This window comes from Rhipicephalus microplus, unplaced genomic scaffold, assembly GCF_043290135.1.
Source record: "Rhipicephalus microplus isolate Deutch F79 unplaced genomic scaffold, USDA_Rmic scaffold_14, whole genome shotgun sequence".
Classification (NCBI taxonomy): domain Eukaryota; kingdom Metazoa; phylum Arthropoda; class Arachnida; order Ixodida; family Ixodidae; genus Rhipicephalus; species Rhipicephalus microplus.
In genome coordinates this window covers 29,392,831-29,464,919 of record NW_027464587.1, presented here as the reverse complement: position 1 = coordinate 29,464,919, position 72,089 = coordinate 29,392,831, and the positions used below count along the sequence as shown (strand labels likewise).

The 72,089-nt window shown below is 43.3% G+C and overlaps 1 long non-coding RNA gene across 1 annotated transcript; it reads left to right on the top strand.

Moving 5' to 3' along the window:
* The first annotated feature begins 59,427 nt into the window (after positions 1–59,427).
* Positions 59,428–64,137, top strand: LOC119181265 (uncharacterized). The gene is made up of 2 exons (XR_005111176.2): positions 59,428–59,637; positions 61,854–64,137. It is a non-coding gene; the product is annotated as an uncharacterized LOC119181265 (long non-coding RNA).
* The last annotated feature ends 7,952 nt before the right edge of the window (positions 64,138–72,089 follow it).

The following is a 72,089-nucleotide window of genomic DNA, read 5'->3' as shown; positions in this document are numbered from 1 at the left end:
CAGTGGTATGGTTGGTTGTGGATGTCGCCTTGGATCATGCAAGCATGTAGGTCCCATATTAGTAGATTTGTTTCTTGTGTGTTAATTATGAAAGCACTCTTTAAAACATGATTGTGGTGATGCATCATATTTCAGGCACAGTTTCTATTGAAAACTGCTTGCTCGCTTCATAATGTAATGGTTCCTATGCTATTTTCACAACGCGCAGTAGCAATAAAATATACAGGTAATTTATATTTTTCATATCTGCATGCATACATGTTGAGATGAAGCCTGCCTACAGCAGGATTTTTGTAGCCTGGAAATTTTGAGTCTGAACCCCTTTAACAGGCTTCTTGCCTATCTCTTTCTCACAAATGAAGTTACTGTGGTAAGCGTTTATATCTACAGCCATAACAGAGCAACGCAATGTTCTCCACCATGTGATTGTTTTCTTGTGTTTCTTTTTTTTTTTGCCAATGCACTCTGTGTGAAGGAAGATTGTATGGTGTGGAGCTATAGAGGCCTAGTCAGGTGACTCACGATGTTGTTTTTTGTCTCCTGCACTACAGCAGTCGTATATTGTCCAACAAATGGATAAATAAAAACACAGGATGCAGCTATATAAAGAAATCAGAATCATAGAAGGATTAGTGTATAAAGACCATAGGCTGAACTGTTGTCTGTATTGTTCGTGTTTCTTCTAATGCTTAATCAACCACACTAACTAGCCACTGTTGGCCATCATTGAATTGAGTACACGAAGTAGGAAAAGTTCCCGTGTGTGTTATTGTATCTTTCAGCGATTATGTTCTCCATGTTGTCTTAACTTCGCTACTAAACATGGGCTCAGTGTCTGTATTTAATGTGGATGCACTATGATTAATTGATTGTTGTTGCCACATTAAAACCATCACGTTAGGTCAACGTGATAGTTTGAATGTTGTCGTCTTATAAAAACATCACCTTAGGACAAGGTGATTATTTGAATATTTCTGCAACATTAAAAACAGTGTGTTATGGCAACTTAAGACTATAAGCGTCGGTGCAATGGTATATTTTACTATCCAACGTTGCCACACATTCACTGAAATAAAACCACGTTTACTGAACGTTCTGCGTTACTTGGGCACTGAAGTTGCAATATATTAGAATGTCTTCTATCAGTAATTATTAACAATATTCAACAGGAGTATGTATCACTGTGAAATATCACACATGGTCAGGTATTGGCAAAAATAGGTTTGATGACGCATGAAGTATGACAGTGGGAAATCACTTGATTGCACCTAAAAATGAATTTCCCAAAGACTACAAAATAACTAATCTTACTTAATAAATAATTGTTCAGTAAAAGTTACAGCAAAAAAGTGTATTGATGTGCTACCTTTTTATCACAACCCAAGAAGTCTTTTTAAATGGCTCATTGCACATAAGGTATCAATTAAAACATGACGTGCGAGTCTGGTGGGCTACATCGTGCTTTCTAGTTAAACGGAAATTCATCTCCAAGAGTAGAAAAGAAAAACACTTTGCCAAATAAGTTGTGTCCAAGAGAAACAATTAAAGAAAGTAATGCTGTCAGTTGCCCAATAAACTAAGAATATTGAAATTTTCATCACTCAGAGTACCGGATACGTCTGCAATAAAAAGTTTGTGGCAGTCGTGTTCTTAAACAGTTCTACTTGAAGAAAATCATTGAGCAGGTTTATGTTTCTGGATATCCCGTTGCAAAGTTTAAATTTGCTTTTCTTGATTACGCATGCAAGGCAGTGAGTATCTGCAAAATATTACTTCCTCGTGGGACGAGCAGCCAGTTTTTGCTGTCGCCATCCTAAAGTAAAAGTGTTACCATTATTATAATGTTCATACATGCCTTTGACCTGTGGTTAGAGTAAATGCACCAATCACAACAGGGAGCAAAGCGGAGAGGCGAATGAGTTGGTAGAGATCTATAACAACGTAAATGTAGCGCTAAAAAAAACACGAACGAGCGCTTAGGGTGTGCATTTTTCGTCTGTGTTTTTTCGCTACATTTACGTTGTTACACATCAAGAAGTCTGTCTTAGTTCGCACTGCCCTGCGTACATAATGATGCAAGCCGCCACTAAATTTTTCAGCAGGATATCTCAGCGCAGGCATGCTAGAATCGTTACAAGTGAAGTAATGTAGAAATGTGACTGGCTCAAATATTAAACACATGCGTGACCACATGCTCAGCTCAATTATAAGTTAATAAATAATCTTACTCAACGGCACCACCTAGAGTGATAATTATAGCCTCACATTGCGTCCCCCTGGGTACATCGCTACCTGCAAAGATGGCTTTTACACACATACTTTGCAGCGCTGACTTCTTTTTGCAAGAAACACAAAAGGGTCAATTTTGAGCGCCCTGAACATGCGTGCTCCTTGAATACAGCTACCAGGTGGTTCTGTGAAGTTCTCTTTCTGCAGAAAATAGAAACCATGTGCAGCTGCTGTGCACCAGCAGCCAAGTTTTCCACGAGCCAGCTTTGATGACCGGGAAGTCCGGACATCTTCCACAGTCTCCGTACAATGAGCATGTATAGGCTGCGATGGAAGCAAAAAAATTTGTGAAATGTGTCGGTTAGTAAAGCATTATTTGGCAGTCTTTTTAAAATAGTTTGGTACAATGTGTCTTAAAAAAGCATGATCTACAAAAATCGCACATGTTACAATAAAAACTTTCTCAATGTTCTCGGCGATCACAGCTGCAAATTAATAAAAAATTGGCAGATCCCTCGTACAGTGGGAATCTTTGATTTGCGAAGCGCGAAATAGAAATGTTGATATGTCTCTTTAAAACCAGCAAGATGTTATGGGGTGATGGTAAATGATGGGTTGCATGACTTCCGTGTCATGATTATCATGTTTACTTTCGCATTTATTCACGTCACGTGATACCAAGTTCAGTATATGTTAAGCTAGCGAAGAGGCCATGAGCACGCTATGAGCGTGGTATGTCGTCAAGTTCTTACATGACACGAGGGTCAGGATTCTCGTGTTTGCTCCAGTCATATACTTCGTCACCCATTGATATCACGTAACACTAAATATGGTATATGTGGAGCTAGCGAAATGGCCAAGAGCGCATCATGAAGAGCCTCGTATACTCCGATGTAGCGATTACGCGCGTGCGTGCTGGGCACAGCGACGCTAAGTTAGCAAAGCGCGAGAACTCTATAGTCTGACGCCAGGCGTGACCAGCATCCGTCGGCGCGGCCGCACAGCAACCGGCGCGAAATGCGGCATGCTGCATTTCGCACCCGAGCTTTACCAAGGCAACACTGCGTCTCTCTTTTTTTCGTGACGGAGGGACGCCGAACGCGCTGAAACGCGCATGCGTCAAAGCAACGAAGCGTGGCGTGTACCTGCGAGTACACGGCAGGACCGGCGCCTGGCGTGGCAACGCCTGCGAGCACGCGCACCGCGTCACGTCGAAATGTATGAGTGCCTTGACTGTGGCATGTAGTCATGTTCTCACATGACACGCATCGCACGATTATCATGTTTGCACCAGTCAAATACCTACGTAATCCATTAGCGTCACGTAGTACTAAATTTGACACATGTGAAGCCAGTGAAATGGCTGCGAGCGCATCATGAGCGTAGCATGTAGTCATGTTACATGACACGCATCTCATGTTTATATTGTTTGCACCAGTATCATACCTTCTTCATTTAATAACGTCCTGTAACACTAAATTTGGTATATTAAGAGAAGCTAGGCAAACAGCCGCCAGCGCATCATGAGCATGGCATGCAGTCATGTGGTTACATGACACCCATCTCATTGTTATCATGTTTGAACCATTCACATAGCTTCGTCATTTATTCACGTACTGTAATCCCGAATTTGGTATATGTGACGCTAGCGAAACGGCCGCGAGCGCATCATGATCGTGACATGTAGTCATGTTGCTACATGACACGCATGTCATGATTTTCATGTTAGCGTCTGTCGCTGCGTTTGCCATGTGGTCATGCCATACCATGCCAGTTTTGCAACATGTCATCTGAACGAAACCACCGCAAGCGCTGCAGGACCATGAATCGGAAATCAAGACATTCATGCCATACATGTTATGATTTTCATGTGTTGACTAGACAGGTATGTTCTTCATACAGTCATGTTATGCCGTACCAACTTTGGTATCAATACCAGTACCTAAACGGCACGAAAAGATAAAAAAACGCAGGCGGCTCGATAGATAGATAGATAGATAGATAGATAGATAGATAGATAGATAGATAGATAGATAGATAGATAGATAGATAGATAGATAGATACGCTCAAAGTTGGCGAAGTTCGCTAAGAAATGCTTCGCATTTAATATATAAGCAATTTCAACATTAGACGTCTGTCACAAATATGCTTGAACAGCGATCCCGCATAATGCGTATGCAAACCAATTCACTGTTACGACAGCACATATATGAAGGTTTGCACTTTTATCAAGTATCAATTCAGGTGACATATAAAATTAAATTAATATTTCGTTTTGACCACAGCTAATGCAGCTTTCTTCCGGCTCCTTACATTCAGACGATCATAGCTATAATATCAGAAATTGATTTCACAAAATGGCTATTCTTTGCCGCTAAATAACGACCAATATTTGCAATTATTCTGGTTGGCTAAATAGGCAGTACCCCTCAGTCATCCCTCCCAAACCTGTAATCACAGGCTGTGTTATGAATGCATGAAAAAAAAGTGGTAGTGGTAAGACACGCGAGGCATCCTTCTTGACCTACATACCAATCCAACATAGCGTGCAAGCTTCTGCAACATTCTCTGGTAACCAGAATCCTGAAAGCTATTGGCCGCAATTGAGCAATACACAATAAACATTATGTTAGACTGATTTCCGGTGTTGTTTATTTGCTTCAATGCAAACAGTTTAAAACATGCAGTCTTCAATCATGATTCTCAGATAAATGCAATTTCCAATTCACATTTTAACAGCATCACCTGCATGCCTATCCATGCGTATTGTGATGTATAATGTTATCGCGAGTTTTGAGTGTTTTGAGTTTTGAGTGCATGAAGATGGGCCACGTGAGAAGCGTATGCAAAAATAGGACGGTGTGTCCTCGTTGCGCGGAAGCCCATTCTGCGGATGACTGCGAAGCAACTACCCTCAAATGCTCGAATTGTCATGGGTCACTTGCAGCTTCGTCGAAAGAATGCCCCAAAATCCAAAGAAAAATAGCGGTATTGAAACAAATGGTCAGGGACAATTCGTCGCATCGAGAGGCTGCCAGGACCATCCGAAAGAGGTGTCATCGTCGCCGCAGTTCATCAAAGAATGCCGCAGACGCTGCATTGAAAGCACCACTCCACCACCCTTCTCTTCCACCGCCCTTGCCTCCCAGACCGAAGGCGGCCAGCACGGTCAACAAACCAACGAGCAGCACTGTTGCAGATGAATCAGTTTGGCCTTCATTGCCGAAATCACAGCCACCTGCAAATCCCAAGCGCACATCGACAGTCACATCACTCGAGCTAGCCGCTGACAGGCTGCCTGAGGAGGACACAGAAGTCATCAGATTGTTCCGAACACTGCTGGATACCATGCGAAAGCTGTGCAGCAGCCTGAAGTCTCCACTCGCTCAGAGTGCACTACAAGTACTGGATGCTCTAAGTCCAGTATTTGCAAGTCTCCAGTAGCAACCATGGCTCAACCAATTTTCTCCTTCCGCAACGAGGTCCGACAAGCGTCGATAATGCAGTGGAACGCGAGAGGCCTGAGATCCCGCATCTCTTCGTTCCATCAGTATATATTCATGAATCGTATTCCTATGATAGTTATATGTGAACCAAACGTGCAACAACCTCCTAAACTATCAGGGTATGAATCTTTCGTTTCTTCAACGTGCAAGGAACGCAGCAAGGTGGTTGTATACATTCGCACAGACTTCACATATGTGCATCATGCAGTTCAACCACATGATGACAATCAATATGTCTGCTTACGTGTTAAAAAGGAAAAAGTGTCATTCACACTCATTGCTGTCTACATATCACCGTCCGGACGATTTGAACAAGACCGACTACGAGACATACTGACAACAACTACGGGCCCGTGGGTTATAACTGGAGACTTCAACGCACATCACTTAATTTGGGGTAGTTCGACGATCAAGGCTAAAGGAAGAAACCTCGTGTCATTCGCTTCCAAGCATGACCTATGTTTCTTAAATGATGGCAGTCCTACATACCTGCGGGGCCTTACGTTTAGCAGTTACCTCGATTTGACTCTGGTATCCAGAAACTTCCGGTCGCAAGTGCACTGGTTTTCAGACATCGAAACGCATTGGAGTGACCACATTCCAACTTATAGGCGAATAAGGGGTCTTACTAACTCCTTTCCTAAGACCACAATACGATGAATTGATTGGTCTAAATTTCAGCGACTCATGGAAAATACATGCCGTGAAGACCCTGACCAGAACTTGGAGGATGTCATCAAAGAGGCAATGAGAGAGGCTTCCTGTCTCCTCCCGTTCACCGGCAAGCGTTCAGATTTCGACGTTGAACTGGAAAAACTGTGCGCGCTTCGCCGAAGGGCGGAAAGAAGATACAGGCGGACGAAAGCAATATGCGACTTGAGGCTGGCACAACGCATACAGAAAAAAGTCCAACGACGTTTAGACAAACTTGAACAGGAACGCTGGAAATCATTCTGCGAATCATTGGATCCCCGAAAGCCGTTGTCACGCATCTGGAGCACTATTCGTGGCCTGCGCTCGACTCCCCAACAAAGACATCCTTTTATGGCTTTAGCCCTACATTCAGGCCACACCCAACTTGAAGTGACAAATGAGTTTTGTACGCGAACCGCTGGTGTGTCCACCTTGGCCGCTGGCACCATTAGGAGTGTTATCCCTGAACTCCGCGTCTACGAAATGGACAATCTTTTCACTATAGAAGAATTTGACGCATCTTTGGCGGCTTCCCGACGATGATCTTCACCAGGACCCGATGGCATCACCTACGCGGCTCTAACCAACCTTCAACAGGAGGCAAGGGGACAGTTGTTAGGCTATTACAACCACTCATGGCTGGCGGGCAATGTTCCCCAGGATTGAAAGATAAGTCGACTTGTGCCACTACTTAAAGCAGGAAAGTCACCATTTGATTTGACATCAATTCGCCCTGTTGCCCTCGCAAGTTGCGCAGGAAAAGTCATGAAAAGGATGATACTTACACACTTAGAATGCTACCTCGAGCGCTACAACATACACCCAAACTGCATGACGGGTTTTCGGTGAGGTAGGTCATCACTTGACAACGTGATTGATCTCACAACATTTATCCAGCAACAGAAGAGCCTCAAGCGCATACCACTGGCACTCTTCCTCGACGTCAAAGGGGCTTTTGATAACGTAACACATGAAGCCATCCTAGACTCGTTGGAAGCTGTTGGAATTGGTGGTCGGATGTTCCAATGGATCCAGGATTATTTGACGAGAAGGTCCTTTTTTGTACAAACCTCAGATGGACCTACCACCAATTACTATACCTCCCGTGGCGTTCTCAGGGCGCCGTATTAAGTCCCACTTTATTTAACCTCGTGATGGTAGGAATTCGTGAAATTTTGCCAAGTACCATCCTCATATCCATATATGCTGACGATATTGGTCTATGGACTTCGGCTGTAACTCGTCTACAAGTGCGTGCAAGAGTCTAGCAGGCTGCCAGCCTGACATGCTCATATCTCCGCAAGCAAGGTCTTTCCGTCTCAACGGACAAATGTGCATTGGTTGCGTTTACTCGCAGAGCCATGACACAATACCGCGTTACCATCAATGGACAAAATATTCCATACCAGAAGAACTATCGCTTCCTGGGTGTGATTATTGACAGGGACCTTTTGTGGAGTGCCCACTGCAATTACCTGAAGAGAAGGCTAACTTCCATCGTCCATATAATGCGGTTCCTCTGCGGAAAATCTTGGGGCGCATTGATACGGTCAATGATGCAGCTATACAGGGCACTGTTTCAGAAATTTTAGCGCTACAGCTTGTCGTTACTGGCAAGTACGTGCAAGACAAACATCCGCACTCTCGAAAGTCTGCAAAAACAAGCACTACGCGTGTGCTTAGGATTGCCGCGATGCACCTCAACCTACGGGGCAATTATGATCTCAAGAGAGCATTCAATTCGAACATACATCACCACTGACAATTTGAGAGCCCACATAAGACACCTCTGCCGAGTTCCTGGTCGCCATGTTCCAGTGCTGCCACTTCAAAGAACACACGCGATGTTTTCAAAGATTATTTCTGCCCGTAGAGAATGCCTTCCTTTTGGCTTCACTCCAGCAACAAGACCAGCGTCACCCTCGTGGTGCCTACAACAACCACAGGTGTGCCTCACTATTCCGGGAATAACGAACAAGAGCCATCATTCAACAGTGGTCCTACGACAGGTGACATTGTCGCTACTCAACAAAAAATACGGCCAGAGGACCCACATTTACACTGATGGATCGGTCTCGGCTGACAGCTCCACAGGTGCTGTTGTCATCCCGGCGTACCAGATCACTATAAAGCTCAAACTGTCGCATAGGACAACATCCACAGCAGCGGAGCTTGCCGCCTTACGTGCTGCTATACTTTATATCGCAGAAGCCCGACCTCAAAAGTGGGCTGTGTTCTGTGACTCCAAGGCATCCCTTCAGAGCTTGCAATCAGCTTTACGACAGAGGGAGCATCAACAACTAGTGAATGAAATAAGAGAAGTGATTCACGAAGTTTTATCGAAAGGACATGACTCGGTGTTCCAGTGGTTACCGGGACATTGTGGTATTGTCAGTAATGACCTTGCTGATAATGCTGCCGATCCGCCCACGCGGACGCCCAGACAGCCCCAATTCCATTGTCGAGAACCGATGCTGCAAGGGGCCTTCACTCGTTCTCTAACACCATGACGGAAACTTGGCTGAGTGACCCCAGTGTCAGGAACTACCGCCTACACAAATTGGACCCATCGAGAAAGCTTAAAGTTCTATCGGACCTCTCCCGCCAGGATGCAACTTTACTGTGCCGCCTGTGGTTAGGAGTAGCTTTTACAAAGGCGTACTCCTTTCGCATAGGAATGGCGGATAGCTCCCGATGTGAATCGTGGGACACTGACGAGACAATAGAACATCTACTGTGTTCATGTGAACGTTTTGCAAGTGAACGTAACTAGCTACGTGGAACGTTAGAGACACTAGACAGTAGACCTTTTTCCGAAGAGACGATACTTGGCTTATGGCTCTACGCGTCGCTGGCCAGCAAAGCGACGCGGGCATCGACCAGACTACGCGACCGCTTATAAGCGTGCAATGGACAAGGTCACATCTACACACACGTTGCCCTTCACTTCTCTCTCTCTCTCTTCTCCTTTAATCCCCTGACCCCTCCCCCAGTGTAGGGTAGCAAACCTGATGTGCGTCTGGATGACCTCCCTGCTTTTCATTTCTTCCCTTTCTCCTCCTCCTCCTTGAGTGATAAATAAAATATTCGTTTCTGCAAACACCACAAACCGCTCCTACCCTTGTACCTAATGCATAGATAAGTTACTTAAGCTTGTCATCTGATGTGAAAGCAATTAAAACAACACGCTGGCAACGATTGAAAGCAAATTAAACCACGACGTTTTGGCCTTTGTACAGGAACATTGCCCTCAGGTGACAAACATTGTGCTTTTATTCGTGGTCAATGTGTGACTTTTTATTGTTTTCTTGTCTGTTCCTGGTCAGTTGGGTTTAAGCTTGTTATCTATAAGACAATTTCTTTGGAGGTGGTGGTCTAAACTGTTTCTATTGTTTGTATATGTAAAAGTGCTTAGCAGAGTTTGAACACCAAGTTTGGGCGAGGCACGTACATTATTTAATAAACTAAAAAAGTTACGAAACCCAAGTATACTGAAAACAGGCAGAATAAAATGAAATGTGCTCAACCACATGGACTAATGATCAAATTAGGGCTCGCACAGTTAAAATACAGCGATTCGCCCACAATTACCCCAAAATATTTCTTCAAAATTACAGTTCATATTTAACGAACGGAGAATTCACGAATGCCAGCCGAATCAGGCAACCTATGTGGCGGGCGCATATGGTAAGACGATAGTATTAGCGCGAGAACAAAACGACGACGCAGAGACAAGAAAGATACGAAGGACACCTTCTTGTCTTGTCCTTCTTGTCTCTGGGTCGTCGTTTTGTTCTCGCGCTATAACTATCATCATGCCATACCAACTAGCCCAAGCTGCCACACGTATACGGTAAGCTCGGATTCGACTAAACGGGCAGCATGACTACTTAGCGTAAGTGCAAGCTTTGCGAGCCCTACCTAAGGCAAAGCAACATGCTGCACGTAAACACTCAACTCGAGTAACACGGTAGTTCAAATATGCATGCGGGTATGGATGCATACACCTGCATACGTCGAGTAACCCGCCAGAATTTGTGATAGCAATTTAGAGAAAGCACGTACAACATATAAAACAGTTTAGACAAATTCACTTCTACACCTTACAAAACGCACAGGCGTGCGAAAATATTAAACAATCTAACAGATCCAAGCATACGCGCCCCAAACGTGACCAACGTTTAGAGCTAACAAACACCGTATTCACTCAAGATGTATTTAACAAAAATAGCAGTCCATCACGATCGGGGCCCCCAATCTAACACCACTGCCGACAGAGGCGGGCGCCACCACAATTCTGGTCAAACCTGCCACCGAATTGCTGCGTTTAACTTCCCACAATTCTGCCTCCATCCTGATGAAACGATACACACAAACAGGTTCGATACGTTAACAAACATCACTTATCATACGCATGTTACGAAAAACGTAGCACAGCATCGTTATCACGCTCTCGGTGTTAGCAAACCACTGACAGCAAAAATGTGGTACATAACATGCGAGTGCTCCACAATACAACACCACACGTCCTCGCTTGAGTATACCTAATCATCCTAATAAGCAGCACCGGCTGAACACAAAAAACGAACACAGAGCGCAAGCACACCGCAAAACACGGCGAAAATCGACCTAAAACCAAAGCCCCCACCAGCAGCAACAAGCGGCATGACGTTCCCAAGGAGGTTATATACTATGTTTTCTGGAGTAGAGGTGTGCTCTTATAAGTGACGCCAGTCACTGCCATATTGAAACAGGAAAGAGTCGGAAGCAGACGACAAAGTGCGCTTCGTAGCTATGCCCTCGCAGTGGCCCTTGGAGACTGTGACATGCTATTATAAAGCAGTTTAAGATTTTACAAGGCCATGACGACTTCGTGCGCCGCTTGTGGCTGCACAAATTGCATCAAAGAGACGCCTGGGATCACTTTCTTTTCACGTGTGAGTATTCTCGCTTCGTTTGCTTTGTTTGTTTGTGTGTATCGATCGCCTGTTTTTTTTTTTCACGTATGCTGTCAAATTAAAAACAATATGACAGGTGCGCATGTGTGTAGTACAAGCGTGTAGTTGTATGGAAGGTAACTTGAAGCTTTAAATGCTCGCTGACAGAACGTTGTTCATGAGTTTCAAGTTCATGAACACTTGCTGTATATGGCTGCAGGTATCAAAGTTGCAACGAGCCGGACTTCTCAATTCTCTTTGAATTCCAATATTTCTGGTGTTTTTTTACAAGCCAAGACTGACGGCATGCATGCATAGTTTTTTGATGAGTGAATATCGAATTTTGTGCTTGTTTATTTAGGAATTCGCAAGCGCAGAGACTATTCCATGCCGTTATTTTCCGTGTTACAAGTTTCCGAAAGACAGTGCGCTGTGTTCTGTCTGGGAACTTGCTTTTCGAAGAAATAGTTGGAGGGCTACGGACGGTGACCACCTCTGTTTCATTTACTTCTAAGAATGGTGCTTCAACAGAACGGGGCAGACAACGAGACTGCGACCTGGCAGTGCACGTTTGATTTTTCCTGCTTTCTGAGCGCATCTGCTAAAACCTTTTAGTTTCTGCCTCCTTGACGTAGCTTCAATAAAAGGTTGTCACGAAAATAAGCCATTGCGTCTAAAACAAGATGACACGCCTTTGAAATTCATTCTATCTCGCCCACGAAACCGAAACTAAAACGCCGATAGACGAAGTTGCCTAAACGAATGAGTGACGCTATATCGATCATCGAGCTACCTCGTTTCTAGGCTGCGCTTGCCACGACAACACAAGTCCTCAACGAAAGTTGATAAATATTATGAAGAACTAACGCCACTGCAATCGTTCTTGTAAACGGTTCATTTGGCGCACGTGTGCTGAAGTACGCCTCCTGGAGTTTGTCGGTTGCACGCGACATCGCTGCTTCGGTCTTGGTTCCGCCTGTAAATTGGTTAGAACTTGATAACCCTAGAAATATACTGGTGACTCCTAGTTCGCATAATTACCTCTCTTTTCTAACTTTAGCATTCATTATTTCAACTTCCGTATATATAATTTGGTAATCTGCTGACACACTTAAGCACATATATGAAAGAGGCAAGCAAAGTTCGCGTTGCTCTTAATCTTGAGTATCTGCAGGCGCAATTTTTAAAACACCCAATATATACTACCACCCTTTTGTACCGCAATAGTGCACCAACAAGCTCAGTATGCGAAGCATCCCTCGACAAAAATTGATGTGAACGCGTGGAGCTGACAATGGGTACATGAAATAATTTGTTTCATAAAGAAGAAGGGACATTTATTCATTGGCGTAAACTAAAACCGGTTTGCATTTCAGCTTTTCTAATCTATACACTGCAAACCAACGCGCGTAACGCGCAAATTCCTTTCCGGTCTATGGGGGTTCCAACATCTTTTCCCTCTAACAATATGGCCGCTGGCACCTTCACTTGCTCCCATTGGCGGCGGCCGGGAATGCCACTCCAGAGGTTCTATAGAACAACCTGGGAAGTGCCAAAACAACATCGAGTTAATATACTGACTCTAGAGGAAAAGCTGGGCCAAAAACTTTAACACCTAAGTGCTGACATCTTTGAACGTTGTTGATGTTGCCATCACGATACTTCAGAGAAGCGCCTAATGCAGGCTTTTAAAACGCTCAAATTTTTGCAGTGCAGCTTGTCAACAGGTGTGTTCGCATAATAAAAATAAACAAATATTGTATGAAGTTTATATGAACTACTTTTAGGAAAGACACAATGGCTATTCATAGAATTTAATGAGCGCGGAGAGGAGCGTTTGCAGTTTTGTTCAGTAGAAGGCGCCACTCTCTCTGTAAAGTTGAGAGTGTGGCGATGCGGTGTGTGGCCGATTGCGCCGACTTGCTTGCGCGCTGGCGTCCATTTTTATGGTTGCCATGAGCCGAAAAGTCAACTTCATGTGACAGTCTCTTACTGCAGTGTGCACAGAAAAAAGTACCAGGTGTCAATGCAGTGTGCACTGGCGACTATGAATGAACGTCACCCGAAGGCTGAGTATGGTTCCATCGTGGCGACACCCGAGCGGTTATAGGTTTGATTTCATGGGCCCTATGGGCAGCTTTTCTTCTAGAGTCTGCATGTTTATTCTCTCTGCGCCTAAAAAGGAGGAAGGAAAGGTAGGAGAGGGCAAGCCCAGCCGACGCGCTACGTGAAAAGTGTGGAGGAAATAACATCATGACGGCCATATTCACTGGGCACAATGGCGGCGCTGCTGTGGTTACGTGTTGCGCAATGGAGCCGGTGTAGCCGTGAGCGGCCGCGGCTGGCGGCGGCATGTGTGCCTTCCCAAGTCTCGTGCTGAGCCGTGGCGGACAAACTTTGCTTTTCGCCCTGTTATTGGTTGAGCATTGTTCTCCTGGCAGTTACTGTACCCTTAGCAACGTTTACAAATCTTTTTGTCCATCACGGGCCCGGGTTTCAACAGTGCGTACAACGAGTGCACATCCATGTGCCGTGCGGCGGATGACGCGGATGAAGCAATTAGTGTTCAGCGAAATTGCGTTTGGCACCGTGACGAAGCGGAACGACGACGAACACCTTGCAGGGCAGTGACGGTTGGGCAGTGCTTCTGCTTGTGATAACGGACGAACGACGTTGTTGAGCCCAGCAAGACGCAATGAGGACCATGTGCGCATATGTAGTTCCGTGCTGTGTGTGTACAGCAAACCTTGCATGTGCGTGCCTTTTCTGTACCGATTCGTATACTCTCCCCAAGCATTGCATGTAAACTCAACGTAACAGCAACCGCGTTCAAGTGTCACTTGCACCGTGCTCAAAGTCACCACAGTCGCAGAATGCTGACGCGGATGAGTTTCACGCGGAACAAGGACACAGTGGCCGGACGTTGCGTCGGCCGCGTGGTGGAGCGCAACCGTAGAATGCGCACGACCGATCGTGTTGTCTGTACAGTTGCTGAATTAATGGTATGAAAACACTCGCCCTTGTCAGTCCATCTAGCGCGCGTTCTTTTGTACTTGCTTCATTTTCGGTGATCTCTTACTCGCTGTTAAAACTCAGGCGAAACAATTTTGCCGAAGGTGTCGCGTTGGCCCAGAGTGTTAAGCCCTGTTCCATTAGTTTCGAATTGTCACGACACGAGCGCTGCGCAGATCACGTGCTTTCCGACCCGGAGACAAAGTCGTGCCTTCTGCTTTACATTCGGATGTAAACAAAAGAGGAGAATTCGCCCAGTCAATAAGGCCAACTTCCGGCTTCATCGCGGCTTCACTTCGAGTGGCGTCAGGGCCTCTCCTACCTTTCCTTCCTCCGTGACGCCAAACAAGTACTATGGTTACATCCCCGCAGACGTACACCCCATTGGCACACAAAAAAGACTTTGTTATTGCATCTAAGTATAAATAACATAATAAATGTATGTTACACAAATACTTAGAGTGCTAAATAATTTTGTCTTTGTACCGAAAAATAGTGAAAACTTTAGCGCAAAATTCGAAACGTTCGCACGTACCGCGTAGTGAACGCAAAAAAAATGAAAGAATGAGAACAGCAGCGGTCATAATCGCCAAAAAAAACTCAGGTGTTTTGAATTTCGTGATTGTAGTAGTAGTAGTAGTAATAGTAGTAGTACTTTTATTTACAGTAAGCTGGATACCGAGCTCACTGCAGGGGCAAAGGGCTAAAGGCGAACAGCCTGACAAAGACCCTTGTCCCTCCGCAGTCCGTGACAGTGCAAAGCTTACACATCAGCAGTGACAAACAATATATATATTCAATACATTGGTTTCAAGCAACCTGCAATTGTACACACAAAACTCAAACATAAATAGCATAAGAAGTTTACATAACACATTTTAAAAATTAGATGTCACTCTCGTTAAAAATTCAAAACTAAACGATATTCATATTGAAAGAAAAGCGGCGCACAAAAAAACGGAGACAAAGAAGAGAACCACACACAGCGCTGCACTCAAAACTGAAAGTTTAATCCGAGCAACAAGAATTTAAAAAGTAATAGCCGCGCATGACAAGTGAGGTACAACGAGATTAAATGATACGCTCATCAATAAAAGTGAACTCTTTTTTGTGCAATGTAACCGAGGTCTGGCTTACGCAAGCATCACGTGACTCTTTAATATGATAATCAATATGCTTGCGTAAGCCAGACCTCGGTTACATCGCACAAAAAAGAGTTTACTTTTATTGATGAGCGTATCATTTAATCTGGTTGTACCTCACTTGTCATGCGCGGCTATTACTTTTTAAATTCTTGTTGCTCGGACTAAACTTTCAGTTGTGAGTGCAGCGCTGTGTGGGGTTCTCTTCTTTGTCTCCGTTTTTTTGTGCGCCGCTTTTCTTTTAATATGAATATACACCAACTCGCCCAACTTTCTATTCTGTCTAAACGATATCAATGAAACAACTCAAAAATAGACACAAAATGCATGCGTATACCATGAATTGCGCTGTTTACATTCGTATAATTGACATAGAAATATATGAACAATTTAAGCATTTGCAGAGGCATGAGACTCCATTACGTAGTTGCGATAGTGTAGACCGGTGGTTATGAATAAGTTCTTTATTTGTTTCTTGAAAGTCGCACTACTAGCCCTAAAGTTCAATTGATCTGCAAGGGTATTTAAAACCTGAGGTACCTGGTAAGCAACACTTTGTTTTCCATTCTTGGTTCTTGTTCTAGGAGCTCGTTTCTTTTGTTCTCGCAGACTGTAGTGTGGTCTTTCGGTGCAACTTTCTTCATATAGCTTAGTCTTTTGTATTAACTGAAGCAACTTAAGATGATATAATTGATCAATTCTGAGTATGGAATGTTTATTGAATAGTGGAGCAGTGCGCAAGTCTTGTAGATTCCTCCTGTATTTATCAAAGCAGCGCAATATTTTCTTTTGTATAGTTATTAACTTATGGTAATTCCCTTGTGATGTCGTTTCCCAGACTAACATCCCATAAGTTACTTTAGAATGGAAGAGTGCATAGTACGTACTTATTTTTAACCTCAATGGGATTAAGTGCATTGTTCTAAAAAAACAACCAACTATTCGCGCTAATGCGGTGATCAGATGATTTACATGTGTGTTCCAGTTTAATTCCTCCTGAACCATACACCAAGAAACTTTTGTTTCCTAACATGTGCGATGCAATTTCCTTCGAATTTGACAGCTATGTTACTAATAGGTTTGTTTATAGGTCGGAATACCATATAGGTTGTTTTTTTTTGCATTCAAGTGCAGTTCATTTTGCCTTAACCGATTTGAAAGATTGCTTAGATAATTATTTACACTGACCTCAAGTGATGTTAGATTGTCTGATGAAAAGAAAACATTCGTATCGTCAGCGTAGATTATAAGTTCAGGAGAATGAGGTATATCGACAATATCATTTATATAGGTTAGGAACAATAATGGCCCCAGTATAGACCCTTGGGGGACTCCTTGGTTTAATTTTATCTTTGCAGAAATAGTGTTATTCAGTTGTACATATTGATAACGATCTTCAAGGTAACTTTTAAACAGTTGTAATACAACTCCATGCACCCCATAACTTGATAATTTATGAATCAATGATTTGAATTGTATGGAGTCAAATGCCTTTTGAAGATCGAGGAAGAGCCCAAGAGTATATTTTTTGTTTTCCATATTTTCGATTATCTTATCTTTGGTATACAGTAGAGCTTGTTCTGTTTATTTACTTTTTTTGAAAACCACACTGACTTTTTGTTATTATTTGATGCTTATCAAAAAAGGATCCAAGTCTATTATTAATAAGCCCTTCAAATATTTTTGATATTGTTGGAAGCACGGATATAGGTCGGTAGTTCGCTAAATTATTGATATCACCACCTTTATGTACTGCAGTGACTTTTGCCACTTTTAGCTGCTCTGGAAATACACCGTTAGTGAGGGTGAGGTTGATAATATAGGCCAAGACATTAGATATCAATGGTGACACCATTTTAAACTCAACAGAACCTATCTCATCAATCCCTGATGCAACATTGTTTTTAAGTTTTCTAATTAATCTTTCTACTTCAACCGGATCTGTGGGTGCGAGAAAAATAGAATACGGCAAAGGAGATTTATCAGGAGTTGGAGCATTATCTCGCTTTTCATCCGTTAAAATAAAGGAACCCGCATTTATGAAATGTTCATTCATGACATTGGCCAACCTTTCACCACTGAAAATCTGGCCATTAATTGTTAGGTCCTGTGTCCTATTACAACCCTTATTTGTGTTCGTAAGCCCATTTATGACCTCTCATAGCTTTCTCTGGTCATTGTCGATGCTTTCAAATAATTTTTCGTAGTAGTTCTGTTCAGCCTTCCGTATTTCAGAATTTAAAACGTTTCTGTATTTCTTGTACTCAGCTAAAACGTCTGTGTTCCGCGAACGAATGAAATCATGATACAATTTATTCTTTATTTTTGTGCGCCGGTAAAGATCAAGATTTATTCAAGGCTTTCTGCATTTTTTATTTCTGCCACGTGAGTGCTTCTGAAGTAGAAATGCCGCATCATAGCTAGCACTCAATAACCTCATGAAAGTGTTATAAGCCTCATCAGGATTTTCATGTCTATAAACAGTGTTCCAATCTATGTTCTGAACTAGCTGAAAAAAATGTTGCTGAGTTTTGCTGTTTTTCATTCGGTGGAAAGATGTCCCTGTTTTTTCTGACCAATTTGAGAAGTAAATCGTGCAACAAAGAAGATGGGCATATGATCACTTATGTCTTACGCAAATACTCCGGATTTTATATTCTGTGAACTTAAATTTGAGGCGCATATATCAAAGAGCGTAGCACTTGTTGATGTAATCCTACTAGGTGAACGTATAAAATTTGTACTTCCATATGGAAGTAAGAGCGTTTCAAAATCTTTGGCATAAGGATCATTGGAACAGAGGTCAATGTTTATGTCCCCCATGACTATGCAAGGAGTATTCCCGCGAACAGTTGATAACACAACATTAAGAAACTCAATAAATTTCTTTTTGTGGCCATATGGTGGCCTATATACACCAATTACTATGAATGGGCCAACACACATTGTAATGCATTAAAGATCATCGTTCATAACAGTATACTTATCAAGCAGTTCACTCGAAAGCGTATCCTTAAAATAAATAGCAAGACCTCCACCTTTTTGCTGGTTACGACCGAGAAGTTCATGACTATAGTCTGGAAAGAACGGCGCGTCTTCTTTATAAGTCATCCATGTCTCGGAGAAAACTAGCACATCGAATCCGATAGCTATAGACCATATAAAATTAGCAATGTCGTCGAGCTTTCTTTTTATGCTTCTACAATTTGTATGCAATGCTTTAAACAAGCCTTTTCTGGATTGAAATACCGTATTAAAGTCTTGAACACTGTAATACTTTTGGTTATTTACAAGATCAGTCATAGTGGAATGTTTTTCAATTTGTTATGACACATGCCACATCTAATTTCTTATTTTAGTCCTCTAATTTCTAATCCGCAATGTGTATCGCTCGTGATCCTTCACCTTTGCGTGCAAGGAAATTCCACTGGATGTCCAGACAAATTTCCATGCGGCTTCTTTCTTTTTTTTGTTTTGCCGCTGCAAGCAATGCCTTGCCCTTCTGCGCCAAATGCTCATTTACAAAAATGGGCCTTTTTTGTCATCCCCAAGCATAGAACTATCGAGCTTCTTCTTTCTACATTTGCCAGTATGTCGTCACGTTTTGTTCTTTTTACAAAGCGAACGATTATTTTCTTCACACCAGGCTTCAAAGTGGCAATCCAGTGGCATGTGTCAATATCAGACCACATTGTGAACGCAAGTACCACAGTACCACATAGTGAACGCAAAAAATGAAAAATAAGAACAGCGGTCATAATCGGCACAAAACACTCAGGTCTTTTGAATTTCGTGAACGCAATAGAGAACAAATGAACAACAGTGGTCATATTCACCACAGAACACTCATGTCTTTCGCATAGAGAGAGAGAGAGTAAACGTTTATTTTGAAACAGTGCTCCGAGCAAAGCCCGGTGTCACCCTGAGGTGGGAGGGCTCCTTAGTCCAGGAACCCTCTGGCTTCTACTGCCCTCTTGGCCCTGGCGACGAGTTGTTGTTGCTCTTCCAGGTCCTCGAGGGCGAGCTTCGCCTCCCACGTTTCAGTTAGGTCTTCGGTCGTCCGTCCTGTTTCGTTATCAGTCGTGTGTTGTTGCAGAGCACGTCTGGCGATACACTGGCATGCAAGAAGCAAGTGCGCCAGGGTGTCCGGTACGTTGCAGAGCGGGCACATAGAGCTATATCTCGTTGGGTAGAGACGGTGCATTAGGGCCCCATGTGTGTATGTGCTGCTTTGCAGGCGTCTCAGTATTACGCTTTCCTCTTTTGTCAGTTTTGGGTGTGGTGGAGGGTATACTCGTATCTCCAGCCTGTAATGCTGGAGTAACGATGAGTAGGTGTTTTGAAGAACTTCCGTCTCTTCCATGACGGGTCGAATGTCCTGTGGGCAGGGGGCGGCCCGGCTGACGTGCTCGCGGGCAGCGGCGTGGGCCGCTTCATTTCCCTGCAGACCATCGTGTCCTGGCACCCATAATACACAAGTCTATGGGAGTGGAGTGCTTCGCCGTTTCAAAATATTGATGGCATTGGCTGAGATACGGCCCTTAGCAAAATTCCTGCAGGCGGCTTGTGAGTCGGTGAAAATCACCGCGGCGTCTGTACATGTTGTGGTTGCTAGAGCTATTGCCGGTTCTTCTGCAACGTCTGAATTGAGTGCGTTGACCGTGGCTGACGCTAATTCTCGGCCTTGAGAATCGACGACGCTGACAGCGTACGCGTTTCTATGCGGATACTTGACTGCGTCAGTGTAGCGGGCGTCCGGGTCTTGCTTGAACTTTCGTCGAATAGCGTTAGCTCTAGCCTTGCGTCTACTTTTGTGGAAAGTAGGATGCATGTTGCATGGAACAGGTGCGATGGACAGCGACTCTCTAATGTACAGCGGGATGCGCTTTTTCCGGTCTGCATCGGCGATGAACGTGTCGCTGTAGTTGAGGTGCCGGAGCACCGACCTCCCCGTGGGCGTCAGCTTGAGCCTCTCCAGCTGACTATTCCTATGCGCTTCAATGAGCTCTTGCGACGTGTTGTGGACGCCCATCTTTAGGAGACGTGTGGTAGGGGCCATTGGCAGAAGTCCCAGGGCTACTTTAGCGGCATTTCTTATCATGATATTAGGTTTTTCAATTTCAGCGGTTTTCAAATTTAGGTACGGCATGCCGTACGTAATGCGGCTGATGAACAGAGCTTGCATTATACGCAGCGTGTCGTGCTCTTTGAGTCCGTTTCGCTGATTCGCGATCCTCTTGACGAGGTGCGTGAGTTGCGATAGTGTCCGTTGGAGTCTTGGTATGGTGGCAGCTCCCGATTCATCCTTGTAGATGTGAACTCCGAGCACTCGCAGGGTCTCGACTTTTGGAATTAAGTTCCCTTTCAGCGTTACGCTAGGGTCGGGCTCGTCGTATAGAGGGGGTCTGCCTCTTGTTCTCGCTTTGAGGACGAGGTGCTCGGATTTCTCGGGGGCACAGCAGAGACCGCAGTCTCTGAGATACCGTTCGATGGCATCTATGGCCGTTTGTAGGCAGGTCTCTTGTCTCCCAGTGTTCGAAGCCCTGGTCCAGAGCGTGATGTCATCAGCGTAGATCGCGTGTCTTAAATCAGGTATTTTGTCGAGAATTTTCGGCAGATTGATCATAGCCACATTGAAAAGTAACGGCGAGATGACCGAACCCTGCGGCGTTCCTTTTTTTCAGTAGTTGGAAGCTTTTGCTGCGGATGTTGCATATGCCCACAGTTGCTGTACGGTCTGTCAAAAAGTTTCTGACATACGTGTAGGTTCTAATGCCGCAGCCAACGCCTTCGAGGTTGTTGAGGATCGCGTCGTGACTGACGTTATCGAAGGCCGCCTTGACGTCAACTCCGAGTATGGAGTACTTTCTTCGATGAGTTAGGTGATCGAGGAGGTGTTCTTTGAATAGTAAGAGCACGTCGTGCGTCGAAAGATGCTGCCTGAAGCCAAACATGGTGTCCGGTAGGTGTCCACTATTTTCCAGGTACTGCGTTAAGCGGTCGTGCACCATGTGTTCGAACAGCTTTCCCACGCACGAGGTGAGAGAAATCGGGCGTAGGTTCTCGATGCCGACTGGTTTGTTAGGCTCAGGGATCATGGTGATTTCCGAGTGCTTCCATGCCGCAGGTAGCTCTCGTTTATCCCAGCAGTCGTTGTAATAACGGAGAAGAGCCGTGGTGGCCTGGTGCGGCAGGATGCGTAAGTGCTTGTTGACAATCCTGTCTATTCCGGGGCTGGTATTTCTTGTCAGCTTCGTTAGGGCTGTGTGCAGCTCAGTCAGGCTGAAGGGCCGGTCGAGTTCAGTGTTTGGTGCGCCAGCGTATTCTTTGGTGTGAATCGAAGCCTTATTGGGTGCATCGCCACAGAGCTTCTTTTGTAATTCTTCTAGGAGGTGTTCTTCTGTACCGGCGTAATTTCGAATAAGCCTCTGAAGGTGCTGCTTCAGTGCTGTTTTGGAGGGTTGCGTGGCTAGAAGTGTGCGTAGCAGATGCCAGGTTTTCTTGGTGCTCAGAGTCCCCTGCAGCTTGTCACAGAAAGCATGCCAGTTCTGCCTGGCCAATCGGTTCGCATAATCTTGAGCTTGCTCGGTGAGGAGAGAAATGCGTTTCCGTAACTTTCTGTTTAGTTTTTGCCGCTTCCACCGTTTTAGAAGTCCTCTTCTAGCCTCCCAAAGGTGGAGGAGATGTGTGTCGACGGCAGGTGTATCGACGTCAAGCTGTATGTCCTTAGTGTAGCGTTCGGCTATTTTGAGCACATTCTCGAACCACTTTTCAATGTCGATTATGATGGTTTCAACGTCGAGGTCATTCCTAAAGGATTGCCATTCCGTTAACCGCGCTATTCCAGTCTTGGTCTGTTTACGAGTGTGCGCTACGAAGAGTTGGATGATATGATCACTACCTAAAGTTTCCGGTAGCACACTCCACTCTGCCCTAGTGACGTTCGCCGTAAATGTAAGATCTGGATTTGTATCCCTGGAGACGCTGTTCCCGATTCTCGTCTTTTGAAGAGGGTCGTTCCACAGGGTTAGTCTGTGATGTTGAGCAGTATCGTGCACCCTAGAGCCCTTCCTCGTGGTGATATGATAGCCGCATGCCATGTGAGAGGCGTTAAAGTCTCCCATTATAATGATCTGGTGGCCTTTCGTGCGCTTCCTGATTTCTCGTATGAAGTGATCGAAGTCTGGTAGTTGGTCTCATGGGGGCTGTATATATTGGTTATGAAAAGACTTTGCTGCGTCTTTCGTTCCGGCAGAATCTCTATTAGGGTATGCTCTATTTGAGTGTCCTCGATTTCGTGTTTTTGCGTTAAAAGTGCTTTCTTGACAAGCATGCCAGTTCGCTCGGTTTGTGCGCAGGTCGTGTAGCCTTGCAGTCGTACGTTCTGCGTGTTGGTTTCCTGAAGTGCAATGATGTCTGGTTGGTTAAGCTTGAAGAATTCTTGTAGACTTGCGTGTCGAGGGCGGTATGACCGACAGTTCCATTGCCATATGCGTAAAGTTGAATACTGGTTCTTATACTTATGGTTAGGGACTGCCATCTTCAATCGATTCGATGTCACGCCTGCCATCGCGACTTGGCGAGACTGAGCGAGAGGCATTGTGACTGTTCGCTTCTGCCTTCTTCCGAGTCATTTGGCGTGGGTTGTTCAAGTTGTAGAACTGTGCCATGGTTACGTAAGTTTTCTTCACGTGCGCGATGAAATTGTTGACTTGCACAACAATCCCATCAATTTTGGCATTAAGCGTAGGGATCTTGTGTTCAAACATTGAGGCTGTTTTTTCTATTGCAGACTGGACAATCTTTTTCATCGTGGCGTGCATGTTATTCATGAAAGATTCTTCGAATATCGTGCACCTTGCGTTCACTAGGGCTTGGACGCCTACCTTGGTCAGCGTCGTTGCCGGCTCTGTGCTTGAGTTTGCTTGTTCTTGATATTGTTATTCTGCATTGTCCGAATGTCCTTGCTGATGCGTGCACTTTTCAAGTAGTTTGTCAATGAGCGCTTGTTGTCGTTTTTGACTTTGAAGCAGTTTATTTATGAGACTTTGTTGGCTTTGCATTTGGCTGTGCTGATTCTGGAGCTTTTCTTGCTGGTTTTTCAGTCTATCTTCGAGACCCTCTATGCATGAGGTGTCGGACTTCGAGGAGGTTAAGAAGCTGCGGTCATTAGATCCACTTGCCATGGCAGCGTAGCTCGCACGTTTAACGGAACGCGAGCGCGTGCGAGAGTGGGAGCGCGAACTGGAACGCAGTATTGATTTGGATCTACTGCGCGCAGAGACGGAACGCGTGCGAGAGTGGGAGCGCGAACTCTAACGCAATTTTGACTTGGAACTGCTGCGCGTGGAGACGCGGCCCTCATTGTTACTGTTAGAGGTAGCGGCCGATATGCTAACCTCAGGGAATTGTTCTCCGCTGGCGTTCCAGTTGTTGTCTATTTCTTGAAGTCTGTTGAGGCGCTGTTGTCTTACGTTGAAGGGTGGTGGACTTGGCTTTAGTCTCCTTTTGCATTCTTTACTTGCTGTTTCGTGTCCTTCCCCGCAGACCTTGCAGATGGGTGCGCATTCATGTTCCTGCGTTTGTCCGGCTTTGCCACATTTATAGCTGAAATCCGGGACAGGTTTCGGACAGACGTCCTGGCGGTGACCCGTATTGCAACAAGCTCGGCAATACTGCACTGACTTATGATATGGTCTGCAGCGGAAGTCTACGCTCTGGAAAATTATGTAGTAGGGAACGTGCGGTCCTTCAAACAAGACGACTGCCGCGGTCGATTGACCTAGCATTCGGGCGTGAAGAACTGTGTATATTGCTGGTGCGCGAATTCCAGCCATGAGTTCTGCGGTGCTCGTACCGGGTATCAAGCCACTGATGACGCCTCTGGAGACGTCATCCGGTGTTCTGATGTTGCCGTTCACAGTGTAAAAGTTTCCTCCAAGCTGTATTTTCTGGATGCTTACCAGCTTCTTGGCGTCTTCTTTGGCGGTGGTGCTTGCGATGATTAGGTTTTCCATTCTCTGGACTTGTACGCGTACGTTGTTGTTAAAGTCTTGCTGGGATAGTCCACTCACTCTGCCGATGGCACGCGTGACAGCGACGGTGTTACATTTGGCGAGGTCAAGACCTGCTTGCGGGCGGTAGACGATCTTGAAGTCATCGAGCTGCAGAGGTGGCATCTTGGGCCTGCGTAGTTGCTGTGTTGGTGATGACTTTAGCGTCTGCTCATTGATAGGTGGCTGCTCTGTGGGTTGGTTGGCCGGTGACCTTCGATTGGCGACAGCCTTCTTGTCTTTCTTATTTCTCGTGATCCAAGCGCTTTCCGTTGCAATTGTTCTGCCACTGCCAGCGTCATAGATCCACGAATTTTCTGTTGTTTTGTTTGCCTCCACTGGGTCAGTTTGCATTGTATTTTCTACGTTTTGCTGATTTCTTTGCATTTCGCTTGCTGCGGCTGCGTCTCTGCTCATTCTAAGCTTTTCGCCACGGTGAGCGCGAGCGCTCGTGCCGTGCCGTGAGGAACGCTTGAGCGCGTTGTGCACGCGCCGCGCGGCTTTGCTCAGGAACGAACTTGGCGTTAGGCTTAATAAACTGGACGCGCGCTTGTCGGGAATTAAGTCTTATATCTTGAGACAGGATGCACTCACCCAAAAGAAGCTGGTGTCTGCTGATTCCTCGTGTCTTGGCGGCTGAAGCTGTGAGACTCTTGGGTTCGTCACTGGCCTTGTTTCGGGTTAAAAAGCACGAAAAGCAGGAGCCCATGCGTGACGCGTCTGGTCTATCCGGCCCCCTAGCGGTGCTCCCTGTCTTTCGCATAAAAGTATACAATTGCAGACATGTACACGCAAGAGTTTAATACAATGATTGATGGCTGTTATGCATGGGCGTGTGCATCATGGGGGGAAAGATGCAGGGGCGGCGGCTGTTTTCTCGCTGCTCACTGAAGAGGGGGGCGCAAAGTCAGCCTATACATAGAGAAATAGGGAGGGGGAACACAGCAAATACAAATTTTACGGCATTGGACGTGCGTGTGTCAGCCGCGTTTCACTATATGTATATATGTATATAAAATAAGAGAAAGAAGTGTATACCTAAGGGCTAATTTTTCCGTGTTTTAACACAATATTAATGAGATCTAACAGACAGTAATGCCAAGGAATGTGCAGGGAAAGTTATTAGAACCAATGGAATGTAAGTAAGAAGAAAGAAAAGTGGATGAAAAAATAACCAGCCGTGAGCAGGAAACGAACCTACGACCTTCGAATAACGCGTTCGATGCTCTGATCGAACGCGTTATTTGAAGGTCGTAGGTTCCTGCTCACGGCTGGTTATTTTTTCATGCACTTTTCTTTCTTCTTATTTACATTCAATTGGTTCTAATAACTTCCCCAGTACATTCTTTGGCCTTACTGTCTGTTAGATCTCATATATATATTGCCCCGCCACGGTGGTCTAGTGGCTAAGGTACTCGGCTGCTGACCCGCAGGTCGCGGGTTCGGATCCCGGCAGCAGCGGCTGCATTTCCGATAGAGGCGGAAATGTTGTTGGCCCGTGTGCTCAGAATTGAGTGCACGTTAAAGAACCCCAGGTGGTCGAAATTTCCGGAGCCCTTCACTACGGCGTCTCTCATAATCATATGGGGATTTTTGACCGTTAAACCCCACATATCAATCAATCAGATCTCATATATATATATATATATATATATATATATATATATATATATATATATATATATATATATATATATATATATATATATATATATATATATATATATATATATATATATATAAATATATATATATATATATTAATATATATATATATATATATATACATATATATATATATATATATATAAATATATATATATATATATTAATATATATATATATATATATATATATATATATGATGTGAGAAGGCAGGGATGGTTAGGAGAAACCGAGAAGGAAGAAGTGAGAATGGAATAAACATGGCGTATGAGCCATAGAAATGTGGCTTGATAGCTTACATCTGTATTTAAATGTCAAAAATGTTGTTTTAACATTTCCACTCAAAGACACTTTTCACATTTCGCTTTCCTATCAACTGGATCATATCCCTCAAGTAGTAAATGTGAAATATCTGGGGGTGACCTATGACCAATCAATGTCTTGGAAGACACACATTCAAAACATTTCAGGAAAGGGAGGTCGTGCGATGTGAATATTAAGCAAAATTAGCAATAGTCGCTTAGGTATGCGGAGAAATACTCATATCTCAGTGTATTGTATGTACGTTCACCCGGTGCTTGAGTTTGAGTGTGTGTTATACGCGGGGGCACCTGCCTACAAGATATATCCACTGGTAGTCATAGAGAGACAAGCCTTAAGACTATGCTTAGGTCTCCCCAAGTTAGTTTTAAACAAGATCTTGTATCTTGAAGCTAGGCTTCCCTCACTTGCGACCCATTTTAAATTGTTAGCTACACAGGCATTTCTTAGGCTCTATGAATCGCCGGTAAGGCGCTTAGAAACAGTTTTTATTGACCGTCTTACGTGTTTTTTGGACAATACTGGCTGAGATCTCGTATACCACAAATTTTGGTTATACAGCGCTTTCTAGATGATTTAGATGTTCAAATTGATGCTGTTCCTTTAATCAGTACCAATAACAGTGCTATTAAATTACGGTTGATGATATATTTCCGAAAATTTCGAAATTGATGCCGCTTAGTTTTTTAGAAGCTATATTAAAAGATTACCTTGAACATACGCCAATACAAGCAGTCATAGCAACTGATGCGTCACAAGGGGAAGAAAAATGTGGAATTGGTATTTTGTCTCCTGCCCTAGACTGATACTTTTCGCTTCGCCTTCCCGATTATGTGCCAATACTTGAAGCAGAATTTTTTGCGATAATTTTAGCTCTCCATAAAATAGCTGCTTCCGTAAAAACCGCAATAATTTTAACAGATTCACTATCAGTATGTGCCTTCCTTACTGCAGATGAGAACTCGCATGCTCTGAATGCTTTCAAAGCATTAGTTCCCTCGCATCTCAATCTCATCAAACTGGTCTGGGTTCCCGGACATAAGGGCATTTATATGAATGAAATGGCAGATGCGTTGGCCAAGTCATCTTTAAATGGGCTTGTTATTGATGTATTACCGACATCTAAACTCTTGATAGGCGCTAGATTAAGAAGGAAAATACTGTTAGAGGAATTTTCTACACCTTCACTAACAGCCACACTAGAATTTAAGCACTTGTTATACCATTGAAATAGTAAAATATGTCAAACGCGAGGAACGGAAGTCGCAATCACTTGACTGCGCTGTCAAATTCCACAGCTGAATTTATATTCACACAGAGCTGGTCTGGCAGCTTCCCCTAATTGTCCTGTTTGTGGAGTAAATGAGTTAACTGAACATTATCACATTTATTGTAATAGATTCTCTGCCTTACGTAAAAACATTTTAGGAGCCGTTTGCCACCTTCTCGAAATAGATTTAAATGCTGAAAATGTGGTTTCTTTCGGGGCTTTGTGTCTAGGCCACAGCGACGGGAAGATGGTTGACGCATTGCAGGAGTTCGTCAAAAGTTCAAAAAGGTTTAAGTGTTGAAATCATTGTTCGGAAGATTTTGAAATTTCCAAAATCTTATTAAATCAAATACGACGCTTTATTGCATTACACTACAGATTATTTACAATTCAACCATCAAATTCGCCTTGTTGCATCTTTCATTTATGACTCGTAAATGGATATTTTTTAATCTGTTATTAAAGCAGAAATTCACGAAAACTATCCGGTTCTTGGCCAATCCCTCAGCGCGGGTATGCGCCACATCGTCAAGGATCTTGACTTGACTTGATTTGTATGAGCCAGGCCACGTCGCCCATTCATCATAGCGTCACACGAGCCGACAGGATGAAGACCTCCCAACCACTTCACCAGTGTCTCATCATCAATGCAGTTCTCCACGAGACGCCCTGACCATACTTCGACTACGGAATCATCTCCTAGCCGCACACAGCGACCAGCACCATGACAGAATCACCGACCAACCTTCCCATCTCCAAGTACACTGGGGCAGCGGACGATAAACCTGTACAGGTCTGGTTCAACCTGTTCGAGCTCCACGCAACCGCTGCATCATGGCCGGAACGGGAGATGGTCGCCAACTTTACCGACTACGTCTCCGGTGAGGCCTTCAAATTCTACCTCACCCATATTTTTCAAAACAACGAGTCTTGGGAAAAGATCAAAGAAGAAATGATTGTTTGCTTTAGAGAATATAGTGACGACTACGACGAAGACTGGATTTTAACCTACCATGCGCAGACAATTGCACTCAGTCGCAAAATTTACAGACCGTCTTCAACCATTCGAACGCACAACAAGATACGACATCTGACACAAGACGAAGTGGCAAGCGAGTTCAGTGGCAGACGACAATGCGTATTTTGGGAAAAACGCAGCCATCAAGCGCCTCCCTTCTTGCCGAAAGTCGGCATTTGTGAAGACATCGCTTCAGCATATGACCCGAGACGTTGCTCAACCACCTTATGCCGTACACTCTTCGCCTCGCATACGTGGTCCACCACCTGGGTTTTGATCATGCGTTCTTCAAGCGCTCCTAACGCTCATCATTAGCCTTAAAATGACGCTGTATTTATGGTAGATGACCTGGAGCATCGGGAAAATACCCTGTCGAGCCATGCTCTTTCTGCACGGGTTCATGCACCGCCATCCAGTGCATATACACTCGACAGTCGAAGCGACACCGAAAGCTCAGACGCATCGAACGTCGCACGCTGCAATGCGCAAGAGCCTCTCGTAGTGAACAGGGTAGAAGAAGCTTCTGAAGAACTTTCTACCAACTCCGAAGCATTATCTTCATTGCCCGAAGTGCCTGACAACAGCCCACAAACTACCAGCTTGCGACTGGGCGCCACATAAGGTTTTGAAGAAAACCAGCGCGATGCTTAAGAAGGGATCTCACCGCAATGTGTTCCACAGCAACATCAGCAACGTTAGCAAAAGCAAGTCCAAGAATCGCAGACACTCCAACGGATACACCGACAAGGACGACGACGCAAAGTAAGCCCCTTAAAACAAATTCAGGACGTCAGGCATCTCCGCATAAAGGATCGGCGCCAGAAACGCATTTGGCGCAAGAGGTCAAGACTGAGGCTACGATTACAGCTCCGAAACAGCAGAAAACAACAAAAGAGATAAAAAGGCATCATCTGTAGAACGCAGAGACCAAGACAAAATCGCACTCGCAAACTGGAAGCACACCGTCTGTTCCCGCCACCACAAACAATTCGACGCCTTCGACATCCGAACCTGAATTGCTACAGGGACTCCCAACCTTGTCTGTTCCGCGCAAGAACTAAATCAATGTCATTACCAGTGCAGATCTCCAGAGTGTGGTTATGCCATCCAGGACGCAACAGTCAGCCTCGCCCACCAGAACTCCAGCACTTACCGTACTGCCGCACTCTCCTTTGAAGCTATATTGTGTTTACAGAAACTTCCTGGGACATGGAACGATCTTCCCTTTTTTGACAGTGTTCACTTTAAAGTTTTAAGCCGTGCATGTTCAGTTTTATTTTTTGTTCGTCGGACGCGACTTCTTTCGGGGGAGGGGGAATCCTGTGACGTAATAAGGCAGGGATGGTTAGGAGGAACCGAGAAGGAAGAAGTGAGAATGAAATAAACATGGCGTATGAGCCAGGCCACATCGCCCATTCATCATAGCGTAACACACACACACACACACCTATATACACACATATATATATATCTATCTATATATATATATATATATATATATATATATATATATATATATAGAGAGAGAGAGAGAGAGAGAAATAGGGAGGAAGCACACAGCAACTACAAGTTTTACGGCATTGGACGCGCGTGTGTCAGCCGCGTTTCACTATATATATATATATATGAAGGCCAGACTCTAGGCCGAAACGTCGAAATAAACCACGTTGTGACCGCTCACGGAGGATCTACTAGACTATATATATATATATATATATATATATATATATATATATATATATATATATATATATATATATATATATATATATATATGTATATATATATTATATATATATATATGTATATATTATATATATATATATATATATATATATATATATATATATATATATATATATATATATATGCGGTGCGTGTGTGTGTCACAACGAGAAATTAGGTGGGGAGTTGGCAAAGTCACTAAAGTCACTCACCCCTCTGGCCGCGGCACTGGCAAGAACTGTGTTTGTACTACCGCTTCTTACCAACATGTGGGCTTAGGTGCAAGAAGGAATCCTTCCACTGAAAGAGGAGTTTTCGTAAACATGAAGTAGTGTCCTGCAGGCAACATATAGGATAAGAAACCATAAAGGTTATGTAGTAGGAAACAGACATTAGTAGGAAACGGACAGTACATTGCCAGGACATTACCATTTCCATATATCCCTGTTACAACCATGTTTAAGATTGGCGGGATGTACTGCAGTACGTTATACATTGTTTAAAGTGTGCTTAGTATCAATGTGGTGTTTAGGCTCACGATTACTTATTTGTCAATGTGCTTTGATGGGGTTTCTGCTGTGTAACTGGCGTGTGAATTTTGCATGAAAGTTGCATGAACTTGTGTTAGGGCATGTTTTTGAGGGAATCACAGTTTATTGTTCTAGGACACCTTTTTGTTTTAGATGTACTAGTCTTTGTAGTCCTATATGATGTAAATGCTCTATAAAATCATGTTTAAACTAACTCTGGGCTTGAATTGTTGCTTGTTTATATTTTCGTAATACACCTATAATTTGTTAACAACTATACAATGTTTGCAAGCTGTTGAATGAGCAGATGTTTCAACCGTACAGAGGCTAGAACTTTTGTCTGCTTTGTGATAACTAAATTTTACCTGTACGTGGGATTGCAGTTTTGCTTAGTTGTTTTCTGTAGCATGTTTCTAAGAGTACGTGTGTTCTTTGTCAAACGTTATAGTGTTTGTCAGAAAGATGATATAGTGGGCGAGCAGTTTTGTTAAAAAACCAATAATATTGAGTTGAACATCTACAGATATGACTAATTCAGTTTTTGCTAATGCAGGTAGTGGATCGAAATTTTCAATCTTTATTACCTAATGACACTTCGCAGAACAAATTTTGACTGTCAACAGTAAACTTTATGTGGCATCATAAATATCTTTAGATGAACCTGTGAATGTACCTTCTCTCTTTGTGAGTAACTGTTTCTGTGAACGCTTGGCAATCGGCTTTTTTTACCTCTAAGAAAACAGTTTTTTTTATTGGCTGGCGTAATTAAGCACAAAAAAGGGCCAAAATGTAGAATTACTCACAACCGAGTAAAGATGCTAATATGTTTTGGCTATATATAACCTGTCCGGGAATGCTTCTTTAAACAGAAGAAGGCAACATTTTTTAACTTTAATAAAGAAATTTGCTCTAAATGAAAGCAAGAAAACTGCTTTTAACTTTTTTAGCGAAAAATTTTTTAAACAAAAGTAAAAAAAAACTTTCTTCTAGCGGTATGTTAATGGAACGTCAAAATTCACAGGTGGTCATTAGGGTTTGTAGAACCTTGGTTAGTAGTTTAAAAACGGTCAATATTCATTTTTGTAACGAACGTAAGGTTGAAAGCGTTACAGAATGTGTAATGTGTGAGACCTTACACATTCTGTGATTCTCAATGTCACGATGTCGTCTTGTGGTGACACGATGACCAGACAATGGTCCTGTCACTCTTGTTGAGGCAACTGCCACAGGATGCCATAGCCGCTGACGAAAATTTTTTTGATTTAAGCGGAAACTGTACGTGCTTCATTAAACGCTGAACTTGACCATTTGAGTCCCGCGTCGTCGACGTAGAGTGATCTGAAAAACCATGACCTGGTGACGACAGCATATATGGCGTGAAACACCGTCAAAAATTGCGACATCAGTAAGACTTCTTGTGACTTCAGGTAATCACGCCATCGCGTTAAATCTAAGATTGGTCAAGGTAGTCTGATCATAAGGACAGTGCGAAATCTCATTTTGTACAGCCATTTTTCGAAGGGTGTTGTCGATGGTGGAGGGAATGGGCCTCGGCAGGGTGTGCAAAAAAAGGCACTTCCCCCATAGGCTCAGCAGCACTCGCCCACGCCCAAGCTACACCAGTGCTCTCCCCCAGCTGCGATGCAAGACGGGTTTGCACCCATGGCGTCAACCTGCTCACACTCATGGACTGACGAGTTAGAATCTGCACTTCGACTGACAAAAAACGAGATGGTGTTCTCCATCGTGTTGTTTTAGGTGAATGCGCAAGGACCCCTGTGATTTTTTGATGAGACATAAAACAGTGTGGCCTTTATGACTTCACATAATACGTGATATGCTTCAACTGTAAAACCCCAGCTTCCTAATCACAGTGCATATGAACTCAAATATCTCAACAATGGTCATACTTAGCTTCAGCATCACAATAATTCAAGTCTTCAAAAAACACTGAGCAATGAAACAAAACATCCGATGTCTTACGCGTGTTATGACACCCAAGAACACAGCATGTCTCCCTACCGCTTTTCGTCTTTGTCGGTATGTTTTATGATGATTCTGGCTATTTGTGGCGAGAACTACAAGGTAGTTGGCATGCATGATAGTCGGAGCACTCATGAGTAGCCGTTTCTTCACAAGAGCAGAATCTTACGCCAGCCAAAACCACTCACGGCACGCGATAAAAGCAGGCGAAAGCTGAAAAGTGTCGTCTGCTCTGTCCGCCTGGCAGTCCACTCTCCCATAATGCTCCAGTCTTGATCCGCGAGGGGAAGGCGTGACGCTGCAATTTCTGGAAAGGTTCATTGCGGATAACTGTTGGAATGAGCGCTGAACACAAAGATAATGAATCGTTAACTATGGCTATACTTGAGGATCGCAGGCTCAGCTTTACTAATTCCATAATTACCACCAGTAATTATGCAGGAAATACTGAGAAGAAATCAAGAAGTCTTCATGAGTATTACGAGTTGAAGACATCAGAAGAAATGCATAATATAATTCTTTATCGTCATTAGCCCTGACATCAACAAACTGCACAAAGTGCCTTATAGATCGGTAATGGGTACCTCGCTTCTCGGTAGAACAAAAATAATGACGCAATAGGAACTTCTCAGCATCACTTAAATAATGTTCATTCATTATTTAAAGGGGGTCATGCTAGTTTACTTGAAGTAGTTGCCTAGAGAGTGTCCAAAAATATTCAGAAAGGCAACTCTTCCAGATTTTGTTGAATGTGCTTAGCGTTCTTCGCAGACCTGGCCTTTCTTTATATCAGAACAATAGGTATACCTTATAATAATGATGTCATAGTGAGTCATATTCACCGAATCATTAGGAAAACAGAACTTAACATGTCTTATAAATAATTAACACCCTATAGTTTGTGCTTTATGGCAGAAAACAGTCAAATTTCCTCCTCATGCCAGATTACCAACTTCATCATAAGCATCGACTTTCTTGATGAGCTATTTCAAATAGATCATAAAGTTTGGCAGTACATTAGCCTGATTGTATTGTAATTAGTACAGAGCACCTCCCCAAAACTAATTGAACAGAATTTTTGCTGCCTTTCACATGACGACCTTTGAGAAATAAATGAGAAATGCTGCTTTCCTATTAGATGCTCGGTATAGGGGACACATTATAAAGCAACAGCTTTTGACTCTTTCCAAAGAAAGCACTCAATGATGTAATAACTTGTCGCACAGAATAAAATAGTGCAAGATGGAGTTTTGTGCAACACAGTAGGCTCAAGGAAAGCTATTCGAAATAATACACAGAAGCGCTTGGCAGTCAATCAAGGATTACTCAGAATGTTTGAAAAAAATAGCGTGATTATTTCCGAAACATGGCGTTTAATAGTTGGCTCTGCCTGAAATAGTAGTGAAAATATACACACATATTAAACAAATAAAAAATAAAAAAAGTGTTTTGAATTTACTGATGTAAGTTCTTTTAAAATTTAGAACGATGCATTATTAAGAGAAAACGCAGTGTCTGCTCATACAGATACGCTAATAAATACGCAAACCAATTTTCATAGCACACATAGAAACGTAGTGTCGTAAGGCAAATTATATATAGTTTAACATATCATGCCTGAACATGAAGGAATATTTGGTCTGGTTGATAATAGTTCATTTTCAATAACTACGACTTCTTCCTGTACATTAAACTCAGATTCAAGAAGGACCATTTGTGCTGGTTATATAAGCCACGCTCTCTAAAGGCGATTTTGAACTTTCCTTGTAGGCATTCTAAGACGGCAAAATCAGGTATTGTGTGCGCTGCACAGCGCGCCAAGCTCTAAAAAAGCTTCACACATTCTCCGAAAGCAATATTTCAGCGTCATCACTTAAAAAAACTGCAGATGCCCGGGTCGCCGGAAATGGAAATCGTGAGAGCCTGCCATAACTTGGTGAAGTTGGTTAAGGGTGCCGATAAAGAAAAAAACAAAGACAACAGAGTAAGGGCGAAAAGAAGGAGGCTGGTGGTTGTACCTTATTTACATAGGTTTTCACACTGACTGAAGAATCTTGGAAACCGATATGGGGTGCGCGTGGCCTTAGCCGCCCCCAATAAACTTGCCAATATTTTCGCCCGTTTGCATGAGAAACTATTGGGTGTTGGTAAAGCTTGCGGTTTATGCTCACAAAACAGAAAGATAGATACATTAGATGTAATTCACTTGTGTACAGGTTGCCGTTGTCATGCGGTCGCGTATATATTGGTCTAACCGGACGATGTTCCGGAGCCCTCCACTACGGCGTCTCTCATAATCATATAGGTGTTTTGGGACGATAAACCCCACAAATTAATCATCAACCGAACGATGTGTAAATATTAGATTGAGGGAGCATTTGGAATTTGCGGCTACAGGCGGCTTGTACCTGCCATCGCACTGCAGAGAATGTGGTGTGAGCCAATGACGAGGGAAGCAGATATGTTGTTCCACCATAATCATCAGAACACAAGAGATATAATGAAGGCCTTCTTCATCGACAGAGACGGTGAAATTTGCACAAGCCATCCATCTGTTGTCCTTAGCAAAAAAAATGCAATTTCTAAAGAGTCAGTCATCTTAGGATGCTTCGCACGTCTGTTTTGGTTAGTATTAAATGTTGTGTAGATAGGTATTTCTGTTTTTCTTTTGACGTGCCTGGATGTTCCTAGTGTCCTGAAAAAGTGTTATCACGTAAATGGCTCTGCTTAACATGCTCAGTTGCTTTATCGAAGCGGGTTGACCTGTGTATAGATTCGTGCCTTTGCTTTAATAAATGTTAATTGAGAGTGAGCGCTCGTGTTGTCTTGTACATCGCCTGCGTCCTTCTTGCGCTGTGAGTTATCGAAAATGAAATATCAAGCTTGAATAGGCTACAATTGTTGTACATGAAAATCAGAACTGAGAAAAACGCGCAACACGCTTGAAAGTGTGACAATGACGGTGATACACTTAAACATGATAGAAATAGTATTCCTATGTTGACACAAGATTCGTTTTGTGGTGTCTTTTATTGCTTTTAAGAGAAAGATTATTGTAGCACAAATTCTGTTCTATTAACAACATCTGACCATAAGGATGTCCGTGAAGCTGAGTCATCATGAAGCTTAGTCATTTCTCTGATAAACAGAACTGGGATAGTGTATTACGGGAAAGAAAAGTAATGCCGAGCAGACCAACACAAGAGCATACAACGCTAACTCATCCAAATTTTAACAACAATTACCACGTGGCAGCCTATTGTATTTATCTGCATATTTAAATATTTTGTGCCGTCACTCTCCTTTGCATTGTAATGATAGAGTACTTAAAATAAAAGACCTCTAAACATCTCTAAATTGCGGTATTATAAGTAATTACGTTCCAATAAAGTGATGAACGAAGAAAGTAGCTTGTACGACTTATTCGAAGATTCTCTTATTCACAAACACACACACACACACACACACACCGATTCACCCACAATCTACAATGGTTGCTTACTTCCGCAGAAACAGCAAAACGTTCGGATGATGGAGAAGCGGCTGGCTGCTTAGCTTTCACGAACAGTCGGGCCACGTTTAGGAACGCACACCGAGTAACGCCCCAAGGCTCGCTTAGCGGCACGCTCTTCTCATCGGCAAAAGCTGTAGGCGTCTCGCTCACAACTTCGAACTCATCAGGCACCGCCGTCATACCACCCCATAGATAACACCATCGACAGCACCACGGCCCACAGCTAGGGGTCGGATCTGCGAGCAGCCTTCTCTTATGTCATCGCTCGCCAGAGAAATAAAATGGAATAGAAAAGAAGGGCTGTGTAATAGCCCTTCGTTCGCAGCAAGGAAGTTAGCAAGAACAGGTCTCTCGACCTCGCGAACTTCAGCGTCTGTTGTATGAGAGCTTTGTCTCAATAATGCAACAGAGAGAAAAAACTAAACAAAGATGCATTTATAAAAAGAAAGAAGGAATGCTTCCCCGACAGCGTGAATAGCTGCGCGAGTCGTGATGCAAATCAGCGGCTGCGCATGCGGTCTCTAAGAACAGCTCGTTAGGAGCTCAGACCACAGAAAATGTAGGTGCCGAGAAAGACTCAAGCGAAAACTCCTTCAGAAATGCACGCGAGCCGACCCTTCCGCTCTTCTCAGCCGCGTAATCTTTTCTCTCCTCTATGGTTGCCTCTTTTCCTCGTCGGCTTTAGAACTGTGGATCATGGTGTAGCCACCCGTATTCTATTCTGAACAACCACAGAGGCACTGTTCCTTGTTCGTTCTCCCAACATTTTACCAACGAGTGGTAGAGAAAGCAAAACGACAGAAAAATGATTGCTTGTGAGCTCTTGAAGGAACACCCTTTGCTAAGTGGATCCCCCCCCCCCCTCCCCATATTCACGAAGTGCGGCGCAACATTCTGTTTTGACCTGTGGAGCCGAACAAGCACAGCGGTTTTTTTGAAACAAGAAAGAATCGAAAAATTCACCCATGCATGCAAACCAAGGGATGAGGCCACAAGATCCGGAAGTTCCACGTCAACGTATGTTCCATGCTCTGCGCGATTATGAAGTTCAGCCGCTTACCCCCAATTTCGACGAAGTGCAACGGCTGACAGCGTCTTCTTCCTTTTTTTTCTTCTGTTCTCGCTTGTTACAGCGTGTTCTCGTTAGCGCAATAAGACAAGGAAAAACGTTCACGTTGTTTTAGTCTTATATACCAAGGTCGCTATTCTAAAGGGCAGTTTAAAAAAGTACTTTCAATCCACCTATTTTACTTCTCTTTAACAATGAATATGAAATTCGTCCGGGCAGTTCTCATTGGCTCTCTCATTAGGCAAAATGAAAAAAAAAGACTATCTCATTTTCCTATAATCGTGATCTAGCGAAACGTGAACGCTATGAACGCAATTCTGCCGAAAGCCGCAGTCTGACAACAAAACGGCTTTCATTCTTTATGACCGGTTTTGTAAGAGGGGTACACCGCATGTCTACCATTTCTGTGAAACGACCTCTTAGTATTCTGGCATTCCAGTGTCCTTATAATTTTAATTATTTATAAATGCTTGTCTTGGACGAACGCTGAATGAGCGGATACCCATTTATAAGCAAGATTTTCTATGTTGAAACGTGGCCGCTTTTGATTCAGCAAAGCGAATATAAAACTATAATATCTGCTTTTGTTCTTTTAGTTCTGTAGCCAATCATATTGAATCAGATTTCAAGAAAGGACAAGCCCACTTTAATTTTCTTGAGTTCATAATTGCACAACACCAAGAAAAGATGCACAAATATCCAAGCAACTTGTCCCTTTACGATTAACACTTAGTTCTTTAGGTATAAAGTTTGAGAGCTTCGATCGAGCTCTCTTCATAGCCATGAAGGTACTTTAACCAAGTTCAAAAAAAAAAGGAACGCGGCAGTATATTTCTACTCTTTCGCACTCAAGCAATAACTCTCACTCGGGAGCGTGACATCGCAAGCCTCAAATGCTTACATCACTGCTAACATTCTAGATGCTGATTAAACTGCTGCCGAGCAGTCTGTCTCTGTTCATCACCCTTTCGTCGGAAGTGGCATCCGCTCAGCATAAAGTGGACTGCGCAGTCACCCATCTACCAGCCGATCCACCGAACGTAGCGGCAGACCCAGTTTCAGTGCGAACACTGTGCCTCACTCTTCATCGACGACGTCAGCAACAATGGGCCCTGAATTGAATTTGTTTAAAGGGACGAGATACGCAGCTCAGACGGGGCACAACATCGTAAGCTTCAAAATGCTTACACCACTGCTAACCTTCCAGGTCTTTCACAATGGTCTCTTAAAAGAATTTCGTGCCCCTAAGATTTCAAATGGTGTCACGTGATCAATCTGCGTCGCAATGCTGCTACCTTGAAATCTCTGTGCTAGATACTGTTACTACCTTTTGGTGATGTGGAACTTAATTCCGGCCCAACCAAAATGCGCGAACTAGAACCCACACAAACTGCAATCAAGAAACTATTACACCAACAAAAAACAGATCACTCCGAGCTAGCGGATCTCAAAAGTGCGCAAGACCTGCAAGAAAACTGGTCTCGTCACTGAAAGACCACATATTCATGCTTGAATGGACCAAAAATGATGCAATACTTGATTCTATGCACAAACGATACAGAGCTAATTAAAGGTAACGTAGAAGTTTCAAATCGTGGCAGTCTCGACACTAACATCCTCGCCATGGTAGCCTGGTTGCTAAGGTACTCGGCTACCTCCAACGGGGCGACTGTGCAAGCGCCTGAGCCAAGGATGGGTTTTCAAATCCTTTCCACGCCTAGCCGTGTGTGGCTGAGCCGTGTCCGGGTAAAATGAAACAGGGTTTCCTGAAGCTTGAACCAACTCTAGATGATTAGACTTTTCAGCCATTCCCCTTTAGGTAGGCGCAACGTACCTTGGCCCAGCTTCACGTAGACGGCACCCCTGGGCTCACCCACCCAGGGGAAATGGGCAGTCCCATTTCCTGTTTCTCTCTTCTTCTATCATCCATTTAGTTCATTGTTTCATGGCGACTAGGGTTAACCTTGTGTGGATATCCTACGTAGGGTAAACCTATTCGGGTATAGCAATGGCGTACTGCCGGCGTAGCACAAACTTTTTCGCAGAGTTGTTCACGTGAAAGCCACTTTTATATCTTAGCGAACTTCAGCGTCTATCTATCTATCTATCTATCTATCTATCTATCTATCTATCTATCTATCTATCTATCTATCTATCTATCTATCTATCTATCTATCTATCTATCTATCTATCTATCTATCTATCTATCTATCTATCTATCTATCTTTCTTTTTTCTATCTATCCGTCTGCCTGTCTATCTATCTATCAATCTATCTATCTATCTATCTATCTATCTATCTATCTATCTATCTATCTATCTATCCATTTATCTATCCAGCCAACAAGTGCGGCACAACTGGTCACGGTGCTGATGAATGTAGGTATGATTAGGTTCACGGTGCAAAATGCAAAGGCAGCGTTGCCACATACTCGAGAGTGTGCGAAGGCCGGAAAAGAGAGAAAGCAATTATTACTATAAATGTCAATGACAATATCACATTCGTGAAGCACGACAGCAGGTATCACCTTCCTTCTCACTAAGAACATTCTTTTCTGAAGTAATGCATTGTGGGATGGCACCAAAATTACCTTTTGTGGATATCTGGAGCACGCCTAGCGTGCCCAGGTCAAAGCCACCGCCCCTTTGTAGGGAGCAGCCAGCGCAGCCCTGCTTACAACCAACCATCCCACACCGGTGGCCTCTAAAAGCCCTGGCAGCAACCAGAACAAAAAAGAGCCTAAGGGGGTCCCATCAACCTCCTGCCTGGTGAGGGCTAAAACTTTGTCGGCTGAAGTGAAGTCACTCTGTAGAGCGGGTGTTCATTGCCTAGCAGGAGGCTATGGACACCACTTTTCGCTAAACGGCGCTGGTAGCGCCAAAGGAGCGGCGACAGCTGTCAGCCGCTCCGAAAAGACAAAAACACGAATTACAGGGCCTCAAAAAGGCCCCTTAATTGGAGCGAATCTGAGTCTTCTCTACACACCCCACTTTTTCTAGTTCATATTAGACAAAATTATTCAAGCAAACGTTAGAGGGCTGCTCAGAAATCTAGATGACGGCCAAGAACATCTCGTTAAGTTCACCAAAAAGCGTGGTGTGTGCGAAAAAAACACCTAACTCTCCAAAACAGCAACTTTCTCCGCCAATATATTGCTTTCGGACAGGACTTTCAAGATGCTGTCGTATCATTTGGTAGTGTAGCCATTGGAGCATGTCGAAGTGTGGCATGCCAGCAGATGAAACTTCGAATAGCCCTTGAGACAGTTGCCATTCGAGCTGTACTTTTTAACAAACTCATCATTTTACGTTTTCTGTATATAAGACCACACCATCAGCTTAACAGACGCGACTTCGAATCATCAGGAGATGATCTCCAAGAAACCTTTTTCATTTTAGGTGATCATAAATCACACACTGTTCTGAGAGGCGATTCTCGCTGGATGCTCGAGTACTTCTCCTTAAACAGCTTCTTTATTCGTCTAGCTTATGTCACCTAAATACGAAGGAGCCTTCGTATTTTCCTCTTGGGAACAAATCGTACTCCTTGATAGATCCTAGCATATCTTCGACGTCCCTTTTAGCTGATTTTAAATAGAATATTCTTAAAGACCCTTATGAGACTGACCACTTCCTGATCATCCTGAGCGCGCTGAACAAAGGCCAACCATCCTCGCTCCGAGATAGATTACGCTGTCACGCGTTTCACAGCTTTTATTCTTGATGCCGCATATAAGTTCATTATTCAAAGGAGCGGAATGACGATAGTTACAGCGCGAGAACAAAACGACGACACAGGGACAAGAAGGACACGAAAGACACGAGTGCTAACTTCCGACGGAGTTTATTGCGCAGAGCACGAAAATATATAGAGGAGACAGTAACCATGTGATAAAAACCATATGGCACAAAGAGCAGAACATGAGTAAGAGAAAAACAAAAACAAACAACACCAAAACAAAAGCACTGAAAAACGGCAAAGAAAAATCTATAAGAAAACGAAACAGAAAGGTAAAGATAATATAACTACTTGCCCGCACCGAAACCTTCGAGGAACCTGAGTTCCTTCTCGGACAGAGCCACGGAGGGCTTGCTAATACAAGGAACTCATGTTCCTCGAAGGTTTCGGTGCGGGCCGGTAGTTATATTATCTTTACCTTTCTGTTTCATTTTCTTATAGATTTTTCTTTGCAGTTTTTCAGTGCTTTTGTTTTTGTGTTGTTTGTTTTTGTTTTTCTCTTACTCATGTTCTGCTCTTTGTGCCATATGGTTTTTATCACATGATTACTGTCTCCTTTATATATTTTCGTGCTCTGCGCAATAAACTCAGTTGGAAGTTAGCACTCGTGTCTTTCGTGTTCTTCTTGTCTCTGTGTCGTCATTTTGTTCTCGCGCTATAACTATCGTGATGCCATACCAACTAGCCCAAGCTGCCACACTTCTCAGCAATATGAGTTCCAAACAGCGAGTTTCATAGTGCAACGATGCTATCGGAAAGCTCGGATGTATGAGAACACAGCGTGAGCGTTGCTTCGTGAGTTCCAACAGCGGGAAACCTGGAAAACTTTAAGCAGGTACAATCGCAGGAGAGAAGAACATGCAGACAAGCCAGACAAGAGAGCTGGATAGAGTTCATAACGAGCATCAATGATTGATTGATTGATTGATATGTGGGGTTTAACGTCCCAAAACCATTATATGAGTATCAGAGATGCCGTAGTGGAGGGCTCCGGAAATTTCGACCACCTGGGGTTCTTTAACGTGCACCCAAATCTGAGCACACGGGCCTACAAAATTTCTGCCTCCATCGGAAATGCAGCCACCGTAGCCGGGATTTGAACCCGCGACCTGCGGGTCAGCAGCCGAGTACCTTAGCCACTAGACCACCGAGGCGGGGCATAACGAGCACCAAATAGAACATAGACGAGAGAAAAGTGTGGAACAATGTACAGAAAAATAAAGGCCAAGAGACATATACTCTCACACCAGTAAATGCCCACGGGGAAACTTTGAGGACCAAGCTAAATTTCTTGCTGCACATTTTCATCTTATATTGAGCCCATCACACTACTCTGACGCATTCCAAAAGTAGAAAGCGCACTTAAATCAACAATACCTAGAAACAAATTCTAAAAATATTGGGGCTTTCAACAAGCAATTCTGCTTATCGAAGTTGCAAAAAGCACTGAACTGTTCTAACACAGCTTCTCCTGGTCCTGACTGCGTATTGTACGTGATGCTGAAGCGACTACTTTTCGAAACACAAAAACTCTTCTTTCTCTTTACAACCATATATGGTTTTCTGGTACGTTCGCCTCTTCTTTGAAGAAAACTGTTATAAATCCAATTTTGAAGCAGGGTGAAGTTCTCTCGACTGCTTCAAACTTCAAGCCTACAGCACCAACAAGCCGCATCTATAAATTACAAGAAAACGGTGTAATTGCAGCCTACTCCATTTCCTAGAAACAAACGAACTGCTTGACCCATAACAGCACGGGTTTTGAGAAGGAAGATCCACCACGGATCATCTCATACAGATTGAGGCACGCATACGGGACGGTGGTGGGGAAAACATTTATTTATGTATTTACAGTTAGAGGTATGAATAAAACGAGTTTCAAGGGCCCGCCTTTCACAAACACACTAGGAAGGATTCCTAGTCCGGTATCCTTAGAGCTTCTGCGGCAGCTCGAGCTCTCAAAATCAATGCCTGTTGGCCTTAGAGGTCAGAGCCGCTGAGCAGGACTGCCTACCAGTCCCATCGCGTGGGGTGGGTAGGTGGAATTTGAAGGGCATGCCTGCACCACGTGATAAGTGTCACAATACTCCTCTGCACAATGCGGGCACGCGCCTGAAAAGGCCATATTGAAATACTTCAGTACTGAAGTTTTCGTTCATAACCAATTTTTTTTCTGTATTCCTCGACATGACGGTAACACGCCCTGCTTCGACACGATGTGGCCTAGGATGACGAGCTCGCGTGCAGCGAAGCGGCATTTTTTCAGGTTAAGCTGCAGGCCAGCGTTGGTCAGACAAGTCGAAACCTGCCTGAGGCGAAGGAGATGCGTAGGAAAATCGTGCGAGAAAACCACGACATCGTCGACGTAGCACAGGCACATATTCCACTTGAGGACACGTAGCGTATTATCCATAAGTCGTTCAAACGTGGCGGGCGCGTTACAAAGCCCAAAGGGCATGACGTTAAACTCGTATAGTCCGTCAGGTGTAATAAATGCAGTTTTTAGGCGATCGGCTTCAGCAATTGGAACTTGCCAGTAGCCAGACCGCAAATCCAGGGACGAGAAGAATTCCGCTCCGTAAAGGGTGTCAATGGCGTCATCAATGCGCGGCAAAGTATATACGTCCTTGCGGGTTATCCTATTCAAACGACGATAGTCTACGCAAAACCGGATAGATCCGTCTTTCTTACGCACCAGGACGACAGGAGACGCCCAGGGACTGTGAGATGGTCGAATGACGTCTCTACGAAGCAAATCTTCGACTTGATCGTTGATGACGTGGCGCTCTTCAGTGGAGACACGGTATGGTCTTTGACGCAGTGGCTGGTGCATGCCGGTGTCAACATGATGCTTGACTTGCGACGAGCGGCCTAGTTGAGGTTCGGACACATCGAAGGAATTCCGGAACTCATGCAGAAGATCAAGCAGGTCGGCATGTCCGGTTGGAGTGAGGGTGTCGGCGATGGCGCTGGAAAACGTATCCTTGGACGACTCTTCCAGGGCCGACAGTGATTTTGGGTGGTCGTAGTAGTCATCCGGGACATCAACCAAAGACGAAGGGTCGAGATCCTGCACGCGGCCGAGACATTCCCCCGCAAGCAAAGTGACAGGTGTGGAAAGCGGGTTGAGAATGAACACATTGCTTCTTCCGGCGGCAAGGTCAATCGTTGCGAAAGGCAGCGGCAGTGCTCGACGACTCGTGAAGACATCGGAAGGCATAAAAAAGACTGTAGCGTCAGTGTAGGCATTGCATGAAACTGGAACAAGTGCGAAGTTTTCAGGTGAAATATTGGTGTCTTCATGCACGAACAACTTCGGTGGCTGATGAAGAGCGTCAAGTAATGGGACATCACAAAAGGGTGAAAACTCAACTTTAGCGCGTGCGCAGTCGATCACGGCTTTATGGCGGGACAGGAAATCCCATCCGAGGATGACATCATGCGAACAGACAGCGAGGACAATAAACTCCACAGTGTAAACAATGCCTTCGATGGACACTCTTGCAGTGCAGGCTGCGAGAGGCGTTACTTGCTGTGCACTTGCGGTGTGGAGTGACAGTCCCGAAAGCGGCGCCGTGACTTTACGTAATGCACGGCAGACATTAGCGGCATTAACATAAACAGCGGCGCCGGTGTCTACAAGGGCGAAAGTAGAATAACCTTCAACAGTTACTGCGACCACGTCAGCAGGAGAGGGGCGAGGGCATAGACAGTTCGAAAATGGCGCAGTTCTTGCCTCTTGAACTGCGGTGCTTAGTTTTCCTGGTCTGAAGGTCCGGGCCGGCGACGCATTGGGGAGGGCGATCGCCGACGAGGAGAGGGTGCGCGCGGCGTCATGAAGTCGGGGTCGTTAGGAGGGGCATAGCGAGGTGACGAGACCGGCCCGTATTGCGCGAAGGGTTGGCTGCCGGGTTGCGACGATCGGATATAGTCGCCGAACGTCTGAGGTCGACAACGGCAGTAGCGGGCAACGTGTCTGGGAGTAAAGCAGGCGTAGTATATCGGTCGGTTATCGGGCGTCCTCCAAGAATTGGCTACTGGTGGTGCCGCCCAAGGTGCAGTATAAGCAGCCGGGTGTGCGAGCTGTGAGCGCGAGGTGTAAGGTGGTTGCGGAAGCCTACGCACAGCGTCTGCATGTATGAACGGCGCTGCTACTGGCTGCATCACTTGCGAGCAGGCGACAGGAGGAGCCACATGCTGCACTGCATACATTAGGGGCGCGGCCACAGGCTGCACGGCTGGCGGATAGGCGACAGGAGGGCCTACCGGCTGCGCGGCACGCTGGCAGTGGGCAAGGCTGGATAGAGGCGGCTCGTGGTGCGCAACAGGAACAGCTTGGGCAACCTCTTCCGAAATAGCAGTGCGAAGCGGGGCAGGTAGACGGGTGGTGGTCTCCTGAGTGAAGGGCACTAGGGAAAGTTGGCGGGCGACTTCCTCACGGACGAAGGCTCGAACTTGCTGAAGCAGCGGTGAATTGTCCGGCAGGGTGTCGAAACTGGACAGTGACTCGCAACCATGCTGAGGCTGCCAAATCAGAGTGCGTTGTTTCTTCCACTCGTCGTAGCTCTGACACAAGCTGACGACTTCGGAAACTGTGCTTGGATTTCTTGCCAAGAGCATTTGAAATGCGCCGTCGTCGATGCCCTTCAGGATGTTTTTGACCTTGTCAGATTCGAGCATGGTGTCATTCACACGTCGACAAAGGTCGACGACGTCCTCAATATAGCTGGTAAAGGTCTCGCCAGTCTGCTGAGAGCGGACGCGCAAGCGCTGTTCTGCCCTCTGCTTGCGGACAGCCGGTTGACCAAACACTTCAGCACATGACGTCTTGAAGACGCTCCATGTGGGGATGTTGTGTTTGTGGTTATTAAACCACAATTCGGCGACGCCAGTGAGATAAAATATCACGTGGCCCAGCTTGTCGGCTTCATCCAACTTATTGTTGGCGCTCACCAGTTCGTAGTGCTCGAGCCAGTCTTCGACGTCGGTCCCATCCGCACCGCTGAAGACCTTTGGCTCCCGCAGCCTAGGATGGCCAGGGCAGTTGAACTGGAGTGAAGGCGTCGATGTAGTGGCGTTGGTAGTCATGACAGGTGGTAGCGTGCGGCTTCGCAGCTCCAGGGTGTAGCAACGGGGATAACAGCACCTTCCACCAAATGTGAGGAGGTTTATTAGCCGTTAAAGACAGCGACGAGACAGCGTGAAGAACCGTCCAGCGATCGGCACAGCAACGAGCCGAGAGAGCCGGGCGTTGGCGATGCTGCTTGCTGCAGGCACATCTTCTTCTTCACAAATGTATATAATGCAGCGTGTAGGTATAGGATATTGAGGCATCTCGCATATAGCTATGCATGGTAATATGTTCTATATCATTAACATTTATCTATCCTATTGTACATTCCGCATTCTAGGGGGCAATGTCTTGTCCCGAACATTTGTTCGAGAAACCGGGGTACCACGGTGTTGCGTACTGAGCTGCACACTCTTTATTAAAAAAATGAACTCCCTCCGTCTGTTCATCGCCCATAACAAATTTTACTCCACATATGTTGACGAAATCGAGCTAGCTTTTCAATCGTGTTCCCTCGGCATCCGTGAGCGACAGGTTCAGATTGCTTTCAACAAAGTTTCCAAATGGGCAGATGTAAATGGGTTCAAAGTCAACCCACAAAATATCACATGTGTCGTGTTATCACTAAAAACAGGCTCGCACCCTCAACCTGAGATTTTCATGTAAGGTGAACGTCTACCTTAAACACAGAACATGTTTTTATGCATAATCTTAAACACGCAAGTATCCTACGTAGCACACAACACCTAAAAAATAAATGCATGAAAAAAATTACCACCTTAAAGGTATGGTCGCACACATCCCGGCGCAGCGACCGAAAGTGTCTCATGAATCTGTACAAAAGCCTTGTACGTTCACGTCTTGAGTAATGGCAGGTGCACACCGGCGACTTGCAGCGGTTGCGCGACCATTCGCGACTGGCGACCAAATAGCGACTGATGTTCACATCGGCAGAGGCTGCACGCGAGCGACCGGAAGTCGCAAAACCAGAGAGTCACGTCTGGATGTCGTTGTGTGCGAGAACTCTGGAGACCGGCGCCGATCAGGTGATCACCGCCAGCTAAGTGAGCGAAGCGAACCGAGTATGCCACATTTATTATTTTTGTCCGTTCCCGCACAGTATTCTCAGCAGCGTCAAGGAGTTCAATTTATTTATTTATTTATTTATTGTACCCTCATGGCCCGAGGGCATTACAGAGGGGAGTGGAGATCTACATAACGGAAGCAATGTAAAACAGCAAGGAAAAAACTCACAGCAGATAAGTAAGTGAAATAAAGTAGGCATAAATGACAACAATTTGATAAGTAGAAACGTATACTAACTATGGTAACTTTATATATATACACACATATCTACTACATATGTACAAACATATATATATATATATATATATATATATATATATATATATATATATATATATATATATATATATACAAACATTTAGAGAAGAATAATAGTTTTACGAAATATTTTTATCAGTTATATAAGCGATATCATTGGGAATTCAAGCGAAGAACAAGAGATTGTCATAATGCTGGTGCGCTATGCCATGGTGTGAGCGCTGGCAGCACAGATGCCTTCAAAGAAAAAAAAGCCGGTGGTAGGTGTGACGGTCCCTTCGATCGCGTGAGTTGGCCGGCCATGCAAGCCGCCTACCTTCCCGGGCTGCGCTGAGACGACGAGGAGTATTTACGACAGTCGTACGTATTCAGAAACGATCTTGAATTTATCTTGGCTTGCCGCAGCCTCCATTGCCGCACAAATGCGTCTCCAATGCGGTGTGTCTTGCGTCGTTGCCAAGTCATGAAGCACAAATGCGTTCCAAACGCGCTACATGGAAGGCGGTGACATGCCAAGTTAAGACAAAAAACAATTCTGAATACAGAGGAAAGATAGTGCAAGTTTATTTTCTCTTTACTTTGATAATGTTTAGCTTCTTGCGAATGCCGCCACGTAACAATTCGACAATTTGCTTGAGCTGCTGCGCCCCGCCATCCATGGTGGCCATGGTGCCACAGACTCAGAGGAACACACTCGTTTGTATATGGCGGCAAGAGGCCAGCACAGTAAAAAAACAAAAAAACTCAAAACTTAGCATCGCTGATTGGTTGCAGCAGCTTTGCGACTGCAGTCGTGCGACTGAAAAATCTGCCAGGAAGTGAATAGCCAAAGCAGTCACTTTGCGACCGTTCGCGACCATTCACGACTGTTTGCGACCAGTCGCAAATAGTCGCGCGACCGCTGCTAGTAGCCGGCGTGCACCAGCCTTAAGGGGCAATAGTATATCAGTCAGCCACGCCAAGCACTCTGAAAATTTGGATTCCATTCATATTCTAGGCATCAGCCTTTCATCAGGCGCCTTTAGAACAAGCTCAGCTCAGAGCTTTTATGTAAAAGCAGACGAGTAGTCACTCCATCTGCAGAGAACATACGTACTAGTCCTTCACGTATTATTTATAGGTCGATGCGAATAGTGAGCAGCCCACACATTCCACCATCAACAAAGTGTGAAGTGCTCCACGTTTTCGCAACTGATCCACAGAGGCATGCCTTTTATCGCTGCAAGTGCCTTTTATCACTGAAGAAACAAGCGTTCCGCTGCTTCAACACCTTATCCCTTCTGCGATTCGACTCCTGCCGTGGCGGTGGAGCTTATAGATTGTAATACACCTTTTGTGTGTGTAACAAAGCACGTGCCTATTGCACATATATGTACATATTTGCGGATTTCTGCCCAAATACACTTGTCAAAAACTCTACACTGACGCCTCCCATTCTCACACCTATATATAGTACGCTTCAAAACACCCGTCTTTTTCGGATTACAGAGCTCTGAATCCCGATACAAGCATCTTTACCACAGAGGCCTACGCGAAGCTTGTGGCAGTCAAACGCATTAAGGAAATAAAACTCCAAAAGGCCGTAGTATACACTGACTCCCTGAGTGTGGTGAGAGCACTAAAACCCAGAAAACACATAAAAACCCTGTCTTTGGCCTACTTTAGTCACTGTTATGCACAGTATACACACTGAAACAAAATGTCGTGGTGTGCTGGTTGCCAGGACACCACGAGATAAGGGTGAATGTATTGGCGCACTGGCTTGCTGCAACTGTTCATAAAAACGCACTGACACTTTTGTCGGTGTCTCTCTACTAGAAACAAAACCCCTGGTAAGACAAAGGCTCAGAACGTGCTGGAAGCAATTAAGTGGAAGCAAATACAAAATAGGTACATGTCATTAAGCCGAACTTTGAAAACTGACCAGCAGTATCGAATTCATGCCGTACACAAGTAACGCTTACCAGGCTACGAATAGGACAGACATCTACACACCTTATATCTGGTGATGATCCACCCATGTGCGACAAATGTGTTCAAAACTATACTGTCCTTCACATTTTACTATAATGCAATGAACTTGAACCCATTAAAACATTTCACTTTACCCTACCGAAAGCAAATGCCACTCTATCCAGCCATGTTCATCGGTAGGGATCCTATTTTTAGCCTTGAGTCAATCTTATGTATATTGAAATATGTTGAGTCTTTTCACGGGATTAGTCCAGGTAATCCGCAGCACGATCTGTGAACAGAGACCGTTGCTGCGGTAGATGCGTCAAAAGAAGCACCTGCCTAATGATTCTTGGAGACAAAGACGTTTCATGAGGCGTCCGTGCTCGTACCGCCTCTTTTAATATTGTTACAGCAAGGTGTGACGAAATGGTTTTTATTGACAAGAGGTGAACGATGGTTGCTAGCGGTAGCACACTGCGATCTTGACAAATTCTTCGTCTTCCTCTCCTGCTCTGCCTTTCATATGTTCTTTACACTCCACCGCAAGCAGACGAAGCCCGTAGGGCGAGTTATGATGCACAAGGAAGGAGTAAACTTTATGTTGTATCGGGCGTGTTAGTAGGCTGGGCTCCTGCCTAGGTGCCGGCTAGAAGGACTTGCCTCCTAGTGGCTTCCTCGGCTGGCTAGATTGCCTATAGCAGATCGACCAGGGCCGAACTGAGCAGCACGGCCAGCCAACGCGCGCGGAGGCTGTCGGTGGAAGCCGCGTTCCCACTACTGTGTTTGAATCCCTGGCATTCCCATAGTATATGTTCTAAGGAAGCTCGTGCCTGACAATCTTTGCATGGAGCGGTCGCGTAGATCTCTGGATTCATAGCATGTAGTAGCGCTGTATTCCTATAGTATCTGCTTTGTAATTGTCGCCATTGCACAGAGTGTGCCCTATTGAGTTTATGATGAGGAGGGGGGTAAACAACACGCCTCTGTAATTTATAATGTTTCGTAATTTCCTTGAACGTTGTCATTCGGCCCTCCACCTCCTACACATTTGGAAATTCTGACGAGGGATCAACATTAGTCGTAACCCGGAAAGCGAGTCCTCAAGCTACGTTGTGTGCCACCTCGTTAGGGTTGATATCTCCCGTGGTGTCGGGTATGTGAGCTGGGAACCAGAGAATTCAAATGCATCTGTCGTCTTGATTAGTTTTGCCTGTTCTAAGAATACGCAGTGCTTCAGGGGAGATTCTGCCTTTTGCAAAGTGGCGTGCAGCTGCTTGTGAATTGATGATTATATAAAACGCGTTAGTTTGTGATATGGCCAAAGATGTAGCTATCTCTTCCACCGTTTCAACGCGTCTCGTGTTGATTGTCAGACAGGTGCTGCATTGTTTCTTGTGGTTAACTACAGCCGTGACGAAGGAGCCTTTGTGTTTGTAACGGGCGAAATCTACGAATACCGCTTCTTTGTTGTTTCCGCAGTTCTTTGTCATCGTCTTGGCTCTGCTCAGCCTTCTACCTGCGTTGTTAACGGGATGCATGTTTTTAGGTAACGGAGGCACTGTGAGCTTAGCCCGCCCGTCGCGAGGAATGTCGCACTTGGTGCCAAATTGGTGCCAAATTGTGTGGTATGTGATGCCTAATTTTTTCAGGATGTATCTGCCAGTCTTGGTTTTAGAGTGGCGCTCGTACTGTGCAATACGTTGCGCCTCTATCAGTTCCTCAAGCGTATTACGTAAACCAAGCTCTAACAGCCTCTCTGTACTTGTGCTTTGCATGAGATCCAGCGCTTGTTTGTAGATTTTTCTTATGAAGCTGTTTATTTCATTTTTTTTGCTGCGAATCATCTATGGTAGGCAGAAACATACGTAATGTGGCTGATGACAAACGCGTGGATGAGACTTATGACATTTGCCTCTTTCATGCAGCTATGCTTATTCGTAATTCTTTTCATTAGGTGCATCGTTTGAGAAACCTTCACTTCAATATTGCGTACCATTTCCCCGTTGGTGATATGGGGTTCTATTATTAACCCCAGTGCCCTTATCTTGTCGACAATGGGTATGGTGTGTCTATCTCGTGTTTTAGGTTGTATGTCTGTAAGGTATGTGTGTTGTGGTGCTTGGGAGGTCGGCCTTTTAATGTTGGTCTATATTAATCTTTGATCAGCACTTATTGTGGGACAAACACGTCGAACTTGTTGCAACACGTATGGCGAAAGCATGAGGGGCACTGTGTAGGCTTCGGGATGTTCTTCAATGAAAAATTTGGCTACTGTTGTATATTACAATAATTACCTCTCATGATAATTATTGTAATTTAGTATGGGTAACTACGTCAAAGAAGAATTGCAGAACAATATTTACGCTACAAAAAAGCATTACGGCATGTTGCGTGTGTTCCTTATGACAGCCATACAAGTCCAATATTTGGTCAGTATATTGTTCTCCCATTTCGTTACCATTATGAGTTTAACCTTGCCGTAAAGTATGAAGAAAGCGTGAAACGAAGCCATGGTGCACTTATTCATCTTTGAAAGTTAAACAAACCACGTCTACTCAATTTTGACATCAGAAAACGTGAAACTTGGGCTGTCCCCTTTTCGCGAACCAATCATGGAAAAGACCGGCTCCCGTACCGTATATCTTTACCGCTTAACAATATTGAGGAGGAAAACCTTATTTTAAATACTATTTCATGTCGAATGTTAAAGCAGTATTTTCTTAGCCAACGGCTTTATGTGAGTAATTATATGCCGCATGTGTGCTTGCTTTTTCTTTCTTGTTTCTCAGGTATGGTATATCTTATTTTTGTGGTGTGTGTGAAAGCCTTCCTACATGCTCTTATGTACATGAATATATGTGTGGTTTCCCCATGATGCATTATTTCTACGATTATGTCTGTACACGTTGTGAACTGTTCACTAAATAAAGAAAAAAAGAAGGAAAAAAGGAATAAAAGGAAAAAGGGTCTTCTGCGCAAGGAAAAAAAGAAACTTTTTGTTGTGCTGTCAATATGCAACACACATTTCAGTGTTTTATTAGTTTGATTATTTTTTCTCGAAAGATAATCTGTATATTGATGCATTTGCGTTTTTGAGTACGTTTGTTGTTTCTTGCCAAATTCTGTAGGAGCAGGGGCCTTCGTCAAGCCGCTATGATAGCGGCTTTTTGCTCCTGTCCTAGCAATTGTTGTAAATGAATGCTGAAATAATCAGAATCAGAATCAGAATCAGAATCAGCTCAGTTTTTTTGGCTGAGCACGTGAGACCAGTTCCTTTTAGGTATTGTTCTACCGTGCTGATCGCTTCCTGTAAACGTTGTTCCAATGATTCATCGATGCCGTTGCTTACCCACAGAGTAATATGATCTGTATATATTGTATGGTGCAAACCTTCCATCTTTTCTAATCTACTTGGGAGATCAGTTAGGACTAAGGTAATTAACATAGGTGATATCACTGATGCTTGGAGTGTACCTGCACTACCCATAGATAATTCCTTGTATGTGATGCCTCCTACAACGATTTTGGCTTGTCTATATGTTAGGAAGTTCCTGATGTAATTATATGTCCGCTCACCTAAACCATTGTTACTGACATGATTCAGGATGCCTTCGTGGGTGACATTATCAAATGCCTTTTTTAAATTAAGCCCGAGGATGGCTCGAGTATCTGCTAGGGTCATCTATGATCTAGTGTTTTAATTGTAGCATGGCGTCTTGTGTACACAGATTTTTCCGAAATCGTATCATTGTACATGAGAGTACGTCGTTGTCCTCTAGGTATTTAGTCAATCGGGTCAGTAAGGCGTGTTCCATTACCTTACCCAGGCAGGAAGTTAGTGAAATAGGTCTTAAGTTTTCAAGCTGTAAGCGTTTGCCTGGCTTGGGTATAAGCATGACGTGCGCCGTTTTCCATTGCTGCGGTGTGTGGCCTTGTCTCCAGCATTCATCAATAAAGTCTGTTTTTTTTTGCCATGGACGTATCGTCTAGGTTTCGCAGTGTTTTGTTCGGAATGGCGTCAGGGCCCGGTGCAGACGTAGTATTTAGTTTGTGTAGGACTGCTCGTATATCGGCTTCGATGAATTCTTCATCAAGGTCAGGATTCGGCGTTTCTTTGTAATGTGCGTGAGTACATGGTGGTGTTTCGAATATGTATTTAGGCGCGACCTCTTTGAGAAAGTCTTTTTCTCTTTTTCTGTGCCTTTATAGGCACGCAGAATTTTGTTCATATTTTTTGGGGGGGGGGGGGGGGTACGATTTTTGTGTCTTCTGGGTTTCTGAGGTGTCGAAGTAGATTCCACGTTTTGCCTATAGGCTCAGTTGGCTGTCCATGGCGGTAGAAGTTTCTTCCCATTGTTGGCAATAAAGATCTTGTGCGTGTTGTTCGATTCTCTTGTTAAGCGTGGCTATCTTTTTTCTTAATGTTCTGTTATAATTCTGCATTTTCAAGCGTTTTTGCAGCCAGCCCTTGTTTGGCTTCCCACTTATGCAATAGCCTACTGTCCAGAATTTCAAGCTTAGCTTCCAATGGGACTATTTTTGTTGCCTCCGAAATATCCTTCTTTCGATTAGCTGTCCACTGTTCATTGTTTGTAATGCTTTCTGTGAAGCCCTCTTGTCTATTTCTGAATTTAACCAAGTCAAGTAGCCTGAGCTGTTTGCCCATGGGTTTGGTGGGCCCCCCCAATAAGCTGCATTTCAATGATAGAATGATCGCTTCCCAAGTCTTGCTGTGTATTCAGCCACCACGCAGATTGCCTGTTCTTTATAAAAGTAAGGTCGGGCGTGGTATCACCACAGATACTATTTCCTTGCCTAATGTGTACTGTGGGGTCAGTTATGAGTGTTAAGCCTTCCTGATGCGAATACAGCCAGAGATTCTTACCCATTGGGTGGACGTGTTTATAACCCCATGTACAATGAGGGGCATAAAAGTCCCCTCAAATTATTACAACTTGGTCACCCGCTATGGTAAGCGTGCGCTTGAAGAGAGTTGAAAATCTGTGCTGTGTGAATTTCGGGTCACTGTACATGTTTAGGATGAACACACTGTCCCCTGTTTTTTTTGTGGGTTTGATTTCAGTTAGTATATTTTCTATATCGGTAACCTGTGTGCTGTGTTGCACTGCCGTGTGATTCCTACACCCTAAAGTTGTAAGGGCTTTAGTCTCCCCCTCGCACTGCCGATTGAGCGGTAGCCAGACAACTTAGCGAGGCCATGCGTCTTCAGTAAGGTGATGATATCTGGTTTTTCTTTATCTTTAAGGTACTGGTGTAGAATGGCTTTCTTGTTTCCGTAACTTCTACAATTCTATTGCCATAATACGTATTTGTTGCGTCTGTCCAGGGCGGCAATTATTTATCAGGAGGCGCAGGGTTTAAAATACCCGGCTTTAGTAGCGGAGGTTTGATGATTGGTTTAAAAGGTGCTACTCCACTGGCTTGTAGATATGTAGCAGATGAGGATTTTTCAAGTTCTGTTACCCTAGTAGATAAGCTATCTAGTTGCTGTTGGTGAACCTGCTGGTGTTGCAAAACTCTGGTATTTTCTGCGTAATTGCCGTTCCCCACTCTTTGCATTGCGCTCCCATAGTTTCCCTAATGTTGTTTATCGCCTCAATTTCAACTTTTACAGCTTCTTACACTTTGCTTATTCGTAAATATGCGCATTCTTCAGATTCCTCTTGACCTTCGTGCAACATGTTAGCAGTCTTGGTTTTCTTGTTCTTGCTGGTACCATCGTCGTTGTTCTCTAAAGCCTTACGTTTTTGGAGAGGGGAATCAGTGCTCTCCTACATACTGGTTACAGTATCCTGTGTTATAACAACTGCATCATTGCACTGTACCATGCCTGTTCTGTAGTTAATTTTTATTTATATATTCAATACTGCAGACTCGAGGTTCAAGCAGGGTGGTAATACACTTAGAAATAAAATAATTGTGAAACGAAACAATAAAGGGCAAAGAAAGTTGTTTGGTAGGTTAGTTCATTCATCACCATGTATTAGTAAGACAGTTCCATTGACATATGGTTCTTGAAAAGTATGAATACTTCAGTAGGTCTGTGCGAGCAAAATATGGGATCAAGGCCTTTGGTTGGTGGTGTCGGGTGGGCCGGCTACTAAGGGGTATCAAATACGGGGTTGGGTCTAGAGCTATTTTTTTGTTCAAACGTTGATCCAGGAATTCTAATCTAGCTTTTTGTCTTCGCACCTGCAGTAAGGGAATGTTGTTGGCTAGCATTAAATCTGAGCGTGAGTCTAACTTGGAGTACTTGTTGAATATAAATCTAACAGCTTTTCTTTGAATACGCTCAAGAGTGTATATATTACGTTTTGTATAAGGATCCCATACTATGCTCACGTACTCTAGCTTTGGCCGCACAAGGGCTGTGTAACAAAGTAGTTTAACATTCGTGGGAGCACTTTGAAATTTATGTTTAAGTAGGCGTAGTTGACGAAAGGCAGATGAATCAACATTATCAATATGGAGATTCCAAGATAAGTTGGAAGGGAGTGTCACACCAAGGTATTTGTAGGAGTTTACTTGTTGCAGTAGTGAAGACCCTAATATGTATGTATACGATTGTGGATTCTTTTGGCGAGTCACTGGAAGGCACATACATTTGTTCGCGTCTAGACACGTTCCTCATTTGTTGCACCATTCATATATATTGCAAAGACTAGTGCTCAGATCGTTGAAATTGTCAGTGGAACGTATTTCTTTGAACAAAACACGATCATCTGCAAACAATCTTATTTCCAAACTAGGGTGAACAACATTAACAATATTATTGATATACAATAGAAAAAGCCAAGGGCCTAAAACACTGCCCTGTGGTACGCCCCATGTGACCGGAATACAGTCCGAATATTGGCCCCCTACGTCAACGTACTGTTCGCGATTATTTAAATACGCAGAAATCCAACAAACGAATATTTCGGGTATACCTATTCTAAGTTTGGAAATGAGTTTACTATAGGGAACTTTATCGAAGGCTTTGCAGAAATCTAGGAAGAGCATATCTGTTATACCGTGTCTATCGATGTTCAATGAAAGAGAGTGAAACAGTGTGACGAGTTGAGTTATGGTGGATAATCCTTCCCGAAAACCATGTTGATACATGGTTAATATAGAGCGTTCTTCAATACACTTGTTTATACTAGTAGCTCTGATGTGTTCAATAATTTTACAACAATGTGAAGTTAGTGAGATTGGACCGTAATTTCCTAATGCTAAGCGGTCCCCCTTTTTAAAGATAAGTACAACGCGGGCTGTCTTCCAGTCACTGGGCCGCAGGGAATATAACAAAGAACAGCGAAAAATCGTAACCAAAAACTTTGCTATAGATAAAGCATATCGTCGTAGAAATACGTTTGGTATATTATCAGGACCACAGGGTGCCTTAGTTTTTATATTTAGCACTATAAACACTATGTCTGGATAAAAAATAAACAGTGCTTCAGCATAAGGAAAGACTGTAGCATTAGATATACAGTTTAAATCAGAAGTGTTGAACACACTCTGGAAATATTGATTAAAATGCCCGGCAATGTCTCTCTGATCGATGACGTTGGTTCCATCAATTGATATTTGGGATACAGGTCCTTTCTTTTCACTGATAAAACTTCGAGATTTACTGGGGTCATTTGCAATAAAGTTAGGTAATGAGGTTTTAAAGTAATACTCCCTAGAGCTGCGGACAGTTTGAGCGAGACCGTAGTGCGCATCATGTATCAAATCAGCCGTTGCCCGCCTTTTTTTGGTCGCTTAACTTTGCGCTTCAGATGAATGATGTTGCGATTTATCCATGGTGTTTGTTTGTTAACTTTTTTGCACTTGAATGGTACAAAATTATCTAAACAAAAAGGACACAATTGTTTGAATAGTGTCCAAAGCACGCTAACATTTACATCATCAAAACTTGTAAGACATGTTTCTAGGTGTTCAATTATGTCTGCATCATTACACAGTAACATTTTACACCCTGTGGGTGTGAAAAGTGTGTTTTACGAATTTACACCTTTTTTGAATGAATGTAACACCCTTTGTTTTGTGGGTACACCCTCAGAGAAGGGTGTAATGGACATAAGGGTGTTATTATGCCGTTTGTGAGGGTGTTGAAGAACAGAAGGGTGTACACCTATAATTGTTGCAATAAAAATTGTTTCGTTTAACATCCCAAAGTTGTCATATAATCATTAGAGACGCCGTAACAAAGGTCTCCGAAAATTTAAACCACCTGGGGTTATACTCAAGGTGCACCTAAGTCTAACTACACAGGTTTCGCACTATTTCTCGTCCACCAAAAATGTGGCCGCCGTGAACTGCTGGGATTCGATCCTGCGACTGCATCCGTACTGTATCCATTGCAAGCAATATCCATGCTTGCAAGCCATGCATACGACTGCATCCATTGCAAGCAATATCCATGATTGCAAATAAAATACCACGCATAGCGCAAGGAATGCCTTTCCTATATAAGATAACATTGTCGTAGAAATGAAAAAAATCAAGGAAATGATTGAGGCATTGTCAAATTTTTACAGAACACTCTAAGAAAAATTGAGAAACTGTAAAAGAGACTATATTCTTCTCTCACTGTAGGATTCGACATGCTTTGCCACTTTATATCGTCCACAATATATGTAAATGAAAGAATGGGCTGTCGCGATCTACGGACAGCACATATTAATATGCAGAAGCAATTGAGAAAAGAAGCTTGAATTTATTACTAAAACCCTTGCTCGGTCAAAAGCCGTTCGAGTGCAAGTCGTTTTCACAAGATTATCGAAGACGACACGTGCTTGGTCAAAAAAGAAAAAAATCCACAGTATACCTTCTGCAACCATGCGGAGCACGGGAAGTGATTCTTTAGCTCAAGAAGTAAAGGTCAGAGAATGGCATGGTCAGTGCACGCAGCGCCAACGAGAGGAGGGAGCGACACGCCTCTCGCCCCCGCACACACACACATATATATAATATATATATATATATATATTTATATTTATATATATATATATATATATATATATATATATATATATATATATATATATATATATATATATATATATATATATATATATATATATATATATATATATATTGTGGGACACTGCGACCCACGCCGTAAAATTTGTATTTGCTATCTCTTCAGTTTGACATCCCTTTGAGGGGGCGGTGTATGAGGTGATCAGCAGGGGGAACTGCAACCCCCAACCCCCGTCGAGTTACAGTGCCCATCTCTATTTCTCCATCATGTACCTATAGGGATTTACATTGCCCCCTAAGTGACCAAGGGCCGCCCCCGCCCCCCTACCCCCGTGGTGGGCACGCCTATGCATAGGCACCATCAATCATTGCAATAAAAGTTTGTGTGTAAATGTGTGCGTCAACAATAGTATATTCCGAATTCCAGAACATGAGTGTTTTAGGTGATTATTACCACTGTTGTTCAATTGTTAAAAATGCATTGTACCTGCAAGTGTTTCAAACTTCGCGCGCTAAATTTATACGTTAATTTTGTTTGTTCGTGGAGATAAAATTCTTTTTTCTCTTAGTTATTATGGTATATATATTTTCGTTTACTTTTTATACTTAAATGCATCACCAAAGCATTTTAGTGCACCATTGTACGTCTGCGGAGCTGTAACCACGATACTTGTTCGGGCGTGTTTGCTCGCTGCCGTCGCTGGTCGGTCGCCTCGCAGCTGGTCGGTTCTGCATCGATTTTTCTCGTTTTTGGGGTGTGCTTGCGCGCTGCGTTCGTGTTTTTTGTTCTGCCGGTGCTGCCTATTACGAAGATGAACTCTACTCAAGCGAGGACGTGTGGCGTCGCATTTTGGAACACTCGCCAGGTACATACGTACCACATTCCTGCTGTCTGCGCTTTGTCAACACCGAGAGCGTGATAACGACGCCATGCTACGTTTTTCCGTTACATGTAGGCGATAAGTGAGTTTTTTAACGTAGCGAACCTGTTTGTGTGTGTCGTTTTATCAGGATGAAGGCGTTTTTGTGGGAAGTCAAGCGTGGGCGAGCTTTTTTTTTTCGATTCAAGCATGCTTCGGTGTGTGAAGCACATGGCGCGTGCGTCCGCAGTGGGAATTCGGCGGGGGGTTTGTGCGAGTTGTGACGGCGCCCGCCTCTGTCGCCAGTAGCGATGTCATGGGGCCCTGCTCGCGATGGACCACTATTTTGGTTTAATAATTGTTGGGCGAAGACGGCGTTTGTTAGCTGTAAGCGTTGATTACGCCTAAGGCGCATATGTTTGGATCCCTTAACTTGAGGATTTTTTTTTGCATGCCTGTTCATATTGTGTGCTACAGGAGTCAACGTGTTCATATGTTGTTCGTCCAAAACAGTTTGAAAACAGTTTCATATGTTGTGCGTCCTTTTTTTAAACTGCTATCAGAAATTTCTGCGGGTAGCCGAACATATGCTGGTGTATGCATCCATGCCGGCACGCATCTTCGAACTACCGTGTTACTCGAGTTCGTGTGCTGCATGCTGCCTCGTCTTAGATACGGCTCGCAAAGCTTGCACGTATGTACGCTTAGGTGTTTATGTATCCCGTTTAGTCAAATCTGAGCTTACGTTATATACCCGCAACATAGGTTGCCTGATGCGTTCGGGACCCATGAATTTTGAGCCGTTCGTTAAACTTGAACTGTATTTCCGAACAAAATTTTCATGGCTTATTGGGGCCGAATAACTGTAGCTTAACTGTGCGAGCCCTAATTTGATCAGTAGTTCACGCGGTAGAGCATATTTATTTTATCCAGCTTGTTTTCGCTATGCTTAGAATTCATTACTTTGTGGCGGTTTATTAAATATTGTATGTGCCTCTCCCAAACTTTGTGCTCAAACTTTGCTAAGCACTTTTACTTGTACGAACAGTAAGGACAGTTTAGACCACCACCTCCATCGCCATTTAATAACGGATTAAAAGCTTTTGCCCGTCTGCTCAGAAACTCACATGAAAACATTAAAAAACTACACACTGCCCACAAATAAAAGCACAGTCTTTGTCATTTGTGAATAGGGCTCCTGTGTGGGGGCCAAAACGTCATGCTTTCATTTGGGGTCAGCATGTTGTTTTAATTGTCTTCACATCAGATGACAAGCTGAAGTAAATTCTATAAGCATGCGCTACAGTTATAGAAGGGATCTGTATTGTTTGGAGAAACGAATGAATGATTTAACTTTCATAACATGCAATACTGTTATACATCATAGAATGCATACATAAGGCATGCACATGTTACTGTGAAAATTGAAAATTGGACAGTATGTTCATCTGACAATTATGAATATAGACTTCATGTTTTTAACCTGTTGGCATCGATGCAATTGCACAACTTCAGAAATCAGTCTCACCAAATGTTTATTGTGTATTGCTAAATCGTGACCAATGCCTTCCAGTATTCTTGTTACTGAGATTGTTGCAGAAGCTTGCATGCTTTATTGGGATGGTATTTAGCTCAAGATGGGTGCATTGTATTAGCATTTTCACATTCTTTCCCATTATTTATTAGACAGCCTGTAATGAGGGGTATGTTAGGGATGAGTGAGGGGCACTGCCTTTTTAGCCACCTGGAATCATTGAATTAACAGCCATAATTTAACAGTTGACAATAGTAACTTAGTGAAACCAATTTTCTATGTTATCGGCATAATCGTCCTAATGTAGGCAGCCAGAAGAAAGTTACATTAGTTGTGTTCAAACTAAATTGCGTAATTTAATTTTGTGTTACCTCCAATGGATACTTGATCAAAGCGCATACCGTCATGTACGCGCTGCCATATTAATGAATTGGCATGTATATGCACTATGCCAGAGCGCTATTCAATTATATTTTGTTACACATCTGTTATGTGGAAAATGCATATTTTTTCGTAAGGTTGCAGCTATGTTCGCCAAAAACATTGTGGATGTTTTTGTTGCAACATGTCTGGTTTTCGTACATCCTACTCTTTTAAAACACAACGTTCCAATTCATTCTAAATAGAGTTTCAAATTCTGCTTCGCCAACAGACACATCAGTAAATTGTTTTTTTGTTTCTCTCGCAGCCTATACATGCTCGTCGTAGGAAGAGAGTGGGGGAGACGTCTGAACTAGCCCATCGTCAAGGCTGGCTCGTGGAAAATTTGACTGCTGGTGCACATCAGCAGCGCATGGCTTCTGTTTCTTCTGAAAAGCGAGCTGCAGAGAGCCACCTGGTAGCTGTATTAAAGGAGCACAAAGGTTTAGGGTGTTCAAAGTTAACCCTTTTGTTTTTCCTTAAAAGAGAAGTCAGCGCTGTAAGTTATGTATGTAAAAGCCACCTCTGCTGATAGCTAGGTATCCAGGAGGATGCAATGTGAGACAATAATTATCACTGTCAGTGATGCCATTAAGTTTTATTAATCAACCTAACAGTGACTGCAGCAGGAGATCATGTATGTGTTAAAAATTGAGCCAGTCACGTTTCTACATAATATCATTTGTAAGAATTCTAGCATGCCTGTGCTCAGATATCCTGTTGGAAATTTAGTTGCGGCTTACATTATTATGTGTGCAGGACAGTGAGCACTAGCACAGACTCTCTGATTTCATGCATTTAATCTGACCGTGGGTGGATGGCATGGGCAAACATTAAAATGGTTACTCTTGCTATTCGCTGGCGATAGCAAGAAACGACTGCTCGTTCCGCTATGGAGCGATACTTTGCTGAACCTCACTGCCTTGCATGCGTAATCATGAAAAGCAAAATTACTTTCAAACGGAATATCTAGGAGCATAAACATAATCAAAAAAGTTTTCCAAGTGGGACTGTGTAGAAACACGACTGCCTTCAACTTTTTAATGCAAACATACCTGCTTATTTGTGTTACTAAAATTTCAATATTTTTGGTTTATTGGGCAGATGACAGCATTATTTTATTACTTTGTGTCCCCCTGGACACAATCTGCCAAGGTGTTTTTCTGTTCTTAAGGCTAAAATTCAATGTAACTTGGCAGCGCTTTATGAATGTGTCAGTGCTACTTACTGAGCTCTTTAGTGGATATTTTGTTTTTTCAAGATCTACTGAGTGAGTTGCTCGCCAGACTCGCATGTCATGTTAATTGACGCCTTATGCGCAATTGGCCACATAAAAACACTTTTTGTGTTGTGATAAAAAGTAGCACAATAATGATTTTCTCTTCAGTGTAACCTTCACTGAATATTCTATTATATTTTTGTTACCTTGTTATTTCAGTGCCTTTGGGAAGTTCATTAGTTCAATCAAGTGTTTTCCTACTATCATACTTCATCATACCTAACTTTGCCAATAGCAAAGCATTTCGGATATTTTACACTGAAACATACTCATGTTTAACATTGTTAATGATAACTGATAGAAGGCATACTAGAATATTGTAACGTGAGTCCCTGGATCGGGGGGGGGGGGGGGGGTTTAATGGTGAATTTTTTCAACTACATAGTAATATCTGCTTGCTTTATTTCATGTCAAGTGTAATGAGAGTAATATTTACTGAGGTTAACGTGTTAAAACCACGATATAATTATCAGGGACACTGGAGTGGAGGGTTTCAGATATTTTGACCACCTGGGGTTCTTTCAATGCATCCACGTCTAAGCAGACAGGTGTCAAGCATTTTCTCCTTAATCGAAATTGCAGCCACCACAGCCATGGTTGATTTTGCGGCCTTCAGTTTAGCAGTCAAGGGTTACTTGAAGCGTATATTAGTTGTGGGCTGTGGTCTTGCTACCATGATGCATCTTAAGTACAGCAGTTTGGTGCCAACCAGGCATCTCTACTAGTGCACTGGTGTTGTGTTTTGGCATTCATAATTTACTGCAATATTTAAGTATTTTGTCAAGATGCATTTCTGAGCAGCTCTGCGAAGTGTGTGATGGTGTTTATTACATTCCTAATTTTTTGCAAGAGGTAATAATTGTTGGATGTATTCTGAGTTAGATATGAAGTTACGAATTTTTTTTTATACTCTGTAAAAGTGTAAAGCCCAACAAGTCACTCTGTTATACTTTGCATATTGTACATCAGATGGCTAAATTGTGTGTGCAGAGCTTATATAAACAGCCCATAGTGTTTCGAGTGCCTTGAAAACTGTCTTAGGATCAAAAAACTGTTGTGAAGAGTGGGATAGTCTGGGTGAACAGTGGAAGTTCCTCAGATAGGCTGGCTGACGTTTTGATAGGAGGACTTATGTTCGTCAAAAGTGCCTTTCCTTCTCATCCGTTGCATGCTAGCTTTAAGAGGGTTAGTAGAGACGTCATCTACTGGTGGTGGTGCGTGTCCTTGTTGGCAATTGCCGTCGGAAAAGAAAAAAAAATTAGAAAGCAAACAAGTGTAGTCCTCACTTCACTTCAAGTTGTCTGGTAGCAATTCACAATGTTCTCGGAGGATAGAGAAAAAAAAGGGAAGCAAAAAAGAGAAAACACGCAAAGTAGGAGCGGTGTGCTGCCGCTACAGACACAAAAAAGCGAAGAGCTTGAAAGTTCGAAGCCAGCATACGGTCCCCGCGTTTGGCCATCACAAAGGGCTGCCGACGATAAAGGCCTATGCTGTTCTCGAACATCTATGAATAAGACTCATAAGAAAGAGGTTACAAAAAGGCGCAAGAGAGAAGCAGGCGGCTACTTTTAAATGCCAAGATGTCAAAGGTAAGCGACACCAGATGTGTTCGGAAGACCACGTGTTTATTGGGGAAGGTCATTGGTTAAAATATGCTTTCACTATCCCCGTAGGCGTCCCGCTCAACGGAACTGCCTCAAGAATTTGGCGGCATGTAGGCAGAGAAATAAGCAATTTCGGAATGCAAAGGGAATAAGCAACAACGAGAGAAACACAAAAGAAAAGAAAAAAAGAAAAAAAGGTGGATTGGTGGTAGGTGACACGCTAGGGTTAACAGACAAGGAAAGGAAAAAAAGAGACGCAGAGAAGTTTGTGGCTTGGCAGTGACTTAATTGTGTACAGTAGGAGTGTTTTTTGAAGAGACAAAAGAAGAAAGAAAGTTGTGGTTGAAAGGTTCTGGAAAATAAAAACTTCGTAGTTGTGTGTATATCATCATCATCATCATCAGCCTGACTACGTCCACTGCAGGACAAAGGCCTCTCCCATGTTCCGCCAGTTAACCCGGTCCTGTGCTTGCTGCTGCCAATTTATACCCGCAAACTTCTTAATCTCGTCTGCGCCCCTAACCTTCTTTCTCCCCCTAACCCGCTTCCCTTCTCTGGGAATCCAGTTAGTTACCCTTAATGACCAGCGGTTATCCTGTCTACGCGTTACATGCCCGGCCCATGTCCATTTCCTCTTCTTTATTTCAGCTATGATATCTTTAATCCCCGTTTGTCCCCTAATCCACTCTGCTCTCTTCTTGTCTCTTAAGGTTACACCTACCATTTTTCTTTCCATTGCTCGCTGCGTCAGCCTCAATTTAAGCTGAACCCTCTTTGTAAGTCTCCAGGTTTCTGCTCCATAGCTAAGTACCGGCAAGATACAGCTGTTATATAACTTCCTCTTGAGGGATAGTGGCAATCTACCTGTCATAATTTGAGAGTGCTTGCCGAATGTGCTCCACCCCATTCTTATTCTTCTAGTTACTTCAATCTTGTGGTTAGGCTCTGCGGTTATTACCTGCCCTAAGTAGACATAGTCTTTTACAACTTCAAGTACACTATTACATATCTCGAAGCGCTGCTTCTTTCCGAGGTTGTTGTACATTACTTTCGTTTTCTGCAGATTAATTTTAAGACCCACCTTTCTGCTCTCCTTGTCTAACTCCGTATTTATTTATTTATTAGAATACCCTCAGGGCCCGTAGGGCATTACAGAGGGGGTGGGTACAACATATATAACACACAAGAAAAAAAGACAAAATAAAGAAACAAGTATCAGATGCGCAAATCAGGAAGGCAACATAAGTCAACTAAAAATGTATAAGAATTCAAGCACATACAAGACAAAGATAGATAATGGAAACTGCGTATAGTTACAAGCATTGCTGAGAAATTGCAGTCTTGAATAACAAAGGGTCTGTTATTGATACAACGGAAGAGGGAAGGTGGTTCCAATCGGCGGCTGTTTTCGGTAAGAAGGCTGCTGAAAAGAATTTGGTGCGGCAAAACGGAATGGCAACCTTATGCTGATGATCAATGCGCGATGAGTGGTATGACGGTTGTGCAATGAGGTCTCGCTTCATTGATGGATTGTGAAAAAATATCTTATGAAAAAAATGCAGTCGCGCCAGTTTCCTCCGGACAGTTAAATTGGGTAGGTCAAGGTTAGTTTCATTTCTGATATGCTAGCAGTACGGGAATAATTAGAACAAATGAACCGAACTGAGCGGTTCTGAACAGATTATAACGCGTTAATTAAATTTTGCTGCACGGGATCCCATATAGCGGACGCGTACTCAAGCTTTGGGCGAATTAGTGATCGGTATAATAGAATTTTGAGGGACAGCGGAGCGCGAGAAAAGTTGCGGCGTAAGTATCCTAGCGTTCGGTTAGCGTTATTACAGATGTAGGTAACATGCGTGTGCCAAGATAGATTGTTGGTAATGTAAACGCCGAGGTACTTATATGAAGAGACATGCTGGAGGGGAACGGCGTTAATTCTGTAGGTACAGGGGGGAGAAATAGATCGCCGCGTTATTGACATGCATTTAGATTTGTTAGAGTTGAGAGTCATAAGCCATTTATTGCACCAGGTTGAGACAGTGTCAAGGTCTGACTGTAGAAATTGGTTATCATATTCATTGTTTATTTCGCGGTAAATTACACAATCATCTGCAAATAACCCTATAGCGGAGTTAATGCTGTCTGGGAGATCATTAATATATATAAGAAAGAGTAAAGGGCCTAATGTAACAACCGTAATCATGAGTTGCAATTCGTCCCCTGAGTTACTCAGCAATGCAATGTCAGACACATGTATATCTATATCTATATACATGTGTCAGACACATGTATATCTATATTTATAATTTAAAGAATTTTGAGAGAACATCAATAAAACAAATTGTAGTCTAGGAGCGATTCCACGTAATACCGGTTATGTCTATTTGAAGGTTGAACCTTTCTCGTTTCTAAATGCTGTCGTAATTATGCTATGGCTTTCAGCGATTCCGAATTGCGACGTGCTACATTGATTCGTGATCGGTGTAGGTGCTTACATTTGTGTATCAAATATATTCCATGTATTTCCCCTCTCATGGTAAGCAGAAATTTGTAAAACATAAAGCTTTGCTTGGTTGAAATTGTGGCCCGGTTGGTTGAAGTGACTGGCTACTGCTTTTGGTAAATTGTGTTTTGTGTCTACACAGTGGCCGTTCAGTCTTACGTGAATTGGCTGCCCAGTTTTGCCTATATATTGTCGGCAGGTGGCACACTTAAGACAGTATATTATGTTGTTCGAAGTGCAGATGAAGATCGATGGGACCTTGTGAATGTAGTCAGATTCTGTGTTTTTTAAGTTGTTAGCCAGCTATATATTTTTACAGGTGGAGCATCTGGGCCGGCCACAGGGACCAAATGTCCTAGTGTTTGCGTTAAGTTTTGCGGGAATTTGCATTGCGTGGCACGTGGCATTTGCAACGCTAACTTAAAGACATGATTGTTCACGCAAACTTAGACTAGGGCGTCTGATCCCTGTAACCGGCCCAGGTGCTCACCCTGAAAATATATACAGTCGGCTACCAACATAAAAAGCACAGCATCTGACTACATTCACAAGGTCACATAGAGCTTCACCTGCACCTTTAAACAACCTAATATACTTTTCTGGGTATGCCAGCTGTACGAAACAATATATAGGCGAAACTGGGCCGCCAATTCACGTAAGACTGAACGGCCACCGGGCAGACACAAAGCACAATTTACCGAAAGTAGTAGCCGGTCACTTCCACCAACAGGACCACAATTTTGAAGAAGCAAAGCTTTACGATCTACAAAATAATTTCCGGTAACCACGAGAGAAGAAATACATGAAATCATACTTTATACACAAATTTGTCCCTACACCCATTAGGAATCAATGTTGCATGTGGTAATTTAGAATCGCTGAAAGCCATTGCATAATTGCGGCCGTATTTAGGGACTAGAAACGTTCAACCTTCATATAGACATAACTGGTATTACATGAAATCACTCCTAACCTACATCTTGTAATAATATTATTCACTCTAAATTTTTAAAATGTTAATTATAGATATACATGTGTATATATACACACAACTACAAAGTTTTTATTTTCCAGCACCTTTCAACCACAACTTTCTTTCTTCTTTTGTCGCTTCAAAAAACACTCCTACTGTACACAATTAAGTCACTGCCAAGCCACAAATTTCTCTGCGTCTCTTTTTTCCTTTCCTCGTCTGTTAACGCTAGCGTGTCCCCTACCACCAATCCACCTTTTTTTTCATTTTTCTTTTCTTTTGTGTTTCCCTCGTCATTGCTTATTCCCTTTGCATTCCGAACTTGCCTATTTCTCTGCCTACATGCCGCCAAATTCTTGAGGCAGTTCCGTTGAGCGGGACGCCTACGGGGATAGTGAAAGCATATTTTAACCAATGGCCTTCCCCAATTAACACGTGTTCTTCCGAACACATCTGGTGTCGCTTACCTTTGACATCTTGGCATTTAAAAGTAGCCGCCTGCTTCTCTCTTGCGCCTTTTTGTAACCTCTTTCTTATGAGTCCCATTCATAGATGTTCGAGAACAGCATAGGTCGTTATCGCCGGCAACTCTTTGTGATGGCCAAACGCAGGGACCGTCTGTTGGCTTCGAACTTTCAAGCTCTTTGCATTTTTCGTGTCTGTAGCGGCCACCCATTGGCAGCACACCGCTGCTACTTTGGGTGTTTCCTTTTTTTCCCTTCTTTTTTTCTCCACCCTCTGAGAACATTCTGAATCATTATACACTGTAAAATTTTTTACACCCAGAAGGGTGTAAATGAGCTTGTCCCGTGGACGACACCCTAAGGGTGTTAATTCAGCACCTTCCAAAAAGGGTGCTTTACCATGCACCCTTAGAATAGGGTGTACATGTAAAAAAACTGTAGGGTGTTACAAAAACACCCTTAAGGAAGGGTGCCTTCGATGTCCATCACTTTTTTAGCACCCTCTGAGGAGGGTGCGAGAAGGGTGCACAAGGGTGTTGAGTACCCATGGCAGGGGTGGCAGTATTCTTTTAGACTGCACTAATAGATATCATCATGCACTGATTAAACACTACTTTAAGAAAGTGGTCCTGATTATCGATGGTGCGCCACCTGTCGAGCTCCATTCATTGCGTGTGGGCGAAAATATAAACGCGTACAATCGTGTATGAACTTGTGCAGGATCTATATACACTTCACAGTATATGCATAATGCGCGTTACAGAAAATGAAGCCTTGCTGCCCTTGCATATTGCATTTATTTATTAGGCAAATAAAACATAAACTTTTCCTCTGCCACACAACTTTTTCACCAGATATATGTTCACGTATACGTACCCTACACATGCAACAACTCAAATGTTCATTATATTTTTTCAGTTTCACTTTATTGACAATTCTTCGCAACATACAATTACACTGGTTTCAGTTTAGTATACTGCTTCAAGTACATAGAGACTACAAATGAAATACACGCTAATATATCCCTATAATTCTTTCAAGTATCCCCAATCCCAGTGGTTTCTAGTTTAATACTCCTTCGTGTACACAATCGGTTAATAGGAATGAAATACAGGCAAATATATACTTATGATTCTTTCAAATATATACAAGCACCATGATTTCACTATATACACCTTCATGTACACAATCGTTCCCAAGAAGTGATGCACACAAAAATATACATGTATGGTGTTTTCAAATGTATACAATCACAGTGGTTTAAGCTTTGTATTCCTGGATGTATAACAATTGGTTATGAGAAATGATGTACATGCAAACATATACGGGTTTTCGCACATATAACTTTAGCGAATACTTAAGAAACCAATACAATGATCAGAAACACAATAAGCTAAAAACGAACACAAAACTGAGTCAGGACACACAAAAAACAAAAGAGGTAATGCATAATTATGGCTAATGACACAGCTAGGTCGCTTTATGCCAAATGTCCTAGCCATTTTGGCAACCATCTCAAATGCATTCGAAAAACTCTTGCTGCATTGAAAATAGTGAACTTCTCGAATATTTAGGAGAGGAAAAATATTTGGTCACGTGGCTGCCTTCTGAACTTCCTGGAATGCCGTCTAGGTGTTGTATGTGAAAAATTTTATTTTAAAAGCACCGCTCCTTCTTTCCATACGAAACACAGTCTACGTGTTACGTAACAAGAGCTAAATTTGGGAGAGTTGGCTCATCGTGGTTGTGTGCTAGTTACAGCGCGACAACTTTAGGAAGAGCCAGAAAGGACAGAAAAGAGCACCGACTGTCAACTGAATTTAATGAATGTGCTACGAGCGCTTATATACGGAGTACAAGAACCGTGTTCATGCGCGACGACACGTGTGAGCACTACAAAATAATCTTAATTGTGAAAAGAATACTCTCTTTTGGAAAGGATGAGTGAACGTGTAGTAATGCACTGATCATTAGTTTACCTGATAAAAAATACTTCTACAAACGTTAAATTGGCATTAAGTAAACATATTATCGTGACGAATGGGGCAAGATTGACTATTCCTGTTGCTGTTTAGTACACACACTTTTGAAAGCTTGCAAGGGGTGGAAAAACACGCTAATATCATATCTCCTGGCTATTTTTTTAATTGTGAGACACGTGACGTGGTATAACATGCAAAGGTTTTGGTCATTGTTTTTTGTTGGTCCTGTCTTCTTTAACTTTACTTTCTGCAGGAGGGGTTTGCAAACGGGTGTGATGATTCTGTTGGGATACCGAGCATCTTTTCGTCTTTTAATCTGGTTTTTAAGCCTGACCTCACCCTTCTGCTAACATGACTTCTGAAGGGTGGCCTGAATACATGTGGCATCAATTCCTCTTTCTACTAATTTTGAATGCCCACTATCAAAAGGCAGAACATTCTTAGCACTCCTGGGCTGATAGCACCAGCCAATACCCCAACAGCATCATCACACCTGTTTGCGAAACCCTCCTGCAGAAAGTAAAGTTAAAGGAAACAAGACCAAAAGAAAAAGAGAATGACCAATCACCTTTGCATGTCACACGGTACTACGTACATAAGCTGTCTCACAATTTTAGGAAAAGAGCCAGCAGATATGACATTGTTGTTTTCCACCCCTTGCAAGCTTTCAAAAGTGCACGTACACACAGCAAAAGGAATAGACAATCTTGCACTATTCGTCACTAGAAGAGGTTTACTGAATGCCAATCTAATGTGTATGAGATACCGCTAACACGGGGAAAAGTAAACATAGGACAAACTGGGCAATGCTTCAATGATCAAGCAAGACAGCATGCTTTAAATGTTAAGAAGGGCTAAAGTAGTCTCATGGCCAGACACCGTAAAGAATGTAAGTGTAGTCCTTGGTTTCATAAAACACGGTTTTTGAAAAAAAAAGCAAGCAGAAAAATGGGAGATTTTAGAACTCTTTATCAGGAAGGCCAAGGATCAATGCATCAGTACACCTTCACTTATCTTTTCCGAAAAAGAGTTCTTTTCTCGGTTAAAATTATTTTGTCATGGTCACACATGTGTTGTTGCAGATGAGCTGAGTCTTGTGGGATGAGATGAGTCTTGTGCTTAGTATAAAAACGCTCGTAGTACCTTCAATAAAGTTCAGTTGACAGCACTCTTCCCTGTCCTTTTTGCGATAAGATTTTTATTACAGAAAGAATTTTATTTTCTTACAGTTTAGGTATAATGATGAGTTTTCGTTGTATCACAACATGGAGCAAATTGCATCTCAATACAGACGAAAATCACGATTTTGTAAAATTTGTGATATTTTCTCGTATATTTCACCAGCTTGAGACGTATGAAGATATTTTTTCCTCAAAAAATACCTTCTGTGGAGTAAGTATTCACTGCAGTAAGTATTCACTGCTCAGATATTCATACAAAGTGCAATATTGCAATAAAAAATGCAAACATAACACATTTTGGCTCTACTCTTGGAAGCAAATGTGGCAAAAAAATTGCACTATTATTATTGAGCTTCAAATACCTTACAGAAGCACATTTACTTAACAGGTAGACCGAATTTGCTTTAGAAAAAATAAGTGGTAGTTTTAAAACAAAATTTTCCACAAACAGCACACAGACGGCATTAGGCCAGGAAGTTATAAGCCAGCCACATGAACAAAACTTTTTTTCTCGC